The sequence below is a fragment of the Enhydra lutris genome, unplaced genomic scaffold, assembly GCF_002288905.1.
Source record: "Enhydra lutris kenyoni isolate GAN:26980312 unplaced genomic scaffold, ASM228890v2 scaffoldscaffold25, whole genome shotgun sequence".
Classification (NCBI taxonomy): Eukaryota; Metazoa; Chordata; class Mammalia; order Carnivora; family Mustelidae; genus Enhydra; species Enhydra lutris.
Genome location: NW_019154109.1, coordinates 801,858 through 873,946, shown reverse-complemented (window position 1 = coordinate 873,946; position 72,089 = coordinate 801,858). Strand labels below are relative to the sequence as shown.

The following is a 72,089-nucleotide window of genomic DNA, read 5'->3' as shown; positions in this document are numbered from 1 at the left end:
CTGCTTTTTGTTTCTTTGGTTTTTTTTAGACTCCGCATATAAGTGAAATCATAGGGCATTTGTCTTTTTCTAACTAGTTTCACTTAACACAATTCCCTCTAGGCCCCAGAAGTACACAAGAGAGATATATACACTGTATCTTCTTTAGCCCTTCATCTATCAATGGACATGCGGGTTGTTTCCATATGTTGGATACTGAAAATAATGCTGCAATAAAGATAAATGATGTATGTATCTTTCCAAATTAGTGTGTGTTTGTTTGTTTGGGCAAAAATCCACTATTGGAATTATTGGATAATATGGGATATTGGCCTGTAATTTTCTCCTTTTGTAGTGTCTTTGGTTTTGGTATCTGGGTGTTGATGGCCTCATAAAATGTGGTTGCAAGTTTTTCTTCCTCTTTCATTTTTTGGACTACTTTAAGGAAAACAGGTATTTTACCTATTAACTCTTCTTTTTCTTTGGTAGAATTCATCTATAAATCTATCTGGTCCTGTGCTTTTGTCTGTTGGGAGGTGTTGTTTTGTTTTTGTTTTTTTGATTACTTATTTTTGTTGTTGTTGTTACTAATAATCGGTCTGCTCAGATTCTTCATTTCTTCCTGATTCGCTTTTGGAAGATTGTATGTTTCTAAGAATTTATCTATTTCTTTATCCAATTTGCTGGCATATAATTCTACATAGTCATATCTTAAAATCATTTCTATTTCTTTTGTCTTTCTTTTCTTCTTTTGTTTCTGATTTTATTCACTTTTGTCCTTTCTTTTGTTCTTGCTATGTGTGGCTAAACATTGATTGATTTTGCTTATCTTTCCAAAGAACCAATACCCAGTTTCAATGATCTTTCCTATTATTTTTATTTTGTTTGTTTGATTTTAGTTTTTATTTCATTTGTTTCTACTTTGATCTTTATTATTTCCTTCCATCTGCTAAACTTGGGCTTTGTTCTTCTATTTCTAGTTCCTTTAGGTGTAAGTTTAGATGGTTTAGTAGATTTTTCTTGTTTCTTTTTTTTTTAACAATTATTTTTTTTAAGATCATATTTATTTATTTGACAGACAGAGATCACAAGTAGGCAAAGAGGCAGGCAGAGAGAGAGGAGGAAGCAGGCTCCCCGCTGAGCAGAGAGCCCAATGCGGTGCTCAATCCCAAGACCCTGAGATCATGACCTGAGCCGAAGGCAGAGGCTTTAACCCACTGAGCCACCCAGGTGCCCCAATTTTTCTTGTTTCTTTAGACAGGCCTGTAATGCTAAGGATTTCCCTTTTAGAACTGCTTCTGCTGCATCCTAAAGATTTTGGACTGTTGTGTTTTCATTTTCATTGGTCTCCATGTATTTTTTTCATTTCCTCTTTGATTTCCTCATAGATTTATTGGCTATTTAGTAGCATCTTGTTTAGACTCGACATGTTTGTGTTTTTTCCAAGTTCCTTTCTTGTGATTAGTTTCTAGTTTTATTGATATTGTAGATCACACTGATTTGCCAATATTTAACCTTAAATCCTTGCATCTCCAGAATAAATCTCACCTGATTGTGGTGAATGATCTTTTTAATGCATTGTCCAATGTGGCTTACTAATAATATTTTATTGAGTATGATACTGTTGTGGTCAGAAAAGTTGCCTGATATGATTTTCATCTTCTTAAATGTATTTCAAGTAAGAAGAACCAACAGTAAATAATAGGACCGACAGGTTTTGGGACACCCGAGAAGAGCTACTGGTTTGCAAGAGTGGCTTACATTTTCCTTCTCAAACTAGGTGACTGAAGGATAGTTACCAGGAAAAACCCTGAGAAGGAAGAGATTATAGCTAAAAATTCATGTTAGATTCATACATATTTCTTTTTTTAAAAATTTCTCTTTAAAATTAAGAATTTAGTTAACATTTAGTATATTATTAGTTTCAGAGGCAGAATTTACTGATTCATTAGTTGCATATGACACCCGGTGCTCAACACATCAATTCCCTCATCCGTGCCCATCACCAAACTACCCCATCTCACCTCCACCAGCACCCCTCAGTTTGTTTCCAAGAGTTTAGCATCCTTTATGGTTTGCCTCCCTCTTTATTTTTATCTTATTTTATTTTTCCTTCCCTTCCCCTGTGTTCATCTGTTTTGTTTCTTAAATTCCACATATGAGTGAAATCGTATGGTATTTTTGTCACAGATTTCACTTAGCATAATACCCTCTTACTCATCATTGTTGTAATTGGCAAGATTTCCTTCTTTTGATGGCTGATATCTATATCTATATCTATATCTATATCTACATCTGCATCTATATATATGTGTATATATAACAACTTCTTTATCCATTCATCTGTCGATGGACATCTGGGCTCTTTCCATATTTTGGCTATCGCAGATGTTGCTGTTGTAAACATTGGGGTGCATGTGCCCCTTTGATTCACTATGTTTGCATCCCTTGGATAAATACCTAGTAGTACAATTGCTGGGTCAGAGGGCCGTTCTATTCTTTAACTTTTTGAGGAACCTCCATATGTTTCCTAGAGTGGCTGGACCCGTTGTATTCCCACCAATAGCCTAAGAGTGTTTCCCTTTCTCCGCATCCTCACCAACATCCGTTGTTTTCCTGAGTTGTTAATTTTAGCTATTTTGACAGGTGTGCAATGGTATCTCATTTTGGCTTTGATTTGTATTTCCCTGATGCCAAGTGATGTTGAACATTTTTTCATGTGTTTGTTGACCATTTGTATGTCTTCTTTAGAGAGATATCTGTTCATGTCTTCTGCCCATTTCTTAACTGGACTTTTGTTTTTGGGGAATTGGATTTGATAAGTTCTTTAACATTTTAGATACTCACCCTTTATCTGATATGTTGTTTGTGAATATCTTCTCCTATTCTGTAGGTTGCCTTTTAGTTTTATTTCTTGTTAACTTTGTTGTGCAAAAGCTTTTTATCCCAATGAAGTCCCAATAGTGCATTTTTGCTTTTGTTTCCTTGACTCTGGAGATGATTCTAGCAAGAAGTTGCTGCAATCAGGGTCAAAGAAGTTGCTGCCTGTGTTCTCCTCTAGGATTTTGATGGATTCTTGTCTCATATTTAGGTCTTGCATCCATTTTGAGTCTCCTTTTGTGTGTGGTTTAAGGAAATGGTCCATTTCATTCTTTTGCATGTAGCTGTCCAATTTTCCCAACATCATTTGTTGAAGAGACTGTCTTTTTTCCATTGAACGTTCTTTCCTGCTTTGTCGGGGATTAGTTGACCATAGAGTTGAGAGTCCATTTCTGGGCTCTCTATTCTGTTCCATTGATCTAGGTGTCTGTTTTTGTACCAGTTCCATACTGTCTTGATGATTACAGCTTAGTAATAGAGCTTGAAATCTGGAATAGTGATACCTCGAGTTTGATTTTCTTTTTCAAAATTACTTTGGCTCTTTGGGGTCTTTTCTAGTTCCATAATATTTTAGAATGATATGTCCCAGCTCTGTGAATAATGCTGGTGGCATTTTGATAGAGATTGCATTGAATGTATAGATTGCTTTGGGTAGCATAGACATTTTAACAATATCTATTCTTCCTATCCATGAGCATGGAATGTTTTTCTATTTCTTTGTGTCTTCCATAATTTCTTTCATAACTGTTCTACAGTTCTTCGAGTACAGTTCTTTTACCCCTTTGATTAGATTTGTTCCTAGGTATCTTGTGATTTTGAAACAATTGTAAGTGAGATAGATTCTTTGATTTCTCGCTCTGCTGCTTCATTGTTAGTACATAGAAATGTGACAGACTTCTGTATGATGATTTTAATCCCATGACTTTGCTGAATTCCTATATGAGTTCTAGCAATTTTGGGGTGGAGTCCTTTGGATTTTCTACATAAAGTGTCATGTCATCTGTGAAGAGTGAAAGTTTTGACTTCTTTGCTGATTTGGATGCCTTTTATTTCTTTTTGTTGTCTGATTGCTAAAGCTAGGACTTCCAGTATTATGTTGAACAATAGCAGTGAGAATGGATATCCCAGTCATGTTTCTGACCTTAGGGGAAAAGCTCTCAGTTTATCCCCATTGAGAATGATATTTTCTGTAGGTCTTTTGTATATGGCCTTTATAATGTTGAGGTATGTTCCCTTTATCCCCACATTGTGGAAGGTTTTTATCAAGAAAGGATGCTGTATTTTTCAAATGCTATCTCTGCTTCTATTGAGAGGATCATATTGTTATTATTCTTTTATTAATGTGGTATGTTGTTGTTGATTGATTTGTAGATGTTGAGCTACCTCCACAGCCCAGAAATAAAACCCCTTGTTCATGATGAATAATTCTTTTAAGGTACTGTTAGATTCTATTAGCTAGTATCTTGGTGAGAATTTTTGCATCCATGTTCATCAGAGATATTGGTCTGTGGTTCTCCTTTTTTAGTAGGGTCTTTGTCTGGTTTGAAGATCAAGGTAATGCTAGTCTCATTGAATGAGTTTGGAAGTTTTCCTTCTATTCCTATTTTTTGGAAGCATTTCAGAAGAATAGGTATTAATTCTTTGAACATTTGGTAGAATTCACCTGGGAAGCCATCTGGCCCTGGACTCTTATTTGTTGGGAGATTTTTGATTAGTGATGTAATTTCTTTGCTGGTTATGGGTCTGATCAGATTTTCTATTTTTTTCTTACTTCAGTTTTGGTAGTTTATATGTCTTTAGGAATTTATCCTTTTCTTCCAGATTGCCTAATTTGTTGACATATAATTGCTCATAATATTCTCTTATAATTGTTTGTATTTCTTTGGTGTTGGTTGTGATTTTTCCTCTTTCATTCATGATTTTATTTATTTGGGTCTTTTTTCTTTTTGATAAGTCTGGGCAGGGGTTTGTCAATGTTGTTGATTGTTTTAAAGAACCAGCTCCTAGCTTTATTGATCTGTTCTACTTTTTAAAAAAATTTTCTATGTTATTGATTTCTGCTCTAATCTTTATTATTTATCTTCTCCTGCTGGATTTAGGCTTTATTTTCTGTTCTTTTTCCAACTCCTTGAGGTGTAAGTTTAGGTTGTATATTTGAGACTTTACTTGCTTCTTGAGGTATGCCTGTATTGCTATATACTTCCCTCCTAGGACTGCCTTTGCTACATTCCAACAGTTTTGAACTGTCATGTTTTCATTTTCATTTGCTTCCATGTATTTTTTAATTTCTTCTTTAATTTCCTGGTTGAGCCATTCATTCTTTGGTAAGATGTTCTTTAACCTCTATGTATTTGTTGTCCTCCCAAATTTTTTCTTGTGCTTGACTTCAAGTTTTATAGCATTGTGGTAAAAAAAATATGTATGGTATGATCTCAATCTTTTTGTACCAGTTGAGTCCTGATTGGTGACCCAGTATGTGATCTATCCTAGAGAAAGTCTTATGTGCACCTGAAAAGAATGTGTATTCTGCTGCCTTAGGATTAAATGTTCTGATTAAATGTTCCATTTGGTCCAGTGTGCCTTCTATCCTTGTTGATCTTCTGCTTGGATGATCTGTCCATTACTGTGAACGAGTGTTAAAGTCCCCTACTGTTATTGTATTATTATTGATGGATTTCTTTTAATTAGTTATTAATTGATTTATGTATTTGGCTGCTCCCAAGTTAGGAGTGTAAATATTTACAATTGTTAGATCTTCTTGTTGGATAGATCCCTTTTATTATGATATAGTGTCCTTTTTGTCTTTTATTACAGTCTTTGGTTTTAAATCTAGTTTGCCTGATATAAGGATGGCTACTCAGCTTTCTTTTGATGTCCATTAGCATGATACATGGTTTTCCACCCCCTTACTTTCAACATGGAGATGTCTTTGAGTCTAAAATATATCTCTTGTAAGCAGCATATAGATGGGTCTTTTTTTTTTAATCCATTCTGATACCATATGTATTTTGATTGGAGCATTTAGTCTTTTTATGTTTAGAGTAATTATTGAAAGATATAAATTCAGTGCCATTGTATTATCTGAAGAGTCACTGTTTCTATAGATTGTTTCTGTTCCTTTCTGGTCTTTGTTACTTTTGGTTTCTCTTTCCACTCAAAAGAAAAAAGAAAAAGAAAAAAACCAACAAAAACAATAACAACAATAAACTAGATCTGGGATATGTTTTGGTCTGCTTGTTAAAAAAGAGACTAGATCCCTAAAGAAAAAAAGATATATCTATTACATAAATATATAATATACATAATACTATATATTAATGTATGTATGTGATTATGTATGTATTATATATGCACTATGTACTATATATAATTATATATAATTATGTATAATTACCTATAATCATATATTTGCACATGTTACATATATTATATTTTATATATTATACATATTATATATAATATATTGTTATGTATTATGTATGTATATATTATGTATATTATCTATATAACATATGTAATACATTATATATTATAATTATATATAATTATATAAGTTACATATAAATAAAATACAATGAAAAGAAACAAAAATAAAAAATAAAAAATGCACAAAATATATGTAGAAATAAAATTTAGAAGGAATTAAAAAGAATTGAAAAAATAAGAAAATAACTGAAAAAATAATACTAAAAGACTAAAGAATAAAAATACAAAGAATGCTATATACTGTTTTCCCCAAGAGCTGGAGCCCTCCATGATCAGTAAACTTAGTGTGAAGGAGTTCTTTGATCTTGTCTTCTGAGGGAGGGGTCTGTTGGGGGGATTCTCACGTAGACTTGCCCTAGTGGACTTGAGCCTCCAGAGCGCAGGGAGGCAGGGCTCAGTGTAAGCGGCTCTGGACTCCACTAGGTGGTGCTGTTTTGCTCCCTAAAGGCTTTCAGCACTGATGGGTATGAATATGGCAGTGCCCCTAGTCCCGAAGCTGAAAATATGCACCCTCCACTCTTCACTGAGCTTTCACAGAAGAGCAATGAATCTCTCTGTCTCCCCAGTTTCCGTAAGAACTCTGTGTTCACCCAGAATTTGGCCGAATGTTTTTATCTCAGGCACGCAACTGAGTTTCAAAATTCCAAATTTTAAGGACTCCTGCTGTTCCTCCCAGGGAGGGTCTTGCCCCCCTTTCTGCCTTTTGCTGGGCCCCTTCCAGGAAAGCGGTCTCAGGAGCAGGCAATGGTTTGAAGTTTCATGGCAGCACAGAGCAGAAAGCCAGCGCCTACAGTTCACTGTTCTCAGCCAGTTTCCGGGATCTGATGCCTGGGAACTCCTTAGCACTCGGGCACCACCTGATCTTCCGGCGACCCCAGGGATCCTCAGACCACCCTGTCACACCTGGCATTCCACCCCGCTTCTGAGCACATTTAAGCCAGGCACGTCCCCCACTGTAGCAGACTTCTAAAAGTTCAGATTTTGCACTCTGCTGCTTATACTACCCCCCCTCCACCCAGCAGGCTCCCTCCCCTCGCCTACCCTGGGCTCTACCTAGCTTCGAGTCTCCGCACCTCCTATCTGCCAGACAGTGGTCATTTTCTACTTGTAGAATTGCAGTATTTGTTTTCTCAGATATTTGATTGCTTCCTCGGGGGTTCAGAATGATTTGGTAACTATCCAGTTGTATTCGAGGAGCAAGAAAAACTTAGGGTTCCCTAACTTCTTTCTCTGCCCTCCTAACTCCCCATGCGCATGTTTTTGTTTTTGTTTTTGTTTTCCTGATAGTGCAGGTCTCCTAGCAAGGACTTGCCCTAGTTAATTATTTTACTTTTCTTATTTCCGAAAATGTGCTTATTTTGTTTTGTTTTTTTTCTTGGATTTTATTTTCACTAGACATTATTTTGGGTTCAAAATGTTTTAGTTTCGTACTTAAAAACTGTTTTTCATTCTCTTCCAGCTTCCATATCTGCCAATAAGACAATACAATTCCATTGTATGAAATGCATCTTTTTTTATTTTATTTTATTTTTTTAAAAAGATTTTATTTATTTATTTGACAGACAGAGATCACAGGAAGGCAGAGAAGCAGAGAGAGAGAGAGGAGGAAGCAGGCTCCCTGCTGAGCAGAGAGCCCTATGCGGCTGATCCCAGGACCCTGGGATCATGACCTAGCCGAAGGCAGAGGCTTTAACCCACTGAGCCACCCAGGCGCCCCAATGCATCTTTTTATAAATGGCTGTTTTCAAAAGTCTCATTATCTTTCGCTATTGGTAATTTGTATATATTATATTTTCTTTGTATTTATCGGACATGGACTTTATTAATTTTCTACATCCTATATAGTTATCTCAGTCATCAAATTTGAGGAATTGATGGTCTTGTTTCTTCAAGTAATTTTTCTTCCATATTCTCTTTTTTCATTCTCAGACTCCATGTACACATTTCCTTTTTCTATTGTGCAGCCATTCCCACAAACTCATTTTAGAATTATTTTTCTTTTTTTTAACTTAAATTGGATTATTTCTATTGTTTATTTCCATTATTTCCATTTATTTTTAGGCTCATGGTCTTTTGTCAATTCCATCTGTCTTAAGTCTCCCCAGTGAAGTTTTTTTTTTTCAAATATTGAACTATAAGTTCTAGAATTTCTTTCTCTTTTATGGTTTCTCTTTTTCTCTTAATGTCATATTTTTATTCATTGAGAGCATTTTTTATAATGTTCTTTAGAATAGCTATAAATCTTGTATAAAATACTTGTCCATTCCAATATCTGGATCATCTTGCACTCAGTATGTTGATTGTCTTTCTCTCTCCTTTTTTTTTCAAGACTTTATTTGACAGAAAGAGAAACAGCTAGAGCGGAAACACAAGCAGGGGGAGTGGGAGAGGGAGAAGCAGGCTTCCTGCAAGCCCGGTGTGGGTCTCCATCCCAGGACTCTGGGATCATGACCTGAGCTGAAGGCAGACGCTTAACAACAGAGTCACCCAGGCACCCCTTGATTATCTTTCTCTTGAGAATGGGTCTGGATCATGTTCTTCTAGTTATTTGTATATCACGTCATTTGCTCACCTGACAACTACCTATAAGAAATGCTTTCTGGAATTTCCATTCCAATCCTACGCCTCCGTTTTTTGTTTTTTGTTTTTGTTTTTAATTTCTTTACATCTTGGAGGAGAATAGAAAGCTAAGGATAGCAAAGCTTCTCAAATACGACACTGCTGCTCAAGCAACTTGTTTAGAAATGTGTGCCACAAATAGTTTGAGAATGAAAGAAAACAGTTCCCTTTCAAGATTTCACCCTCAGAATCGAGGAGGAGAAATGAAACTTCTACCTGCCTTCCTCTTATTAGCTGCTTTAAGAGATAGCCAGTGTGAGTTGCAAGTTTTTACTTTTTTATTCAACCCCATCAATCTTTGAGTTGGTACAAATTCATTATAAATTCTGATATGTCTTAATTTTTCATTTTATTTTTTTAATTTCCAGTATTTGTCATGATTTTAAAAAGTTGGCCACTATTTTCTTGAATTACTTTATTGAGCTATAATTCACATATCCTACAATTCACTCATTTAAAATGGATTGTGCGTTCAATGTTTTTTGGTATAATCACAGGGTTGTATAATCACCACCACAATTAATTTTAGAACATTTACTGCTGTTAGCTATCAGCCCCTGCTTCCCTACTCCAGCACTAACCAACCACAGATTTACTTTCTGTCCCTCTATATTTGTCTATTCTGGACATATCCTATAAATGGAATCACATAATATATAGTCGTTTTTGACTGGCTTTTCTCACTAAACCTAAAGTTTCTGAGGTTCATCCCTGTTGTGGCATGAAATAGTATTTTATCCTTTTTTATAACTAAATAATATTACATAAATAATAACTAAACAATATTAATAATAACTAAATAATATATAAGATATGTTTGTAAATAACTAAATAAAATTAATAACTAAGCATAACTAATGTTAATAATAACTAAATAATATTACATAAGATATATGTGTATTTTGCTAAGTATCTGGGTTGTTTCTACTTTTTTTTTTTTTAAAGATTTTATTTATTTATTTGACAGAGATCACAAGCAGGCAGAGAGGCAGGCAGAGAGAGAGGAGGAAGCAGGCTCCCTGATGAGCAGAGAGCCTGATGCGGGGCTCAATCCCAGGACCCTGAGATCATGACCTGAGCCGAAGGCAGTGGCTTAACCCACTGAGCCACCCAGGCGCCCCTCTACTTTTGATTATTATGAATAATTCTGGTATGAACATTCATGTCCAATGCTTCTGTGAACATGTTTTTATTTCTTTTGGTATATATCTAGAAATAGATTACTGACTCTATGATAACTCTATGATTAGCCTTTCAAACAACTTCTAGATTGTTTTCCAAATTGAGTGTACCTCTTTACATTCTCATCAGCAGTTATATGGGTTCCAATTTGTCCATATTCTTAACAACACTTGTTACTATCTGACTGATTATAGCCATTCTAGTGGGTGGGAAGTAGTATCTCATGGAGATTTTTATTTGCATTTGCTTAATGATTCATAAAGTTAAGTATCTTTTCATGTGCTTACTGGCCATTCATATATATTTTTTGTAGACATGTCTATTTAGATCTTTTGCTCATTTTAAAATTGGGTTGTCATTCTATTTTGAGTGGTGAGTTCTTTAATTCTAGGTATGAGTCCCTTATCAGATATATAATTTGCAACTCTTTTCTTCTATTATATCTGTTGTGCTTTCATTTTCTTATCAGTATTGTTTAAAGCATAAAGGTTTGTAATCTTGATGAAGTTCAATTTGTCTATTTTTTCTTGCTTGCTTATGTTTTGATGTCATATTGAAGAATCTATTGCTATATCCATAGTCGTGAAGATTTTAAGCCTTAATTTTTACCTGTATTTATTGTCAGCATATTCATAGATACTTAAGAAAAAAAAGAAACCTGCTGACCAAAAAATATTTTAACTATGAAATGCTACCTAAAATACAGGAACATGCAAAGTATATTTTTAAAAGTTCCTGTTCAGTATTTTCCTGAACTATAGTACATCAAAAAATAATGGAGTTTTTTCCCTGAAATCAGCTTCATGACCTACAGGGTCTTTATACTCTCATCTTCTACTTTCTTGGTCTCTAATCACAGTTCTTGATGACTTTCATCTAACTGTAATAGTAATATAATTCAAAATGAAAAATTATAAAATATAGGAAATATAAAAATTTGCAAGTATTTAATTTCTTAACCTACTAACCTCAAACTACATTGAATTGTTACAGCCATACTTTGTATTTCTTCCCTATCATCTCTAAGTATTTACACATGTCTAGGTAATCTTATAAGTGCAGTATTGTAACATCATAATTTTCACTTATAACTATAGTTACCTTTGTATATGTTTTATCACCTCTTGACTATACTGGAAGTGCTGTACTAGGATTTGTAAATATTTCAGTCTTCTACTCATTTGTGGAAGATGATGTATTTGTGCCTTTAAGGATTATCTAGTATTTGATGAATAATTAGTCTCCCATTAGAGGACTTATTAATATTTACTATTGCTTGCTACAAGCATAAGAGGTGATAGTTTTTGTATTTTTATGATGTTAGGAAGATAGTACATTAACAACTTTGTTTCAGAAGAAGTAGGCTCAGAAAGCATTGAAGTTATCTTACAAATTTTAGACAGTTGGCAGAGGTTAGAGGGAATTAACTGAATTGAGGCCCATGCTCACTTTCTGTGGGTACTGCACATACAGGGGGCCCAGTGCTAAGATTTGCCCAGGTATAATGTAGTCCTCCTAATACCCGAAGCACTGCTCTCAGCTTCTAAACTTGTGAACCTCTGAAAATCCAAATTCAAAGTAAGACTGAGATAAACAACACTTGAAAGAACAAAGTATAGAAAAGAATGCATACTTATACATGTAGGATTACCTTTTTTTAAGATTTTATTTGTTTATTTGAGAGAGACAGAGAGAGAAGGAGCACAAGCAGGATGAAGGGCAGAGGAAGAAGCAGACTCCCCGCTGAGCAGAGAGCCCGATGTGGGACTCAATCCCAGGACCCTGAGATCATGACCTGAGCGGAAGGCAGACGTTTAACCCACTGAGCCACCCAGGCGCCCCATGTATGACTACTTTTTAAAATTATATTCAATGGAACTACACTGGTTTCATTCACACATGGGGTATTCAAATTTCCCTTCCTGACAGACTACCCGAAAAGATTCCTTTGATGTCTTCGCTTTATACGGCAATTTACAGTCAAATTCAACAAAATCCCCTGTTTTCACATAAAGTTTTTTGATGTCTTGCCATCTAAACTGTATATTATTTTTGTTCATGTTAACTTCAGAAATTATACAGGCATCTGAAAGAAGAAATAATAAAAATAAATTATTAATAATATAACTTTTCCTTCCCAAGAATTAAATAAAATTATGAATGAATATTAAAAGCTACTATTTATTGAGTTTGCCAGATACTGTTCTCAGTATTTTGTATGCATTTTCTCTAAATACCGCACATCATTTCCCTGGGCTACATAAGAGGAAAAGGGGGTTCAGAAAGGTTGAGTAATTTTTCCAAGGTCATATAATTGAGCAAGTTTTTTGAGCCAGAATATGGAAACTGGCAGTTTGACTTCAGACCTTATGCTCTTAATTCCTATGCATTATATACCTAAACCCCACATACCAAATAGGATTAAATTAAAATGTTCTATTAGGGTCAATGTTATTCATTCACCCTCCTTTCCCAACTCAGGATTCTCTTTTACATTGTTTCCAAAATGTGCACAGTGTGAGTACATGAATATATTAACATCTTACTAAATATTATAGTAAAAATAAGTTTATTTCCATCTACAGTACAGAAAGTTGGCTGAAGAAGACAACAATATATATAAAAACCAATCATCTCTTTAAGTATTCACTTAGCATATTCTTGAAGGTAACTATCAATGAGCTATTATATTACTTGTTTAGCACTCCTTCTCCACAAACTAATTATTGATGGTTCGTGACTTTTATGAAACCCTGATTTCTGTAGAAGAGAAGTGTTACTTTCCTCCATGATCAGAGTCCACTCCTCCTTTTTTAAATTCAGCATTCTTAGAGGTAGCATCCCCCTGAGTAAATAGTACACCCTGTCCCTACTAGCAGCATGTTCTCCATAGTCCATCATCTCTGATACGGGACTTGTTCAGAGTTGATGAAATAAGTCCAAGGTCAGATTGGAGAAGCCATCCGAGGCAGTGGCAACCATAAGGAACTTCCCTAGATTTGCCCAAGCCCAGGAGATTGTAAGATACATTACCAAGTATTTTGCTGGTGACATATGACATACCAGTCCTTGTACTGTTAAGGAGAGGCTGACTTTTTTTTCTCCCTTACTTTTCTGTAGACATGAGATGAGAAGCCACCAGAACATCAGGCTTAAATACATGAAATTTGGGACCAGATTGCTGTGTCTGAATCCTAACTCCTCCAAATACTTGCCAAATGGCTTGATCAATGTCAGGCAGGTTTTCAGCTCAATTCACTTGAAGTAGAAGTCATCCTATGAAATTAGTCCATGAAAAGTTTACTATGAATAACAAATATCAGATTCCAGGAGAACATGAAGAACTCACCTAGGCATTTTGGTGGTTCTGACCACTGTCCATTTCTGCATATTACATCTATGGAGCCCCGAAGCTCATAGAAAGACTGACAACGGTACTGGACTGTTGATCCTGGAGGATATACTGGTAATGGGAATGAGGTGATGTCTCCATTGCTAACAGGTGGAGGGGGACCACAATATAGTGTGGACTCTGGAAAGTAAATAACATTTATGTGTTGAGAGAAAACCAACATGTAGTTTAAAATAGTACAAATAAATCTCCTTATATCTTCAATGTCTTCTATGATGTCTGAGAGCTCAAGTATCTGATTATATAATTTTGATAATACAACCTGATAGCCAAAACTATTATAGTGGTTCTTTTTACCCTAAAGTAAAATACACTGAAGTATTAAGTATATATGTATTATAAGGACATGCAAATATAAGTATTAAAAATAGTTTTTATTTAAAGCAAAAGGAACAGATAAGTAAATCTTATCTGGTCTACTCTCCGCCATCTTCATAAAAAATTTTATTTAAACAGGAAAGGTAAAAATAAAAATCTCCCTTTCCACTTCTATTCTCTGGGACTACTGTTATTTTATGCAAATAGAATGTGCCTATCAGTACATGATCATAAACTCATAGTTCTACTGAAATGAATTATTGACATACTATTTTCCATTTGTTTTCTGATTCCAAATAATAACACAGCATCTTTCTCTGTCAATAAATGTTTGAACTTCATTTTAAGAGTAGCTGGGATAGGGCGCCTGGGTGGCTGAGTCAGTTAGGTTTCTGCCTTCAGCCCAGGTCACAATGCCAGAGTCCAGGGATCGAGTCCCACATCAGGCTCCCTGCTCAGTGGGGAGTCTGCTTCTCCTTCTGCCCCTCACCCCACTCTCGTGCTCTCTCTCATTCTCTCTCTCTTTCAAGTAAATAAATAAAATCTTTTTTAAAAAGAATGGCTGGGGAACAGGGGCAGTTGGGTGGTTCTGTTGGTTAAGCCCCTGACTCTTGATTTCTGCTCAGGTCATGATTTCAGGGTTGTGAGATTGAGCCCCACACTGGGCCCCACGCTCCATGAGGAGTCTGCTGGAGATTCTCTCTCCCTCTCTCTCTGCACCTTCCTCTGCTCTCTCTCTCTCTCTCTCTCTCTCTCAAATAAATACATAAATCTTAAAAAAAAGAAAAAAAGGAATGGCGGGAATACATTCCATTGTACTGATTTCTCTTCCCATACATCACCAAAGATACAGATAAGAAATGGCCAAATAAATACTCTTATCCCAAATTTCTTCTACCTCTTGTTTCACTGAGTTATTAGTTCTGCATTTTTCTCAGACTAACTCTTTCATGGGAGCATTAGATTCCTTCCCCTTTAAATTCAGCAAAGACCCTACTCCATGAATTGTCCCCTTTTGTCTGTATTATCAATTTCTCCTTACCTGCCAAATCATTCACCAATATACAAACAAGCTGAAAATGTCACAACTGAGTAAGGTAAAATTTCCTTTTATCCATACCTGCCCCCCCACCCCCCATCTAGTTACTGCCTCATTTCCCTATGCCCGTGAGAGCAAAACTACTTGTTTCCTAGCCTCCCTGATCTGACTTAATCACCTCACATCCTCTCCTGAACACACTGCAAATAAATATTCCCCCCTACTGAAATAACTAAGCAAAGTTACCAATTACTTTAGGTAGCTAAATTCTTTGTTCAACTATCAGTCAACTTGTCTCATTCTAGGTAGTCTCTGACATGTTTGCTGTCCTGTTGAATGATATTTTGCAATATGTCCTTGGCATTGCTTCTAGGACACCAGCTCTGGTAATGTGATTTATGATAAATATTTGGTTTTTCTCCCCATTGCTGGCACAGAGGTCCTAAAACTCTCGGGATTTCCCAAGTGATGAGAGCAGTACATGTGTCTTTTGTTATGTCAATGAGACGAATTTTGGAAAACTCAAAGGTAACCGGAGGATAGGGTGGTTGCGAGGAGAACTAACATGTGATTAGAAGGTGGAACTTTCTGGAGGGACTGGAGGTTTGAATCAATCACCAATGGCTAAAGTTTTAATCAATCTGCCTATGTAATGAAGCCTCCATAAAACTCCAAAAGGACATGGTTCTAAAGTTTCTGGGGTGGTGATCTTGTGGAGATGTGGGGAAAAAGTGTGGGCTAAAGAGAGCATGGAAGTTCTTGCTCTTTCCCCATACCCTGCCTTATACATCTCTTCCATCTGGCTGTTCCTGAGGCAAGTCTTTTTATAATAAACCCATAATCTAGTAAGTAAAACATTTCTCTGAGTTCTGTGAGTTGCTTTAGCAAATTAATCAAACTCAAGGAGAGGGCTTGTTGGAACCTCTGATGTATAGCCAGTCAGTTAAAGACACAGATGGCAACCTAGACATGGAGCTGGCCTCTGAAGTGGGGGTACAAGGAGTAGTCTTCTAAGAGGGCATTTTTGACCTGTCACATCTGAAGCTATCTCTGGGTGGATAAGACAGTGTCAGAACTTAGGTGAATTGTAGGACACCCAACAGGTGTCCAAGATTTGCTTGTTGGATGTGGGGGAATCCCCCTACACACACACACACACACACACACACACACACACACACACACACAATGTAATTGTGTCCTAGAATCATTTTATCAGCCTTCCCTAGTTTTTCTTCCACAACTCTATCTGGCTGCCTCTCATTTCCCAGATCTCTAATAATGGAGAGTCGCCAAGGCTGTCCCTTTGACCTTCTCTCTTTTTTTTTTTAATTTTTTATAAACATATATTTTTATCCCCAGGGGTACAGGTCTGTGAATCGCCAGGTTTACACACTTCACAGCACTCACCATAGCACATACCCTCCCCAATGTCCATAATCCCACCCCCCCTCCCAACTCCCCTCCCCCCATTAACCCTCAGTTTGTTTTGTGAGATTAAGATTGACCTTCTCTCTTATTTTGCCATTTGAATTCTCTGTGTGGTCCCATCCAGTCCTATAGCTTTAGATATTCTATATACTTACGGTTGCCAAATTTACATCTTAGCCCTGACCATTTCTGTATTGTCCATTATACACCTGTCAAGTAAATATACTTAATAGAAGTGGGTATCCAGTAGAGATCTCAAACTTGCTTCTTCTGTGGCCACTGTTGCAAGTACTTCATAGAGGAACAGTTTTTGAAAGTCACAGAACTGGATAACTAGATGACAATTCAATGCTTTAGAATAATAAGTGCAATAAATAAATCACAAGTTCTTTTTCCTGTTCTTTAGATAAAACAAAGGAGATTAGTAAACACATTTTAAGTAGCATTAGAAATAAACTACTAACCAATACACTGTGGTAAGGACTGCCATTGTCCATCTATACACACAATTTCTCTTGGTCCATGAAGTAGATAATTTTCTTTGCAGAGAATGGCTACTTTTGCTTTATTCTGATAATTCACTGTGGTTAGCATTTTCTGAGCATTAGGTATCTGAGGTGGAGGTGGGCAGAATTCTCTCCATTTTCCTAAAAAAGTTTGGAATTTAATTATTTCACTAATAAAAGCTAAGGAGGAAAAACATCTCAACAAGATAATATTTCAGTATAGTGGAACATCCAATAACTAGTAACTCCCTTGGTGTGTGTGTGTGTGTGTGTGTGTATACATATGATGCTATAGTAACAAATATACTTTATTGTTTTTAAAAGATTTATTTATTTATTTATTTGAAGACAGAGATCACAAGTAGGCAGAAAAGCAGAGAGAGGGGAACTGAGCAGAGAGCCTGATGTGGGGCTCAATCCCAGGACCCTGAGATCATGACCTAATCTGAAGGCAAAGGCTTAACCCACTGAGCCACCCAGGTGCCCCAAATATACTTTATCTTAACATAGTTTATGGTTTGTAAAGCACTTTTGTGCTATAACCACTGGATTAAAATTTCTCTGGTATTCCCTTCTATTTCCTATTCATTATTCCATCAGTACTCTTATATAATTTTCAAATTAACCCTTTTACATTTTTTCTAGCTAACTCATATGATTTAAAAGTTATGTACGTGTGATTCAAACAAGTTAAAACAAAAAAATTAAAATGGTAATAGTAATGATAAAACCAATGAAGACTTCCCCTAATAACCTAACCCTTGAACTCAATGAAAGATTTTCATGATTTGCCTTTTGTTCTAAACATGGCAATGACTGGCAATTGATGTAATTAGAACACCACTGTTTGAGTAGGAATGAACTTCATTTTGATGGCTTGGTTTATTCTAAAGGAAAAATTTTTAAATGGTCAATTTGGATGCTAAAATATTATCTGAGCCACATCCCACCTCCTGACCTGGGCTGATAAAGTGTTCTCCTTCAGCTCATTTTTTTTTTTCCAGGATAGGTGTTGCTGTCTAGTGGCAATTACCTTCAAAATAATTAAAAATAGGGGCGCCTGCGTGGCTCAGTGGGTTAAGCCGCTGCCTTCGGCTCGGGTCATGATCTCAGGTTCCTGGGATCGAGTCCCGCATCGGGCTCTCTGCTCAGCAGGGAGCCTGCTTCCCTCTCTCTCTCTCTGCCTGCCTCTCTGCCTACTTGTGAACTCTGTCTGTCAAATAAATAAATAAAATCTTTAAAAAGAAAAAAAAAAAAGAAAAAAAAAGAATTAAAAATAAGTTGTTAGTTTTTAATTCCCACTATACTGTTTTCTTTTAAAACCAAGATAGAAGAATGAGCTAGTATCTCTTGTTTAAGTACATTTAAAAATATGACAATAGAGTAAATATTTCAAAAATTATCTTAAAATAGAATATAAGATTAATATAAATTCAGCCAAAATACACACATAGTCTCTGAAACCTGAATTTTACATTAGGTTGTTGTTTATTTTTTCAAGGGAAGACAGACACACTAGAATTATATGCTGCAAATCCTCTAAGCAAAAATTATTTCTGTGAAAAACTAGAGGGGTGTCTGGGAGGTGGGACCACTCATGCCTATGTTCTATATGACTTGCCCTATTTATTTGTTGGTTTGAGAAATATGTGACATAAAAGAATTTAATTCCAGTGGCATCATTATTCCAGTCAACCTTTAATAAGGCTGGTCTTTCATGAACTGTTTTGGCTTAATAACTCACCTTTCAAAAGAAAATGAAGATTAGCCTGACATTTTAGCCTGATCTTGGGGTTGTTGGGCCCCCCAAAATTGGGTACCCCAATAACGGGTCCGTGATTAAAGGAGCAAGACTGCTACAAAGCGAAGGTCAAGCAAAGCTTTATTTCCCACCAAGCATCAGGAATCAGACCGACCATCAAAGAGACCGGTCGGGCCGCCCCTTATAGAGAGGACGAACCCTCCCTGCTTTCCAGACTAACTTTTTTTTTTTTTTTTAAACATATAATATCTTTTTATCCCCAGGGGTACAGGTCTGTGAATCGCCAGGTTTACACACTTCACAGCACTCACCATAGCACATACCCTCCCCAATGTCCATAATCCCACCCCCCCAACCCCCCTCCCCCCATTAACCCTCAGTTTGTTTTGTGAGATTAAGAGTCACTTATGGTTTGTCTCCCTCCCAATCCCATCTTGTTTCATTTACTCTTCTCCTACCCCCTTAACCCCCCCATGTTGCATCTCCTCTCCCTCATATCAGAGAGATCATATGATAGTTGTCTTTCTCCGATTGACTTATTTCGCTAAGCATGATACCCTCTAGTTCCATCCACGTCGTCGCAAATGGCAAGATTTCATTTCTTTTGATGGCTGCATAGTATTCCATTGTGTATATATACCACATCTTCTTTATCCATTCGTCTGTTGATGGACATCTAGGTTCTTTCCATAGTTTGGCTATTGTAGACATTGCTGCTATAAACATTCGGGTGCACATGCCCCTTCGGATCACTATGTTTGTATCTTTAGGGTAAATACCCAGCAGTGCAATTGCTGGGTCATAGGGTAGTTCTATTTTCAACATTTTGAGGAACCTCCATCATGCTGTTTTCCAGAGTGGTTGCACCAGCTTGCATTCCCACCAACAGTGTAGGAGGCTTCCCCTTTCTCCGCATCCTCGCCAGCATCTGTCATTTCCTGACTTGTTAATTTTAGCCATTCTGACTGGTGTGAGGTGGTATCTCATTGTGGTTTTGATTTGTATTTCCCTGATGCCGAGTGATGTGGAGCACTTTTTCATGTGTCTGTTCGCCTCCAGACTAACTTTTATAGAGCAAATGCCATGTGGTTGGGCCTGGCCACACACAGGTGGCCAATGAGATTGTAACACACACAGGTAACTCCACAGTGTTGCTAGGTGACCAATTGAATTACAATTTACCCTAGTAGACATTTGAATCAGCTTATCACCTAGTTCAGAATTGGTGCCAAAAGGTGCCCAAAGGGCGGGGCCCATACTCCTTGGTAGCTAGGAGACAGTATGCGCCCCACTGATTGAATACCTCCACCTGGCCTGACCCACCCTTGTATTTGGACTTTGTTACCTGGGACTGGTTTCCCAGACTTGCTTTTAAATAAGTTCCCGGGGGGTGCCAATTTAAGTTTTACAACAAAATGGCAGTTCAACCAGGGTGGGGCTGCTCTGGCTGAATAGGCCCTTACAGGGTGAGTGAAGGCACTTCGATTTTGATTTCGGTCATGATCTCAGGGTCCTGAGATCAAGCCCCACATCAGGCTCCAAACTCAGCACAGAGTTGGCTTGGGATCTTCTCTCCATTTCTCTCTGCCCCTCCCAGTTGTGCTCGCTCTCTAAAATAAATAAGTAAATCTTTTTTAAAAAAGATTAGCCTGGTATTACTGTTATTGTACATTTTCAGTTAGTAAAGTCTGATTCACAGGCTAGAGGACAAGCTATGGAAAGCACATGAAAAGAAGACCAGGCACATTCAGCAGATGGATGGGGCTTTACTATGTAGAAATTTTCCTACTTGTCTCATTTTCTCTTTGTTGAGGAATTTTGTGTGTCATTTATTAATTTTTGTTTAGGTACTCAAATATTTTTATATAAATACAAAATCACAAGGATGAATACTTGGTAGATTTCATTAAGACTCTTGGAAGGGCACCAAGGTCTGTGATACTAATCCTGGGAGTCAGCAACCACCTGCTGTCTACCTCCTAGAAGTCCCAATGCAGGGAAATAGGGAGGTTGACGTTGCCTGTAACCTCAAGCATATAAATAATTTAAAAAATTGTAAGCAAAGTCCCAACTAACCAAGTTAAATGTTCGAATATCATATAAATATCATTGCTGTTATATTGAGGTAAAAAATTATACATAATTATGTCAGTTGTCCAACTTACTTTCCTTATTGAAGTATGGACATGTCTTTACACTGTTGGTGGGAATGCAAGTTGGTGCAGCCACTTTGGAGAACAGTGTGGAGATTCCTCAAGAAATTAAAAATAGAGCTTCCCTATGATGCTGCAATTGCACTACTGGGTATTTACCCCAAAGATACAGATGTAGTGAAAAGAAGGGCCATCTGTACCCTAATGTTTATAGCAGCAATGGCCACGGTCGCCAAACTGTGGAAAGAACCAAGATGCCCTTCAACGGACAAATGGATAAGGAAGATGTGGTCCATATATACTATGGAGTGTTATGCCTCCATCAGAAAGGATGAATACCCAACTTTTGTAGCAACATGGATGGGACTAGAAGAGATTATGCTGAGTGAAATAAGCCAAGCAGAGAGAGTCAATTATCATATGGTTTCACTTATTTGTGGAGCATAACAAATAACATGGAGGACATAGGGAGATGGAGAGGAGATGGGAGTTGAGGGAAATTGGAAGGGGAGGTGAACCATGAGAGACTATGGACTCTGAAAAACAATCTCAGGGTTTTGAAGGGGCGGGGGTGGGAGGTTGGGGGAGCCAGGTGGTGGGTATTAAGGAGGGCACGTATTGCATGGAGCACTGGGTGTGGTGCAAAAACAAATTCTGTTATGCTGAAAAAAAAAATAAATCTTTAAGAAAAAAAAGAAAGAAATTTCAACCTAGGATAGATACAGTGTAGTTGAAACAGCACTGATAGAAGAAACTAGAAACAAATTCCAGTTTTGATTTTGACCAAGTGACTTCTTGGGGCCTTGTATTCCTGATTTGTAAAATGAAGGATTTTGTTGTCTTTCTTAAGAATAAGTCTGACATTTCCTGTGACAGATATTTGCCACTTGTTAATATCCTCACCTAATCTCTACCTGCCACCCACCATTACCTCCCAAAATTCTTATTAGACTCTTCTCTCAACTTTCAGGAAGGCCTCCTTCTAAGTTTTGTCCTCACTCTGGAAAGATAATTTCATTATCAATAAGTACAACCTTTAAGAAAATCAAGTTGATACAATAAATAAAATTTTTTATTATTTTTATCTAACTCATATTGGGTAATTGGGGGATTCTAAATACCACTGCTAATCTGTTCTATAAATTTTATATAGTGTTTTTAGTATTAAAAACTATCAGTAATCTGGCAACGGGCAATGGAACATTATGTACAGTACATAATGGAACATTATGTACTGCCTTATCTAATATAAAAACATATTTAGGTTCTAATGTTAAATCAACCATGCAGAATATTTATTAATGTAAAAGATATGATAATAAGGTTAATGAATGAAAGACCACTGAGGTATAATCTTAAAAGCTGCTGCTTCTCCACATAGGCAGGTATGTTTTTCCCAAAGTCACTTGAGTAGCTCTTTCAGACAAACATAAAGCATCATAGGGAATGAGAGTGGCAGGATATTTTTTTGTCATTTGGCAGAAAATACCTTTTCTCCCCAAATGGAGATAAAGGTATGAGTAGACTCGAAAGGAGAAAGGACCTGTCAGGAAGTGAAAAAAAAAATTGCACAAAAAAATTCTGGGATTTTTAAGTAGCAATAAAACAATAATCACATTCTCTTTTTCCCAAGATTTTTTTGTATAGATTTTGCCAAGATGAAGAAACTGACCAAGAAATATTGTTTGGAAAGGGAACTCGGGACTCCAAAGAGAACTCAAGGGGAAGACAGGTGAGCAATCTGAAGTCATCTTAGCATTAAGACTGGGGAGAGACAGACTTCCTGGATGCTTTATTTTGATTTTCTTGCCTTAACATCAGATGTTATCAGGATACTTGGAAAAGACTGACACATGTTTGTTTGTTTGTTTGTTTCTGATCTCTTAGAAATTTTAAGTCATGCTAGCCTTCATTCCACTTATAATATTCTTTAAAAACTCTACTATTTTATTTATGTTTATGTTTCTGGTAGGTTTCTCACCCTCTCACCATTCCAGGAAGGATGAAAGCAACAACGTGACTTTCTTTTTTCCTTGGAGAGAAATTACTGGAATTTCACTAATTAGCTTCTTAGCTCTCTGTTTAACTATAATTTTTGTTTAAACTATAATTTTATAGTTTATCTTGATTTTTTCTCATTTTCAGAGTATAAGTTTTGTTTAAACTATAATTTTATAGTTTATCTTGATTTTTTCTCATTTTCAGAGTATAAGTAACATTATCTTCTTCCTTTTCTTAATAAAAGAAACTAAATTCTACAGATGTAGTAAAGTTACTTTTGTAGTCATCTATAAGTCACTCCTTATTTCATCATTTTTCCTTCTACCCTACCAAATGTGTTTAATTTCCAGTTTTTATTTTCTACTCTAAACACATAATATGAATCCATATTTAATATATTATTAGTGTCTGTGAATTTATTTTTTTAGCATTTATAAGGGCTATGCTATAGCATATTGTAAGGCAACTTGCTTTTTTCATGGACTATGATGTTTTGAGACCCATATATGTTTGCATATACAACACAGAGCATTAAAAGAATACTCTTATTTCCTTTGCCTGGTCTTCCAAATTCAATTATACCAAGATGTAAAGTAAGATAATAGAGGCACCCAGGCGGCTCAGTCAGTTGGGTGGCTGACTCTTGATTCCAGCTCAGGTCGTGATCCTGATCAGCATTCTGAAATGGAGCCCCAGGTCAGGCTCCATGCTCAGCACGGAGTCTGCATGGGATTCTCTCTCTCCCTCTGCCCCTCCCCCTACTCTATGCCAGCTGTGCTCTCTCTCCCACCAAAAAATAAAACAAGATAAAATAAAATATAAAATAAAAAAGTGAGATGATAGAAACTTTTATAACACATGACAAGAGATTATAAAATATACTCTGTCACCTTTAAAATAGTATTACAGACATTCTTGAAAAGCAAAAGAAATGAGTTTTAAAGAGCCAGTAGTGAAGGTTTCTTTAAAAAGTGCTGTCTGAATGTTATATCACGGGAGAGAGAAGGGGGAACTCCCATTCAACTTAAGCCAAGTAAAAACAGGAAGTTTCTAAACATCTGCTTTTTCCATGGAATTAATGGTACAGGGAATAGTTTCTGACCCAGTTAAAATTTAAGATTAACTGAAGTGGTCTGTCTGATAAAACGTCTAAAAGACATAGCTGCACTGGTGATTCTCTCCATTTCCAAATCTTACTGGCTAGAATTGAACCCATGGGAAAAAGCTAGCTGTGGGTTGCCTTAAAAGGGCTCTCGCAGAAAGTCAACTGTGGGGAGTGAAATAACTCTAATGGAGAAATGGACTCAAAATTGAGGGCTGGTAGAGTTTTGTCAAGGCAACATCCTTGTCAAGGCAAATCCCTGGATAAGGGTAATCTCCAGAAACAGCATTCTCCCAAGATCTGTAAATGCCCTTTTCATTGTGTTTTCCTTTTCAATTATGTTTTTATTTTCAAAATTGTATTCTTATATTATTTTTCCTATATTTGTATTTTTGTCTGCTTTTTGGTTATAGAAATGTCTATTTGGACCTGCCCACTATTCTTCTTGACTAGAGTAGAATTGATTAGAAGGTCTGCTTATTAATCTTTTCCAAAATTAGTATTATTCCATGGATCAGCTGTAAGTAAAATATTCTATTTCATTCACACTGCTTTGACTTTTATTATTTACCTACTACTATCTGGAGTTTACTTTTCTTAGCTTTTGGGGAGATGGATAGATAGATAGATATCTCCAAGCTTATTTTTTTAAGACTATGAATGTCACTCCAAATTTTGGTTAGGTTGCATTTCATAGGTTTTACCACATGTTCTTACAATGATTATGTAGTTCTTACTATTTATCAAGTCATTTGGAAGTGAATTATTTCACAAAATGAAGGGTAGGGGAGTAGACAAATGTTATTATTTTAAATATTATTTCTCTGTGGTTATAGAAAGTGATCAATAGGTATTAGTATTTGAAATTTGTAAGAATTATTTAATGCGGGCGCCTGGGTGGCTCAGTGGGTTAAGCTGCTGCCTTCGGCTCAGGTCATGATCTCAGGGTCCTGGGATCGAGTCCCACATCGGGCTCTCTGCTCAGCAGGGAGCCTGCTTCCCTCTCTCTCTCTCTCTCTCTGCCTGCCTCTCCGTCTACTTGTGATCTCTCTTTCTGTCAAATAAATAAATCTTAAAAAAAAAAATTATTTAATGCACAGTAAGTGGTTAATTTAACTAAACATTCCATGGGCATGGAAAAGGCTTTATAATTCTTGAAACTCTCAGAACAATATTTCTTCCTTATATAAGAATAAAATTATATTGAATAAAGAAATTTAAAAAAATAAAAACATTTTACTTATTTTTTAAAAATTACCTACCTTACCTTCTTGAAATTATTGCTTACTTAAATTTAACATTTTCTACGTTTTACTCACAATTTCTAATGACATCACATACTTTTGTTAAGAATTAATACTTCATCTTGCTGATTGGTATATATTTTATATGACTTCTTTCAAAGGATGATTTTTTTTTAGGTTGCTTTTTTTTTTATTAACATATAATGTATTATCATATTAACATATAATGTATTGTACAGGGGTACAAGTCTGTGAATCTCCAGGTTTACACTTCACAGCACTCACCATAGCACATACCTTCCCCAATGTCCATAACGCTACCACCCTCTCCCTACCCCTTCCCCCCAGCAACCATCAGTTCATTTTGAGAGATTAAGAGTCTCTTATGGTTTGTCTCCCTGCCAATCTCATCTTGTTTCATTTTATTCCTTTCCTATCAAAGGATGATTTTGAGTGGTAAATTCTATTGGTCTTTTCTATGTTTAAAAATTTATTTTGTAATCATCATAATCATATGTAATAATAAGTAATTTTGGTATAGAGAACAATTGGTTGCCAATTATTTCCTTTAAGCACTTTGGAGATATTACTGTATTTATTCTTACTTCTTATATTGTTGGTGAGAAGTCTGAAGTCTACTCTATTTTCTCTATTTTATTGTGATTTCTCTGTAAGCACTATATCTTCTCTATATCTGGTTTATTTTAATTTAACATGGTGCCCATTTTATAACTATTTCTAATTTATAGTCCTGTTGCTCAAATAATTTGAAAATAAACCTTTGAGGAATGTGAGACTTAATCTTAGGAAAATAATTTCTTAATCAGATAATTTTCCTTCCCTACTTTCTACTTTTGGTCCAGAATTTATAGTATCTGTTAGTTATCCTTCACGATGTCATTTGGGTTTTAGTTTTTTCCTAATGTCATTGAAGACTGAGTTTTTGTTCTGTTTTTACAGTTCTCTTTTTTCTTTTATGATTTCTAGAAATTGTAATAGAGTAAAAATGAGCTTACTCCATCAGGGCAAGGGTTTTTAAATGATAATATTTGTCTGAAAATAGTGTTCTGAGTGTCAAACTTCACCATCAACTTAAAAATTACATATTGGGGGGGAGGAGTCAAGATGGCGGAGAAGTAGCAGGCTGAGACTACTTCAGGTAGCGGGAGATCAGCTAGATAGCTTATCTAAAGATTGCAAACACCTACAAATCCAACGGGAGATCGAAGAGAAGAAGAACAGCAACTCTAGAAACAGAAAATCAACCACTTTCTGAAAGGTAGGACTGGCGGAGAAGTGAATCCAAAGCGACGGGAAGATAGACCGCGGGGGGAGGGGCCGGCTCCCGGCAAGCAGCAGAGCAACGGAGCACAAAATCAGGACTTTTAAAAGTCTGTTCCACTGAGGGACATCGCTCCAGAGGCTTAACCGGGGTGAAGCCCACGCAGGGTCAGCGTGGCCTCAGGTTCCACAGGGTCACAGAAGGATCGGGGTGTCTGAGTGTCGCAGAGCTTACAGGTATTAGAACGGGGAAGCCGGCTACAGAGACAGAGCCGAGGAGTGAGCTCTAAGCTCGGGGTTACCTTGAACCGGTCGCAGGCTCGGTCAGCTCAGAGCGCGGCCGGAGGCCAGGGTGACGGGAGTAATTGGGCGCTGTTCTCTGAGGGCGCACTGAGGAGTGGGGCCCGGGCTCTCGGCTCCTCCGGGCCGGAGACCGGGAGGCCGCCATCTTCATTCCCGCCCTCCGGAACTCTACGGAAAGCGCTCAGGGAACAAAAGCTCCCGAAAGCGAACCCGAGCGGATTACTCAGCCCGGCCCCTGGTAAGGGCGGTGCAATTCCGCCCGGGGCAAAGACACTTGAGAATCACTACAACAGGCCCCTCCCCCAGAAGATCAACAAGAAACCCAGCCAGGACCAAGTTCACCTACCAAGGAGTGCAGTTTCAATACCAAGGAGAGCAGCGGAATTCCAAAGGAGGAGAAAGCAAAGCACGGAACTCATGGCTTTCTCCCCATGATTCTTTAGCCTTGCAGTTAATTTAATTTTTTTTTCTTTTTCAATTTTTTTTTCTCTTCTGCTAAATTTTTTTAACTTTTACCCTTTTCTTTTTTAACGTTTTTTACCTAGTTTATCTAATATATATATATATTTTCCTTTTTATATTTTTTCTTTATTCATTTTCTTTTCTTAATTGTTTCTTTTTTTTTTTTTCTTTCTGAACCTCTTTTTATCCCCTTTCTCCCCCCTCACAATTTGGGATCTCTTCTGATTTGGTTAAAGCATATTTTCCTGGGGTTGTTGCCACCCTTTTAGTATTTTACTTGCTCCTTCATATACTCTTATCTGGACAAAATGACAAGGTGGAAAAATTCACCACAAAAAAAAGAACAAGAGGCAGTACCAAAGGCTAGGGACCTAATCAATACAGACATTGGTAATATGTCAGATCGAGAGTTCAGAATGACGATTCTCAAGGTTCTAGCCAGGCTCGAAAAAGGCATGGAAGATATTAGAGAAACCCTCTCGGGAGATATAAAAGCCCTTTCTGGAGAAATAAAAGAACTAAAATCTAACCAACTTGAAATCAAAAAAGCTATTAATGAGGTGCAATCAAAATTGGAGGCTCTCACTGCTAGGATAAATGAGGCAGAAGAAAGAATTAGCGATATAGAAGACCAAATGACAGAGAATAAAGAAGCTGAGCAAAAGAGGGACAAACAGCTACTGGACCACGAGGGCAGAATTCGAGAGATAAGTGACACCATAAGATGAAACAACATTAGAATAATTGGGATTCCAGAAGAAGAAGAAAGAGAGAGGGGAGCAGAAGGTATATTGGAGAGAATTATTGGAGAGAATTTCCCCAATATGGCAAAGGGAACAACCATCAAAATCCAGGAGGTTCAGAGAACCCCCCTCAAGATCAATAAGAATAGGTCCACACCCCATCACCTAATAGTCAAATTTACAAGTCTTAGTGACAAAGAGAAGATCCTGAAAGCAGGCCGGGAAAAGAAGTCTGTAACATACAATGGTAAAAATATTAGATTGGCAGCAGACTTATCCACAGAGACCTGGCAGGCCAGAAAGAGCTGGCATGATATATTCAGAGTACTAAACGAGAAAAACATGCAGCCAAGAATACTATATCCAGCTAGGCTATCATTGAAAATAGAAGGAGAGATTAAAAGCTTCCAGGACAAACAAAAACTGAAAGAATTTGCAAACACCAAACCAGCTCTACAGGAAATATTGAAAGGGGTCCTCTAAGCAGAGAGACCCTAAAAGTAGTAGATCAGAAAGAAACAGAGACAATACACAATAACAGTCACCTTACAGGCAATACAATGGCACTAAATTCATATCTCTCAATAGTTACCCTGAATGTTAATGGGCTAAATGCCCCCAATCAAAAGACACAGGGTATCAGAATGGATAAAAAAACAAAACCCATCTATATGTTGCCTACAAGAAACTCATCTTAAACCCGAAGACACCTCCAGATTTAAAGTGAGGGGGTGGAAAAGAATTTACCATGCTAATGGACATCAGAAAAAAGCAGGAGTGGCAATCCTTATATCAGATCAATTAGATTTTAAGCCAAAGACTATAATAAGAGATGAGGAAGGACACTGTATCATACTCAAAGGAACTGTCCAACAAGAAGATCTAACAATTTTAAATATCTATGCTCCTGACGTGGGAGCAGCCAACTATATAAACCAATTAATAACAAAATCAAAGAAACACATCAACAATAATACAGTAATCGTAGGGGACTTTAACACTCCCCTCACTGAAATGGACAGACCATCCAAGCAAAAGATCAACAAGGAAATCAAGGCCTTAAATGACACACTGGACCAGATGGACATCACAGATATATTCAGAACATTTCATCCCAAAGCAAGAGAATACACATTCTTCTCTAGTGCACATGGAACATTTTCCAGAATAGATCACATTCTCGGTCCTAAATCAGGTCTCAACCGTTATCAAAAGATTGGAATCATTCCCTGCATATTTTCAGACCACAATGCTCTGAAGCTAGAACTCAATCACAAGAGGAAATTTGGAAAGAACCCAAATACATGGAAACTAAACAGCATCCTTCTAAAGAATGAATGGGTCAACCAGGAAATTAAAGAAGAATTGAAAAAATTCATGGAAACAAATGATAATGAAAACACAACGGTTCAGAATCTGTGGGACACAACAAAGGCAGTCCTGAGAGGAAAATATATAGCGGTACAAGCCTTTCTCAAGAAACAAGAAAAGTCTCAGGTACACAACCTAACCCTACACCTAAAGGAGCTGGAGAAAGAACAAGAAAGAAACCCTAGGGACGTCTGGGTGGCTCAGCTGGTTAAGCAGCAGCCTTCGGCTCAGGTCATGATCCCAGCATCCTGGGATTGAGTCCCACATCGGGCTCCTTGCTCATCAGGGAGCCTGCTTCTCCCTCTGCCTCTGCCTGCCTTTCTGTCTGCCTATGCTTGCTCTCTCTCCCTCTCTCTCTCTGACAAATAAATAAATAAAATCTTTAAGAAAAAAAAAAAAAAAAGAAAAAAGAAAGAAACCCTAAACCCAGCAGGAGAAGAGAAATCATAAAGATCAGAGCAGAAATCAATGAAATAGAAACCAAAAAAACAATAGAACAAATCAACGAAACTAGGAGCTGGTTCTTTGAAAGAATTAATAAGATTGATAAACCCCTGGCCAGACTTATCAAAAAGAAAAGAGAAAGGACCCAAATAAATAAAATCATGAATGAAAGAGGAGAGATCACAACTAACACCAAAGAAATACAGACAATTATAAGAACATACTATGAGCAACTCTACGCCAACAAATTTAACAATCTGGAAGAAATGGATGCATTCCTAGAGACATATAAACTACCACAACTGAACCAGGAGGAAATAGAAAGCCTGAACAGACCCATAACCAGTAAGGAGATTGAAACAGTCATCAAAAATCTCCAAACAAACAAAAGCCCAGGGCCAGATGGCTTCCCGGGGGAATTCTACCAAACATTTAAAGAAGAACTAATTCCTATTCTCCTGAAACTGTTCCAAAAAATAGAAATGGAAGGAAAACTTCCAACCTCATTTTATGAGGCCAGCATCACCTTGATCCCAAAACCAGACAAGGATCCTATCAAAAAAGAGAACTACAGACCAATATCCTTGATGAACACAGATGCAAAAATTCTCGCCAAAATACTAGCCAATAGGATTCAACAGTACATTAAAAGGATTATTCACCACGACCAAGTGGGATTTATCCCAGGGCTGCAAGGTTGGTTCAACATCCACAAATCAATCAATGTGATATAACACATTAATAAAAGAAAGAACGAGAATCATATGATACTCTCCATAGATGCTGAAAAAGCATTTGACAAAGTACAGCATCCCTTCCTGATCAAAACTCTTCAAAGTGTAGGGATAGAGGGCACATACCTCAATATTATCAAAGCCATCTATGAAAAACCCACCTCAAATAACATTCTCAATGGAGAAAAACTGAAAGCTTTTCCTCTAAGGTCAGGAACACAGCAGGGATGTCTGTTATCACCACGGCTATTCAACATAGTACTAGAAGTCCTAGCCTCAGCAATCAGACAACAAAAGGAAATTAACGGCATCCAAATCGGCAAAGAAGAAGTCAAACTATCACTCTTCACAGATGATATGATACTATATGTGGAAAACCCAAAAGACTCCACTCCAAAACTGCTAGAACTTGTACAGGAATTCAGTAAAGTGTCAGGATATAAAATCAATGCACAGAAATCAGTTGCATTTCTCTACACCAACAACAAGACAGAAGAAAGAGAAATTAAGGAGTCAATCCCATTTACAATTGCACCCAAAACTGTAAGATACCCAGGAATAAACCTAACCAAAGAGACTAAGAATCTATACACAGAAAACTATAAAGTACTCATGAAAGAAATTGAGGAAGACACAAAGAAATGGCAAAATGTTCCATGCTCCTGGATTGGAAGAATAAATATTGTGAAAATGTCTATGCTACCTAAAGCAATCTACACATTTAATGCAATTCTTATCAAAGTACCATCCATTTTTTTCAAAGAAATGGAACAAATAATCCTAAAATTTATATGGAACCAGAAAAGACCTCGAATAGCCAAAGGAATATTGAAAAAGAAAACCAAAGTTGGTGGCATCACAATCCCAGACTTCAAGCTCTATTACAAAGCTGTCATCATCAAGACAGCATGGTACTGGCACAAAAACAGACACATAGATCAATGGAACAGAATAGAGAGCCCAGAAATAGACCCTCAACTCTATGGTCAACTAATCTTCGACAAAGCAGGAAAGAATGTCCAATGGAAAAAAGACAGCCTCTTCAATAAATGGTGTTGGGAAAATTGGACAGCCACATGCAGAGAAATGCAATTGGATCATTTCCTTACACCACACACGAAAATAGACTCAAAATGGATGAAGGACCTCAATGTGAGAAAGGAATCCATCAAAATCCTTGAGGAGAACACAGGCAGCAACTTCTTCAACCTCAGCCGCAGCAACATCTCCCTAGGAACATTGCCAAAGGCAAGGGAAGCAAGGGCAAAAATGAACTATTGGGATTTTATCAAGATCAAAAGCTTTTGCACAGCAAAGGAAACAGTTAACAAAACCAAAAGACAACTGACAGAATGGGAGAAGATATTTGCAAATGACATATCAGAAAAAGGGCTAGTGTCCAAAATCTATAAAGAATTTAGCAAACTGAACACCCAAAGAACAAATAATCCAATCAAGAAGTGGGCAGAAGACATGAACAGACATTTCTGCAAAGAAGACATCCAGATGGCCAACAGACACATGAAAAAATGCTCCATATCACTCAGCATCAGGGAAATACAAATCAAAACCACAATGCGATATCACCTCACACCAGTCACAATGGCTAAAATTAACAAGTCAGGAAATGACAGATGCTGGCGAGTATGCGGAGAAAGGGGAACCCTCCTACACTGTTGGTGGGAATGCAAGCTGGTGCAACCACTCTGGAAAACAGCATGGAGGTTCCTCAAAATGTTGAAAATAGAACTACCCTATGACCCAGCAATTGCACTACTGGGTATCTACCCTAAAGATACAAACGTAGTAATCCGAAGAGGCATGTGCACCCAAATGTTTATAGCAGCAATGTCTACAATAGCCAAACTATGGAAAGAACCTAGATGTCCATCAACAGACGAATGGATAAAGAAGAAGTGGTATATATACACAATGGAATACTATGCAGCCATCAAAAGAAATGAAATCTTGCCATTTGTGACGACGTGGATGGAGCTAGAGGGTATCATGCTTAGCGAAATAAGTCAATCGGAGAAAGACAACAACTATCCTATGATCTCTCTGATATGAGGGAGAGGAGATGCAACATGGGGGGTTAAGGGGGTAGGAGAAGAGTAAATGAAACAAGATGGGATTGGGAGGGAGACAAACCATAAGTAACTCTTAATCTGACAAAACAAACTGAGGGTTGATGGGGGGAGGGGGGTTGGGAGGGGGGGGGGGGTTATGGACATTGGGGAGGGTATGTGCTATGGTGAGTGCTGTGAAATGTGTAAACCTGGCGATTCACAGACCTGTACCCCTGGGGATAAAAATATATTATATGTTTATAAAAAATAAAATTTAAAAAAAAATTACATATTGAGACATATGGGTAGCTCAGTAGTTTGAGTGTCTGCCTTCAGCTCAGGTCATGATCTCAGGGTCCTGGGATAGAGCCCCGCATAATCTCCCTGCTTGGCAGGGAGTCTGCTTCTCCTTCTCCCTCTGCCTCTCCCTCCTACTTGTGCTCTCTCTCTCTCTCTCTCTCTCAAATAAATAAAATCTTTTTTAAAAGTTACACATCACAATAAATAATTTAAAAACATACTAATTGGGGCACCTGGGTGATACAGGGGGTTAAGCCTCTGCCTTCTGCTCAGGTCATGATCTCAGGGTCCTGAGATCAAGCCCCACATCAGGCTCCCTGCTCAGTGGGAAGTCTGCTTCTTCCTCTCCCTCTCCTGCTCCCCCTGCTTGTGCTCTCTTGTTCACACACACTCTCTCTCTCTCTCTCTCTAATAAATAAATAAAATTTAAAAAAATAAAAAATAAAAACATATTAATCACAAGAGAAATTTTCTGATAAAGATGTAACGGGGTCTACAAAATTTTTTAAGAATTTATTTATTTATTTGACACAGAGAGAGAGCACAAGCAGGCAGAGAGTCAGGCAGAGAAAGAGGGGGAAGCAGGCTCCCCACCGAGCAGAGAGCCCGAAGCGGGGCTCAATCTGATGACCCTGAGACCATGACCTGAGCCAAAGGCAGAGGCCCAACCCACGGAGCCACCCAGGTGCCCCATCTACAGAGTTTTTAAAACAAACCTTACCTATGCAGTTTGGTTCGGGATACCATTTCCCATTGATGCAGGTTGATTGTATGCGTTTGAACTTCGGAAGACAATTGTAATATATTCTGGTACTATGATCATATCCACTCAGATTTGGTCTCATCAGTATTCGTGGATGAAGTGTTGGTTTTCTGCACCCTTTAAGTTGGTTTGTTTCTACAAAAAAGAAAAATATACATGATAAGAATATTGAGCAGAAACTAGCAATTATTTCAATAAAACTTCTGACATATTAACGGCATAATTAAATTATGTTGGATGCCTTCAAGCAATATCACACAAAGCTATTCTTAATTTCATTGCACAGACTATGCTGTTGAAAAAGGGAAAAGGAAACAAAAATCTGTATTCCATTTTTGAATGACAGAAAAACATGATGAAGTCTTTTGGGAAATGGAAGAGCAAGATGGGTTAATCTGGTCCAGGGTCTTGACTCGAGGACAGTCCTTATGAAACGTCATTCAGCCTAATTTTGAAAGGCACAAAAAGGCATACATATGTGATTGTTTTCCACTAAATTATGTTAAATAAATGTTGTCAAAGCATTTCAATAATAAAAAGAGGTGATGCATGAGTAAGTCTGTGGGAAGTACAGTCTTAAGAGAGAAAAATCTGGACGTCTCTTGAGATTCAATTACTCCCAAATTTCAGAAGCTTAGTTAAGACCCTGACTCAATAAGTCAGAGTAAGCTCAAAGGAAGAACACCCTGATACAACAGTCAGACAATAATTTGCAATGGGCCATTTGCTAGTCTAAGTAGATTTTATTGTTACAATTCTTCCCTATTGTCCATACATATATAGATCATTGTGGAACCTTTCCTGAGGGTGTCAAAGGATGGGATAACGAGACATAGACTGCTCTGCTACCTCTCTCCCTTTATGTGTTTTTCTCCAATAATCCCTATTTATAAATTTACGCTATGTGATGCTAGTGATTGGATGTCTGTGTTTTCCTTATATAAAAGCTGTTGGCCACGAACGTATATAATTTACACCTTTTTATAACGGAGTCCAGGCTCTTGGGGATGCAACGTATTCCTTCCCTGCAGGTCATCATGAGTGGGCAGTGACTGGGTATCTGCCACAGCTACAGTTGTCATCCCTAGGAGTGCGGAAACCAGCTGATAATCCAAAAATCTAAGAGATGAGGGAAGAGAGTGGTTTTGGATTTTCTACTTTAGAATCTTGAAGAATAGCAGCAAAGAATCTGCTAGTCTTTAAAGCTTAAAATTAAAGGCTTGACTATATTGGGATTGCTGGACATAGGACAAAGGAGAACAGTATCCACTATTACCCTGAAGTAGAAGTCCCAGACTCTCTTGGTTCACAGAGCCCTTAGCATCTCCGTAGTCTTGCACAGTAACAGAGATCAAAGGAAACCTTCAACAATTCAGTTTCTTAAGTAATTAGGGGCGAAGAATTTAGGGTCTTATATCCTAATTATTTAATAGATGATGGGATTGGCATGTGCTGTTCTAAACATATCTATTGATTTAAAAAATTGTAAACAATCAAATACACAAGTAGGAAATGTATTCTCACCAACACACATAGGAAGTTCAGTCCACATTCCATCAATACAGGTAATTACATTATTTCCAATCATTGTATATGTATCTCTGCATTTCAGCTCCACAGAAACACCATGTTGGAAGGGAAGAATAGAGAACTGGGCATAGCCATTCTCGAGGTGAGGTACAGGGCCACATGCTTTAACTTGTCCTAAGAGAATGTAATAAAAGATATGCTTACTTTTAAAAATATTTAAATCCATGTTATGCTGAGTGAAACAAGTCAATCAGAGAGAGTCAGTTATCATATGGTTTCACTTACTTGTGGAGCATAAGGAATAACATGGAGGACATCAGGAGAAGGAAAGGAGAATTGGGGGAAATCGGATGGGGAGACAAACCATGAGAGAATGTGGACTCTGAGAAACAAACTGATGGTTTTGGAAGGGAGGAGGGTGGCAGGATGGGTGAGCTTGGTGGTGGGTATTAAGGAGGGCACGTATTACATGGAGCACTGGGTGTGGTACATAAATAATGAATCTTGGAAAACTGAAAAAATAAAATTAAAGAAATAAATAAAATATTTTAAATCTTTTTATGTATGTATTTACATATAAGTGAGAAGTTTAAACCATTCTGCTTAAACATTAGCATCTATTTACCAACGCAAGTGGGCGAATTTGTCCATTCTCCATCGATGCACTGTATTTTCGCAGGCCCAGTCAGTAGAAAGTAGGGAGGGCATTCATATTCCACCGTCTCGCCGTGTCCATATACTTCTTTCCTTATCCCCTTTATTTTACCATTGAGGACCTGAGGAGGTTGACCACATGACTGTACTTGCCCTATCATAAAGAAACTATTTAAGTAATGCTTAAAGAATCTTAGGACTCTGACAAAACGTAAAATTACTGTTCTGGTTGACCTAGAACTAAATTATATTTATGCTACATTCCTATTTTTTTTTCAGGTTTTCTTTTTACAGTCTACATAGTGTCCTGAGTATTCTTTTTTCTCAAATGTTGGCTTTTTACTATAAACAATTCTGAACAAATTAAAGAAAAATGGATACATATATTGATCACCTAGATATATATGAATGTTACATTTTGCCCAAATTACTTAATTTTTTGCAAAGTTATTTATTTATTTATTTAAGATTTTACTTATTTATTTGAGAGAGAGAGAGCGTGCCCAAAATGGTGGGGGGGCACAAGTAGGAAGAGGGGCAGAGGGAGAAACAGACTCACCATTGAATGAGGAGCCTGACACTATGCTTGATCCCACTGGGATCATGACCTGAATGGAAGACAGACACTTACCCAAACTGAGCCACCCAGGTGCCCCCAAAATAATTTAAAGTAAATGATAAACATAATAAGATTTTACTTCTAAATTTTTCAGAATGCTTATCTAAGAAATAGGATGTTGACCTGCATATACGAAACACCTTATTGTATTTCTTTAAATTAACAATAATTTTCAATGCCATCTTATATTTTTTCTATATGTAAATATACTGATTGCCCCAACCCCCAATATTTTACAGGTTATTATAACCAGGATATTAATTGTGCCGTAAGGATTTTAAAGTAGTTCAATAATCTGGATATCATATAGAAGTAAATACTTATCATATATATGGTATAATATAAATATAGATAAATAAATATAAAGTATATTATTGCATATGTTTTTATTAATATCTATAAATATATATAAAACAATTTTATCAAATATTTTTTAAAAGTAAGGTCATCTGAAGCAAGTAACAAATCATTGGTTTACTGAATCATTCATATTTTTATTTGATTACTTCTTGATTACTTAATAAAATATAGGAAGGCCCATGCAATATTTTTTAAAGCATAATTTTTTTATTGAGTTTGGGGAAAAATTCCTAACACTTCCCCATTCTGGCACTGATATTTTGATCTGTAAAACTCCATTACATATTTCATAACAGAGGTAGAATGACTCCCTTGTTAAAGGAAACATAACTAATTGATGGCCCAGCACCTCTTCTCCTTCTCAGTTAAAATATCATTACCATGTTTTTACAGTTTGTCAGATTATATATATAAGACCAATAAAATACATAGACATTAATATAAATTGATATAAGTTGTTTCATCAGTTCTAAAATAAATGTTGACCTTTGCATGTTGGAAAATTAGGTGACCATCCAAAGTGATAGCATTGAATTGAATCTGGTCCAACTCTTCTAAGTCCTTCTTCACAGGAAAATTCCAAGACATCTCCAGCTTTGTATATTGCTTTTTTTGGGTAAACATCTATATTTGGTTTTAAAATTGGAAGAAGACATTCTATATCTAAAATTAAATAAAAATAAGTAAGTATGTGTGAAATAATCATTGTAATATTAAATTTAATATATGCTATTAAGTAGCAGGAGGCTTCATACACAGGAGCACTTATAGTCTCACCTTAAAAAAAAAAACCTCTAATTACTTACACCCAACAAATATGTGTAAGCCCCTTTAGAGAAATTAGGGTTGAACAGAAAGGTAAAATTTTGTATGACAATCTCCTCGGTATTGTAATAAATAAGTCCCAAGCAAACACTTAAAAAGTAAATTATTTTATTTATTTATTTAACCATAGAAGTTTAATAACTTTTATTTGTCTATAAAACAGCATATGAACAGTTTTCACAGATCATGTGAAAATCAGTTTTTCCAGTAATAACAATTAAAATGCAACATATTTAATTAAATGACAGGTATGTTTTAAAAAGTTAGTAACTGGAATGGCCCAAACAAGAATTATGTCTAGTACATTTTAAGTAGGAGGGAACATTAAAAAGCAAATAATTCCTAACTTTCCAAGGGGAACTGTATTTAGTATGTGGACTTTTTCAGAAACACATGGCCAAGCTGCCTTCTGGGTGTTCGGAATCTTTCCATTATACCCAACCTCATCTCTAATATTTTTCTAAAAACCAACACAGTATGAATACTTTCCGATTTAAGTAAAAATGGATACCTATATGAATATATAGGTGTATTTTTCTCATTTAATCTGTTATTTGTGGTTCATTTATAAAATTCAATATTGAAATTCACATGTGAAAATATAAATGACAGGGGCATCTGGTGGCTCAATCAATAAAGCATCTGCCTTCGGTTCAGGTCATGATCTCAGGTCCTGGGATGGAGCCCCACATCGGGCTCCCCCCCACCCAGTGAGGAGTCTGCTTCTTCCTCTCTCTCTGCCCCTCCCCCTGCTCATTCTCTCCCTCTCAAATAAATAAAATCTATTTAAAAAAAAAGAAAATATAAATGACATGCAAGACAAATACTCTGAATAAATCAAGCATATATCACAAAAATATGATGAAATATTTCTAACTAAATCTCAGAAATATTATTTAAACTAGCCAGTTTTATGCATTGTTACTGGCAATTTAATAGTTTAATAACAGTTTTTACATATCCCCTTAGAATGTGACTCACTCAGCTTTAGGAAGAGCTGCACACCTGTATCTCTGTATTTCTTTCCAGTAATTTTGCATGACAATTCTTTATTTGTTGTTTATATTCCCTTCCTAATCCAACTGCAAATAAACAAAAGCACTATTGAAAATAATTGATCTTGAAAAAAAAAAAGAAAGAAAAGGATCAATCTTGGCTGATGTAGGATTTTCCAACTGATTTATTCAAGTATGGTTATTACATGGTATTAGAGATAGAACAATGGCCTCCCCAAAATATCCACATCCTAATCCATGAAACATGCAAATATGTTACCTTCCTTGGAAAAACAGACTTTGTAGATACAATTAAGTTAAAGACCTTGAGATGGAGAGATTATTTTAAATTATTTGTATGGGAGTGGACCCAGTATAATCACAAAGGTTCTTACAAAAGGGAGCAGAGGTATCAGAATCAAAGTAGGACATGTGACAACAGAAGCAGAGGTTGAAGCGGTATAAGGAAGAGTGGTGAGTCAAGAAACGCAAAGGGCTTTGAGAAGCTATAAAAGGCAGAGACAGTTTCTTTCCTAGGACCTCCAGAAGGAACTGTAATTCAACATCTTGATTTTAGGACTTTTGACCTCCAGAACTGTAAGATAATAAGTTTGCACTGTTTTAAGCAATTAGGTTTGTGGTAATTTGTTACAGTAGCGGGAGAAAACTAATATATATGGGGGAAAACGTACAGTCATATTTAAGGAAGGGTATGATTTGGCATAACTTGAAGGCATTCTGTGCAGCATTTATGTCAAAGACTGTGCAACACCAAGAATGGGCTGTAATATAAACTATAGACTTTGGGTGATTACGATGTGTCAAACTGTTCATCAATTGTACAAATATGGCTGGTCAGTCAAGTTGATATTGGGACAGACTGTATTGCATGTAGGGGCCAAGGGATACATCTCTGTCCCTCCCCCTCAGTTGTGCCATGAAATCCCAAACTGCTCTAAAACAAACAAACAAACAAACAAACAAGATACAAGTTTCTAACTATAAATTTCTTTCTAAGTTTTATTTATTTGAGAAAGAGAGAGAGCACACACACAGAGGGAAAAGGAGAAGCAGACACCCTGCTGAACAGGGAACCCGACATGGGACTTGATCCCAGGATCCTGAGATCAAGACCTGAGCTGAAGGCAGACGCTTTATTGACTGAGCCATCCAGGTGCCCCAAGTCTCTGACCATAAATTGTGAATTTATAATCAAATGACAAGGAAAGGGATGAAAATCCAGGAGCATAATATCTAAAGTCGCTGTAGCAGGCATAGCAAACTATAACTTTGGTGAGTTTGCTTAGTTTTGAATTATTTGGCAGCATGAATCCAAGGTACCTTTAAAACAGCGTTCACCTTGTTTGTAAATAATAGAATGCATGTGGCATGTAAACAAGATTATTTTGGATGAGCTAAGTTGCTTTTCAAAGATCTGTTATTAAATCATTATTTAACATTGGTCTCTTTTTTTTTTTTTTTAAGATTTTTTATTTATTTGACAGACAGAGATCACAAGTAGGCAGAGAGGCAGGCAGAGAGAGAGAGAGGAGGAAGCAGGCTCCCTGCCGAACAGAGAGCCCGATGTGGGGCTCGATCCCAGGACTCTGGGATCATGACCTGAGCCGAAGGCAGAGGCTTTAACCCACTGAGCCACCCAGGTGCCCCTAACATTGGTCTCTTAAAGCTATTTGGGGACACCTTAAATTTTGATGATTGTTCATTAGGAAACATTTTTCAATAGAGTCTACTAAAAAGAAATACATTCAGAATTGCTGTCATTTCCTAGAAGAAACAGTACTTACCATTGCCTGTGGGCAACATGGGACCAGCCATCGTCACCCCATCCTATGGACCCTGGGGGGCTCCCATCTCTGTTTTATATCCATCATGGCATTCATAGACCCACTCGTCACTGAGGTTAAACCACATGCTCTTACCTTTATTTCTGGCATGTGCTAATACTGACACGTCTTAAGACTTGGAGGCATATTTAAAATCAGGGTCTTATTCCTAATGTTATCCCAAGCACACAACAAGTGGACAAAAACCTTTAATCATTATGTACCAATGCACAAATTATCTTTTAGGAAATATTATTATGAATAATTTACTAAAAATTGATTTTATGTACATTAGAAAATATTATTATTAATCATTTAGTAAAAATTGATTTTATGCACATTTTCCTTATATATAAATGATACTCTTAAATAAATGATACTATTTTTAGATATACTTAAGTATTCTACATAAATATATGTCTATGTATACCTGTAAATATATACATATACATAAATATATATACATATATACATAAATATATACGTCTATGTATATACCTACCATCTATAGTATCCTATATGTTCTCGTAGTGTACAGTAAGTACCTGGTGTATGTGTGTGTGTGTGTGTCCACGCATATGGAAATGTATCCTCCTTACAGGAAACATTAGTTCTCTAGATCAGAGACGAAATAAGTGATGACTCGCAAAGAGCCATTTTGCCAGCTCTCTGAGCTCTAGTCTCTAATCTGTCAGCATCCATGTAATCAGAGGCCGTGGCAGCCTGAGGTGCTCGTGCTCGGGCAGTAGCTTTGCACCATGGGAAAGGAACCTCTGAAGTAAGAGACTTGGAGGTTTCCAGGGCAGCTGGTCCCTTGGTCCGTTCTCCCTGCAAGAGAGAAAGGGAAGGAAAGCTTTGCTCTGGAGCAGAGACATGTTTGTGGGGAGAGAGAGAGGAAGGTTTTTAATTCTCTGAAATGTAAGCAAAGGCTCCAGAAAGATGGCTCTAAGTCTCACTGGAGGCATACATTAGCTCTGACATCCAAGATGTGTTTTCTATTTCATCATTTTCTAGCCAAGTTTGCTAACACTCTTTGTTCAGAAAGCCTGGACCATGCAGAAATGTGAAGACATCCTAGGAACTGTCTCCTAATAATGTGTGGTAATGAACTTGCTGAAGCAGAACATGCATGTAGATGAGTGTAAAAATCAGAAGTTCAGTAAGTTTTTACAAAATAAACACACCTCTATAACTGTCATTCAGTTAAAACAACAGAATGATCTCTCACATGTTCAAAGTTCCTCATGATGTCTCTAGCCACTAACCCTCTCTTTTCCGCAAATACCACAGAATAATTTTGCCTATTGTAAAATTTATGGAATCTTTAAACCTCATTTTCATATTGGTGAATGTCAGCATTGTTTTTGTGGTTAGCTGTAGTTTATCACATTATTTCGTTACTTAAATAGATCAGATTTTAAAGGTTAAGTACACATTTTAAAATCTCATAAAAGGACCAGTCAGTGGTAACATTTTTCTGATAAAATTACTAAAATTGAAAATTTAATTTACTTGCATATTACTTTCCTAAAGACTTGAAGCTGCTTAAATATGAACAGTATGGATGGTTTTCTTTTTAAGACCATAGCATTAAGAATAAAGCCAATACATTTTTTAAGACACGTGATTTACAATGTCGTTAACATTGCCACAAAATCCAAATGTATGTATGTATCATGATTGATTTAATGAAGTGATTAATGATTTTATCAATATTCCCGCAGCTTATCTTGGGGAACAAAAGGTGTGCAAGCTTCAGAAAAAATTTAGAACTCTTGTTCTAGATATTTATTTTTCTCTATTCTTTTCCTGTGTTCCTCCTGTTTTTTCATTTTTTGGAATCTCTGCCATTTTGTTATCCAGTCTTTATCTCTTCCCTTGACACTCTAATTCTTGTTAAAAGCCATTTCTCACTAAATATTTGTCCATAAATCTAACACAGTTGGCAGAAAATAAGAGCTTCCACCACAGGTGGAAACAATTTAGGGATTTAAAGAAAAATGGTTGGGTTTTAATCATCGTTACCTAGAAAGTTTAACATACTCATGTTGTGGATCAGTAACCTTAGCTCAAATGGGTGATCATTTACTCATGGTCACAGAGGTGACTTTCTTCAGAACCTGTGCTAGAATCCAGTTGCCCTGAAATGTCATTGACTTTCTGTGGTGTTCTTCATCCAACACCCAACCTTGGATACACAGAATTTTTCAAGGGCTAATAGAGTCTCACAAAATACACACAGGAGCCAGCTTGTGTGGGTTACCACTGGTCAAACTGAGTTGTCAGGCCGCTACAATACAACTAGCGGTCTGACAACTGCCATTATCCCACAAAATGAAGAGAGATGGTTCTCGAGATGAAGATGACAATGAAATATTTATAGCATAACTAAAGCCTTATAAATTATGAGACCTGTTCAACCACGGGACATTTCAGGTAGGAAGCCGCTAAATGTCTTCTTTTATTATTCTTCTGCAAGTATTGGTCATGTGTAAGCCCCTTGTAATTGAAAGAGATTGTGGTCCAACTGGGAACTGAGTATTTTAATTCAAGTTGCTTTAAAAGGACTCTATTTTCTAGAAGTTTAAATTTAAATAATGAGTTCTGGAATAAATTTTTTTAAAAAGCATATCAGAAGCGGGGAGCCTGGGTGGCTCAGTGGGTTAAAGCCTCTGACTTTGGCTCATGTCATGATCCCAGGGTCCTGGGATTGAGCCCTGCATTGGGCTCCCTGCTCAGCAGGGAGCCTGCTTCTCCCCCCTTCTCTGCCTGCCTCTCTGCCTACTTACAATCTCTGTCTGTCAAATAAATAAATAAATAAAATCTTAAAAAAAAAAGCATATCAGAAGACTTCATTTCCTGATAAGATAGATTAGCTGGTATCAGCATACATTTCTATCAGAAAAAAATGTTAGAAGACTGTACAAAACATCTCTAAAAAACTGGAAATTGCCCAGTGCAAGTCTGTGATAATAAAAAAAGGGGGGGGACACCCAAACCCCAAATAACAGTCTATGACTGTTTTAGCTTTCTACTAGGAGAGTAATTTCCAGACTGTATTTGGGGGGTAGAGGGGGGCAGGGAGAAGCCACAGAGGGTCCAGGGTTCTTCCTGAATTGAGAAGAGCAAGGAAGATCACAGTATGGGAGACCATGGTAGTTAGAATGGCTAGAATTTACAGGGCAGAGTAATAGAGAGGGTATTAGGAGGAGGTAGAGCTAGAGAAGTTTTCTTAAGAGTGTTCTCGTGTCTTTGGTTGAGAACTAAACTCTGCAAGCCTAGTCTGGAACTCCACGAACTGCCTTAAGAATAATGGCCAGCGAGTTGCAAAGATGAAGAATCCCAAGTGTTCACACAGGTCTAGGAGAGGCCATCGTCTTGTACAGTTTCTTAAGGAGTAGTTTTCCAAATTCTAAGCAACAGACAAATAAACATAACGCTCACAGGTACAAAATATTTTAAACAAAGAAACTGAGTGCTTACTGAATTAAGCCTGTAAATTTAATATGCACCCATAAAATAACTGTTTAAAACTGTCTTGGTCATAAGACATTTTAACTAGGATTGGACTTATGGTCACTTAAAAAGTCTCTTTTCAGTTTGACACTCCAGTTTTAAATAAAGTTTATTTCCAACTAATGTGATAATTTTCCTGTAAGCAATAAATGGGTGTTCCTTTAACATAAAGGGACTGCCTTCAAAGCCTTTGTATTATCTAATATTTCTATGTATTGCATGCACTGGATTTGTGTAGACAGGCAAAGTATGATTTTTGTATATCTATCAGACTCAACTGGAACTGAAAAACAAATGCATAAGCATAAAAGCCAGCTATGAAACCTACACATAGCGCCTGACAACAGATATATTTTTTAAAAAAATCACATCACGTGTCAGGATGTGACAGGACAGCATTTTACTTACTGGTGGCACTGCATTTGGGAGGAAAAGACCAGCCGTCTTCCAAACATGAAATGGTGTCACTATTATGAGGAAGGCTGTAGCCAACATCACAGACGATTTGTACACTGTCACCTTCCAGGTGTGTTTTTCCTGAAGATGTAGAATGACCATGTTCCACAGAAGGAAAGAAACACTGCCCTAAGGACCAAAGATTGTTGAATGTACAAGATGGAACTGATTTAAAAACAACAACAACAACAACAACTAAATTTCCTTTTTACAATATTTTAAGAAGAATGGCAAACTTTCAAAACTGAAATCAGGTATGAAAAAATTTCTAAAGAATTCTGATCATGCTACTATAGATATATTACTTCCATGTATGAAATGTAAATTAACATTTCATTCCGTTTAATGGTTTTTACAAAAAAATATTTTGTTTCTATAAACTTCTCGAGGTACAAAATTAGATTTTAATATATCCATTTCTCTCTTACTTCTCATAAATGTTGCTTACAGAACAAGAAAGACCATTACTGTCTCCTTTGTTGGCACGTATTTTCTGCCTCCCATTGTTTTTCTTCTTTTTTCTTTTTTTTTTTTTTTAGATTTTACTTATCTATTTGAGAGAGACAGACCGGGGTGGGGGCGGGGGCAGAGGTGGGAGGAGAGGGCTGAGGGAGAGGGACCAGCGGACTCCTCCATGAGCACAGAGCCCAACACAGGGCTCCATCTCATGACCCTGAGATCATGACCTGAGCCAAAATCAAGCATCAGGTGCTTAACAGACTGAGCATCCCAGGCGCCCTCCCCCCACTGCTTTTTGCTTAATATACCTATTCCCTCCTGAGTCTGCTCTTCACATTCACTGAAGGATTAATAGAGATATCACTATAAGAACAAAAGATGTGGTTTATGGAAAATATGAAAGTGAAAGTATTTACACTCACACGATCTTTGCAATATTCAAAAGAATGGTGAGTTTCAAAATAGAATGTGTATGTAAAAAGATTTGTTTTAAAGGAAAAATATGCCCAGGCTGATACCAAACAAATATTAGGAAATACATATTAATGTCAAATATATAATTCTTCAGTTTTTAAAATTAAAATATGTAAAGCACTTCTAGGTAACACCAGAAATTTCACATATTTATTCTTCATTTGGTTTTCAGAAAAGGCCTCTCAAGAAAGGACTACGTTTCTCATCTTCGCTGGCTAGTCCTGATCCCTGGGACTCCGCTGAGACATCTGGGCCACGTCTAACCACCGAATGGTTCAGCCACATCTGCTGAGCAAGATATTTACTCACCGAGACACCTGGGTATTGGTGACCATCCTTCCTCCGTGCAGATGATGCGAGTCCAAAAGGATCGTGAAGGAGATGCAAAATTATATTCACAAGAATAATAATAAATTTCCCCAACAGTAGCCAGGGAACGTTCCTCCGAGCGCTCTCTACCATATATAATTCCGTGGTCTATTTTGGGGTAATTACAGTAGGAAGATGCTGGGAAAAATGAAACAAAACTGAAGAATTAACCCACATCAGTGAATCATTAAGTCATATTTTAATCACCTCTTTGATTTTTTTTTCTTTCATGCAGCTCAGTTTCCTCTACTCTACATGCCTTCCAGTGTACTCATCATCAAGTACAAAAAAATGATCTCGAATTAAGAGTACAAGAGTATTTGAAAAGCCCATTGTCAATGAACATGAAATTTATGCTTGGAGTCACGTGGAATAAAAATCTTTTCCGCAGTAACTTTGAGAAGAAAATCCCGCACAACGATCTATGAGTGGCAGCAGAGGGGAGCAGGCAGCGGCGGGCTTGGGTCCACACTATGTGCTTCCAGGTAGGGACAGCATCGTGTGGGCTCCCTGGGGCCTTTCCTTTCTCTGTTCTGATTCAGTCTCTGTGCTGTCTGGTTTTTCCTGGTGCCGTGAGGATGAAGAAGTTTTGTTTTCTCCTTATGTGAATAAAGAAAACAACTTCCAAAAATTCAGCTCACCAATTACCTCGGGAAATTCTCTCTTGCTTTTGTCTAGAGGTGACTTTCCATGTGGCAAAAAAGTGATTCCCATGACATTTAACCTGCAAAACCTGAGCTAACTTATCTGTTTACAATTTGACCCATGGTAGTTTTGGAGAACGTGCAGGAAAAAAAGACCCTTATAACACTGAGAGTCGCACCTCCCATAATTCTTTTTTCCAGATATGCCTTGCCCTCCCCTCAAATTACAGCGTTTGATTTCCATCCATTTCTACCTCACTTTGTTATCCAGAATAATATCCCTTCCATTCTCCGATCGTCCCTCTTCTACCTATCCTTCAATGCTCGTTCTGCCACATTTAGCAAAAATATTCATTGTGTGCACAGTGATGGGCTAGCTTTCAACCTTAACCTCTTTTGGCAGACCTCCTTTAGCCAGTCACCCCCTCCAAAAGGAAGAGATGATGACTCCCATCTCTACATTCTGATAAAAGCTCATGACTACATTTCCTATGAAATAGAGCCATACCCTTCTACACACACACACACACACACACACACACACACACACACACACACATCACTCATACATACATGGACACATAGTCTTGCAATCTGTTTACTTATTAACACATTTTGCTTTCCTCCAAGAACACTCGAAGCTATGGTGGGGCACAGAGTTTTCTTTTTTTCTTTCTTTCTTTCTTTTTTTTTTTTTTTTGAGCTTCCTTGCTGCAGGATACAGCCTAATCCAGTGCTCAATCAATATTTCACCATGGCAAGCACACAGGGTTTTTATATAACATGCTGCTTTTGCTCTGGGGCCAGTTTCTCACAGGCCTCTAAGCCTTAGTGCAACACAGACTTGGAGGTCATTTAACATCTACACAACTTCTGGATGGATCTTCACTTGACAGTTCTCCGGGAGATGAGTGTGAAGTTTGAGTATCTTTTTCTGGGTCATGGGTTGGAAAAAGTCTACCTATTATTCTCATCTTTTACACTTATTTTCCTCTGCTTTTTGCCCATTTCGAAATCCTCTCTTAATGTCATTGCTAACAGATGTTTAAAACAATCTATACCAGATACACGGATTAAAAAAAAAAAAAATCAGATACACCTACCCACCCATCCAGACAGTTCTTCAGTGAGATGGTCGTCCAGCCTAACCAGAGAATTTGGTATTTCTGATTGAGATGAAGCAATGCCTATTGTTGTACTTTTATCCCCATCTGCTAATTGCTCTCCTGTGAGTCTATCTCAATGCTAAAAGTAGTATCAAACAAAATGAGTTTCAAGTCCATAGAAAGGAGGTTTTATAACTTTTATGAGGGTGGCTCTTAAAAGTAAAGCATTTGTATTGTTCCTATTTTTCTCTTATGTTAGGATTAAAGAGAAACTTCCCCCAAAGAATGCCCATTAGATGTAAAAATTAGCAAGCAACAAAATAGCAAAATACACCCCTTCTGGAAATCAAATAATAAAAGGCAGGACTGAAACTTCACTTCCACCGTGGTCTAATCAGTCATCCTGGATCTTGTTAGAGGTTTTGTTTGCCATTATTTGGATATGATGATTTTTATCTCAACATGAAATAAGATGAGACAGTTTTTAAAATATTGTAAGACGTGGTTTCTAGTTTTAATAAACAAAGGATGGACAATTTCTTTTCACTTTTGACCTTTACTGAAGAGCTCAGAAAAAGCAAATAACAAACAACAAAAAAAACCTTATTGACATCTCACTGGTTTATTATTCACAAAAATTAGAATATACTGTACTGTTTTACTAAAAGAGATTTCCCTTTGTTAAATGAGAGTTAGATTGAAAAAGGATGTTCCTAGTTTAATAATACTTAAATTAGCAAATCTATGAAAATGCAAATATTTCCAGATTTTCTTGGGATCCTTTTCCTGGCCAGTGGCATTGCAGAGTTTATGGAGAAATGCACTGGTACTGGACCCTTTGGACATCATTATATGTAGCTTTTTCATCCTGTAATTCCTCTCCAAATGTTGTATTTGGTGGCTTTCACACTTGGGAACTTAGAGGACAGAGAAAATAATATCATTCTATTTTCTCTTAATTTCATATTAGAAAACATTTTGATAAGATAAATCATAAGACTTTATTCAAAATGTTCTTACCTCTTTATCCATTTTATATTTTTTAAGATTTTATTCATTTATTTGACAGACAGAGATCACAAGCAAGCAGAGAGGCAGGCAGAGAAAGAGGAGGAAGCAGGCTCCCTGCTGAGCAGAGAGCCTGATGCAGGGGTTCGATCCCAGGACCCTGGGATCATGACCTGAGCTGAAGGCAGAGGCTTTAACCCACTGAGCCACCCAGGCGCCCCTATTTATTCACTTTAAAACATATTTACACACACACACACACACACACACACACACACCCAACATCCACATATATGAGAGAGGAACTAAATATTCAGATCGGCTCTCGTGTTTTCAACTTACCTTGCACCCCAGTAGTAGAAATCCAGAAGATTAGAATGGCATTAATTAAAAGCAGCATGGTAGATTATCCCAAGCACACGTGTTTAGAAATGGCCCAACAGCGGTGGTGTTGCTCCAAGTCCTGCTTTCATTTGGGATGACATGCATGACTTTTGAATTTCAGGGCACTGCCAGGAAGCTGTTGTAATGAAATAGCTTTGGCAAATACCAAAGTTCACAGAGGGTCGTGTGAAAGAAACTAAATAGTGTCTTATTCGTGTTTTCACATCAAGACTCTAAATTCCCCTCTTGATATTTATTTGAGCAGGATAATAGGTTTGCAACTTCCTTGCTGCAGTCACAAAGTTTCTGAATTTGAAGCATTCAGAAATGGACCCCTGAGGAGGAGAAATGAAGCTCTTGGCTCTCTCCTCGATAGCCAGGAGGTCACCTGTTTCAGAAGTCAACCAAGTGTAGCTTGTCGGTCCTCATTCTAAAGCCATGTCCACCTTTAGTTATTATAAATTCCTCTTCAAACTGGCACTAAGAATTAGGTTCCCTCTTAATAGTTATTATAGGTTTGTAGATATTTTTTAAGTGTAGTCAAGAATAATTACGTCAAATAATGCTTCCTGAAATTTTGAACAAAGTATATTTCAAACTCTTCTACGTGGCACTGGCAAGAATGGCTAGGACAGGGTTGTGGTAGATTCCCTCTCCAAAAGACAGAAATAATGCTGGACAAAATTATTTTGAAAAACCAAAACTATTTATAGTTTCTGTAATTTGGCCAAAGAACATACTGTCAAGAAATGCTTATTAAAGGAAATCTCCGTAAGTCTCACGAAAAAAGAGGGGCTGCTCCCTTCCTTCTCTGACCTCTGCCCCACTCTGTGGCTCACGTGGGTAGGCAGGCATTATGACCGGCAGCCCTGCTGTCCTGCTCGAGTAGAATGACATTATAGCAGATCTTGGAAAACATCCACAGCCAATGACTCTGGTGAACACAATAGAGATTACAGTGGGAAACAATGAAGGAAGGCTAAGTCTCTACACGATACTATTGGGGCAAGAAACAAAATGGCAGCCTGGCCGGAAATTTAACAGGGAAATTTGGAGGAAAAAGACCAAAAGGACCCCACTAAGATAATACTTCCTGCTGGTGGTCCAGAAGTCCCTTGACATACAAGAGTTGTGCCCAACCAGAGAAACCAGAGAGGGTCCTGGAAGCTGCTTGTCCCTGGTTGAACATGGAGCAGACTTGCACACTCCCTGAATGTTGAAAGCACTTCCTAAACCACACAGAATTTCAGAAACAAAACATAGGATGTTTAGCGGGTCGATGTGTTTAAGCATGACCTCTGACCCATTATGGGTTGACATAATTAAGTTATGCTGACTCAGGAATGACTCCTAGGAAGTCAGACTAAAAAATAAAAAGAAATAAAACCTGAGCAATGACATCCAATTCCAAGGCCTGATCGACACAAATGTGCACTTTAGGGGCAGAGCTGGGGGAATCTGCACTGCATTGGCAGAGTGGGGCCGGGAGTGCTGACCAGGGCAGTCTTGAATAAGAGATACCTGGGGGCCCCCGGTTGTTGATAAAGATCAAGACCCCATCAGACAGTCAGTCCACATGAGGACCCTGTTGCCAGGTTAAAGCTATGGCCTCAGAAAGACTTCCCAGGGGTGGACTCCTTCTATTCGGAGGACATTGAGGTCATTGGGGTGCCCCTGCCACCCAAGGCTGGGTGGCAGGGTACAGAGTCTGCATGAGCAGGTCTGGCAGTTGAGGCCAAAAGGAGACTTGCAACAGCGCCACCGCAGGCGAGGAGCATCACAGAGAAGAGTTAGTGGGGGTACGGGGTATAGGCCTAATGGACAAGGCCTACCTACATTATGGAATATGCCCCCAGAAGCAGAGCTGGAGGTTTTTCAACTGCCTTACTAGGAAGTGGCCTGCAGTATGGAGACCCAGGGGAGTTCTGATTCCCCCAGAAGGCCTGGAGCCCACAGGCAGCAAGTCTGCATGATGACCGCCTGTCGCCCTTTCACACCTATGGGCTCAGAGCGATTTTCAAAAGGTGGGCTTGCTCCCCACCAGGGGCGATGCCAGCAGTGGAGGCCTAAATTTCACAAGCTCGGAGGGCAAGGTCTGTCCAAAGCCGGCTTTTGGGGTACATACGGTCCATGTGCACGCCTCCGAGGTAAGGGTAGCCAGAGACCTGGAAAAGAGGGCAAACGTCCAGAGATACCCGGTCCCAGGAGCATGCTCTTGGGGTACAAAAAATCTAATTCTAAGCCCCAACCTATGCAAATGTAAATATTCCCTCTGAAGGCCTAGCTAAAGTTGTTCTGATTGCCTTGCCCTGCGTGGGTCGTACAGAGGCAGTGCTTCCTCCAGTAAGAGACGCCCCCTAGTTGCTGGAGAAGCCAAACACCCATCAGGCAGCTGGTCCAAATGGGCCTTGGTGCCTCTAGTTGAAGCTGGAGCCCCAGCATGATTTTAGTAGGGGGTGGGCTCTGTCCTTTTAAAGCTGCCATGTCAGAAAGATTCTCAGGGAAGGGATCCCTCTACCGAGGAGGCTAGGTAGGTGATTGGGGACCGTCCTGAGCTGGAGGGCCCATGGCCACATGATGTGGTGTATATAGCATGTGTGTTGGCTGTGAAGGTCAGGGTAGACAGAAACCTAGAATGGTGACCTTTGGTGGGTCAAAGACATCTCCCTAATTCTAAGCCCTAACCTTCATAAATGCACAAATTCCTTCCAAACGTAAGACTGGAGGAAACTGGATATCTTGCCGGGGTGAGGCTGGGCAGTCTGACTGGAGTATCTTTTAATAAGAGAGACCTGGGAATCTTGATTGCTAGAGAAGTCCAGAACCCCATCAGGCAGGCAGGCAGTCAAACGGGCACTGTTTCGAGTTTGAAGGTGATACCGCAGCAGATTTCGGGGGTGAGATCCCTTCATCCTGCCAGTAATTGTGGACCACCCCAACTCCACATGCCTCAAGGTCCCTGGCTGCCAAGTTCAGCTACTGGGGTACATAGCGCACATATGTTTGCCATGCAGATTTGGAAAGCCAGAGACCTAGAACCTGCAATTTATGGAGAATCCAGATCTCAAGAGCAGTCTCTTGGGGTTCCATGGCATCCTCTTTATTCCGAGCCCTAACCAACCCAAATGCACATGTGAGGACCAAGACAGACCACCCAAAATGTGCCACTTTGCCATATTAATAATTTTGAATTAAAGTTATGTAAGAAATAGTGAAAGAAAGACACCTAGACTGCCTCCCTTTGTCTCCAGAAAGCAGGAAATAAGTCCACCATGTAGGGGCGCCTGGGTGGCTCAGTGGGTTAAAGCCTCTGCCTTCGGCTCAGTTCATAATCCCAGAGTCCTGGGATCAAGCCCCGCGTTGGGCTCTCTGCTCAGCGGGGAGCCTGCTTCCCCCTCTCTCTCTCTGCCTGCTTCTCTGCCTACTTGTGATCTCTGTCTGTCAAATAAATAAATAAAATCTTAAAAAAAAAATCTTCCATGTAAAGAGGAGGCATCTTGCAGCAGGAGGTAAAGAGATATCCCATCACCAGAGATAGGGAACTCAGAGCCAAGGTGGCTATATAAATGAACATTTTATTTTTGCCAATTTACCACCCCTGTCCAAATTCTGTTTTAAATCCCTTATTAAACACGTCTTCTTTGTCCTGTCAACTTGCCACAGATTTATTGCTTCTTTGTCTAAAAGAAAATATAACAGCAGCCTGCATTAGTCATTTGAGTCTCAATTTTAATATCTGGCCTCTGTACACACAAAATTTTGCTTCTTTCTCCTGTTAATCTATCTTACGGCAATTTAATTCTTAGGCCGGCTAGAAGAATGTTGAAGAGTACAGAAATATTTTGCCTCTGCAAAACTTGGTATGATGGGCAGGGTGAACTTCCCTGGCTGAACAGAACTGCAGCTGAGAGGGGATGGGGGGTGGGGGGTATCTAATGTACCTGTAAGTGGTGAGAGTCCTTTTTCTCTAAATTTAGATCAGCTGGAGAAAATATTTGTGGAATCGGTTGCTTGGACTTGGAAAATCTAGTAAATTTGGTAGAATAGTCTTGGTTTGACTAATCATGTCCTTCCTGAGGTGGTCAATTCTTTCCCTTATCTCGTGTCATCTGTCATAAATAGGAATCACTAAGGGGAAAGAATGTCACCCTGGGCCTTACCAGCCTGCTGTTCAAGTCGGGCTCACAGACTGGTGTGTTCACGATTCTTCTCCAACTGGGGTCTGTTTGGACAAACTTTGATGTGGGCTCCCCTTGTAAAAAAACAAAAAAAAACAAAAAAAAAAAACCAGATGAAGTTTTTCCTTTCATCTTGTTCTATGTCCTGAGAGCTTGATCCTGTGACCAGTGAGAACATTCTGTTTGTCTCCACCATTCAGAGAGTACACTTACTTAGATATACCTTGCTGGTCAATTGAATAGACCGGGGTTCTGAAGCAAGAGGTTGTAAGCAGCACTCTGTCCACCAATGCCAAGGGAGTTGTCACAAGAGGTTGCTGCCCAAAGGGGACCTTTGTCATCTTAAACTTTGTTGCTTCTTAGCCCTAGAAAAGTCCCATTCTAGTAGTGCCTGCCTGGTGAAATATCTTAGGGGGTCTGAGACTGGAGACCTCTTATATTTTCATGGGAGACCACAGACACTGTCTTCACTACACCATCCTTTTTGTTACTGGACAAGGGCCCATTGCTCAATGTACATGAAGTCAAACACTGATGCTGGTTTTGTGGTAGAGAAGAAGGGTTTAATTGCAGGGTGCCAAGCAAGAAGATGGGAGAAAATTTCTCAAATCTGCCTCCCCGAAGGGTGGAAATTGGGTGTATTTAAGTATAAGGGATGAGGATGTGAAAGGGTGTGTAGGTTGATTGGAATATGCTGATTGGTTATATGGGAAAAGGGAGGCCTCCTCCTTTCTGGGTATGGGAATGCAGGAATCCTGTCTTTTCATGGGACACATGTTCATTAAAGGTCAGAGTAAGCATGATAATGGGGGAGATCTCAGAGTGTGTCATCACAAAAGTTAATTTCATTCACTCTTGAACCCGTCTGTACAACTGCAAGAATTCTTCCCAGTTTGCGCTAGCCTTAGCTAGTCTTACTGGTGGTCAGTCAACTTCTGCAAAAAAAGCTCATAAATCAATCAGGTTAACTAGAGTTTCCTTAGGGTGGAACAGCCAAGCGTTCTTTAACTCAGCATATTGGTTTGAGTCCCTTCTATCATTTGATCATTTTCCAGTCTTGAGGGATTGGGAAGGTGACCACTCTGGCTACTTCCTGCTGATTTTAGGAGCACAGTTTGGGGCTTGAGGAATGAAATTATTTTGTACTTACTTGGAAGTATATTCTTGTTCCTGGTTCTGCATGCTCATTTTGCATAACTAGGATATTAGTTCTTTGTTTGACCACCTTGAAACAACACCATGCACGCATTTTGTCATTCCAGATCTAATAACTGGTATGATGCATATGGATAAATCCACTTTAATTAGTCCCTGTAACATCAATGCCTGAGAGAATCTGTGAAAATAAACCTGAAAACCAGTCTGAGCCCAGAATTCCCCTGTCACCATATCCAATTTTTTTAAATACGCAACTGGTTCTCATGTAAAGTTACCAAGTCTTTCATGAATGGGCAAGTCAAAGAGCTTTCTTAAGTCTGGAAGTCCCAATGCTGGTGCCTTTAACAAAAATTTTTAATGATGTGGAATGCCTGGTGACATTATCCTGTCCAATTACAGAGTTCATTGTTTCCTCAGTTGATGGCTTCATAGAAGGGCTTCACTGTGAAGCCAAAGTAGGGAATCTAGATATGGAAGAATTCTGCCATATATAAAAATCTCCACAGTTGTCTCTGGATAGTGGGTAACACAATCCTGGCTAATAACTCTTCCCTATCAGGAAGGAAACTTCTTTGCCCCTGAGAAGACCATTCAAACAGCAAATATTTCACAGAGGGTTGAGAAATTTGCCCCTCTTTTTTGGATACTTCATCCCCAATCAGCTAGAAAGTTCTGAGTCAAATAGTCTTTAGTCTCTGGTCCTACTGGCTATCAAAATGTCAACCACATATTGAAGCAAGGCACCCTCTCTGAGGTGAAGTTCTCGAAGATCTTTAACCAGAACCTCACCAAAAATAGGACATTCTTAAATCCTTGGGGGAGTACAGTCCAGCATTACTGCTGCTTAACCTTCATGTTCAAGTCTTCCCATTCAAAGGCCAATAGTTCTTGAGATTCTGGACTTAGAGGTACACAGAGAAACACCTCCTTTAAGAATCCAGTGAACCAGTGAAAAACTCCAGAGAAGGTGATGAGCAAGGTGTAAGGGTTAGGTACCACCAAGTGACCATTTTCCATTATTTGTCTAATTGCTCTGAGGTCTTGGGCAAAGTGATATTCTTTTGTGCAGTCTTCTGAACCAGCAAGATTGCAGTGTTGGAGGTGAGGGACAGGACTGAATTAGTCCTGTTCCAAAAAGGCAATCGCCAGAGTCTGCATATCTCATGTAAGATGTTCTCTTAGGGAACAGTGTTTTAGGTTTGGAATCTTTGCCTTAGGCAAAACCTCACCTGAAAGCGTGCTATGGTTTTTGCCCCTCCAGTCATCCCATCTGCCCACGTTGGGGGCTTACCTTTTGTAGAATCTCTTCTGACACGTCCATTGGCTGTTCCTGTCCTTACTGTAATATTGCTTGGAACACTCACGTTGCTCTGGTAGTACTTTGATATCTCTTCATGCAGACAAAAAAATGACGTGAGTATTGAGCTCATTCAGCAGGTCCCTTCTGAATAGTGGAGTGGGACACTCAGGCTTCTACAAAAAACTATGCTGCAGGTAAGTTTTTCCAACTTGACAACCTAGGGGTTGGAAGAACCATCTTTGCAAAGGTTCTCCTGATACTCCTGTTAATTTCATGGAGGATAATTTTATTAATCAAGTATTTAATACAGAACAGGTGGTGCCTGTGTCGATCAAAAACTTTGTCATCCACCTTCCCACTTTCAGTTGTGCCAGGGCTCCTTGTGAGAAAGGTTAATGGAGCCTGTGGGTTGTAATAGAGTGAAGGCTTCATCACTTTTGATCAGTCTCAGTAAGCTGGGACATTTCAAGAGTAATGTGATCTTGCTCCCCTTTTTCTCCAGGAGCTTTATTTAATCTAGGAGCAATTCTTTCTTCCCAATGGCTTTCTTGTTTACAATAGGCACATTGCCAAGGCCCCATTGTAGTGTGCCCTTTCTGATTCTGCTTGCCAGGAGTTCTTACCTTGGGTTTGTCACCTCTTTGTCCTTCCCGTGTAAGGGCAGTAGCAAGCAAGGTCACTTGTTTCATCTTGCATTGCTTCTTTTTCTCCCATTTGTGATCTCTACCGTTAAAGACCTCAAAGGCAATTTCTCCCAGTTGTGACATAGACCTTTTTCTATGGCCCTTCCAACCTCTGTCATTTCTTTTGAATATCTAGGACCCTAGCATAAGTTCCCGTAGCATTTGCATCTCAGTTGGGGTCAGCCACCAGCACCACCATGGCAGCTGCAGCCCTTACCAGATTGGCTAGAGCCTCAGCCAGGAGCTTATCAGCTTCTTCTAATATCATTCTCCACTCTTCTGACATACAGAGAGTGATTACTAAACTCTGTACATTTGCCCAGATGAGGTTATGGGTGGCAAGATTGGGGAGAACAAGTTTTCTATTCCTTTTGGAGCCATGTCTATATGTTGGCTTATTATTTTTCCAGTTAAACAAGTTGGAAGTAGAGAAAAAGCAAAGGTACACAAACCATTGCAACGGATTAGTCACCATTGTTTCCTCAATGGTCACTTGCCTTAAAGGGAGTTGCCCTGCCTCAATTTGAGTGGCTCCCTGGCCAAATTTTGCTCCCTGCCCTGTTGGGTATGAGGAGAGACTATTCCTTTTTGTTCTGACTCCTCACGAGCCTGGGACCCTAGAGCCCAGAGCTTGGAGGTTTGCGTAGCTGGAGCCTCTGCTGCACTACCCTATGGAGGTCGACCTGGACCTTTGGTAAATTCAGCCGCACTAGTTAAGGGGTCATCCTGTCGCTTATTAGATTCTGGTAAAACACTGCCCTTTGGGGGTTTATCCCCCCCATTGGACCATAGTCTTACATTTCTTCTGTACCAGCTTGTTTTGCTACAACAATACGAAAGATTGTACAGACAGAATATCCTCATCTCATTTCTCCTCTCTTTTACAGAACAATTCTAACTGGAGAATAGCATTATAATCCAAAGGCCCATTTTCAAGTTACATTTCTCAGGAGTCCAGGGAGCACTGTGGCCCAGCAATATTAAGGAAAAATATCGTCTTGTTTTTCATGGGATCATAACTACAAGCTGCTGAGATTTTAAGTATGCATACCAAAGGGCTGCATGAAGAGATCAAATTACTATTACCCATGCTTTGGCTTTAACTTACTTCCTTTATCCTAACCAAGATATTGCCCAATATAATGCTAGCAAAACTAGATGCACATTATCAAAAAATTCAAGAAGTAAGAAAACCAGAGGACTTCTATGGGTAGGGTCCCTAACTCTTCCTTGAAGTCAGGGTTTCCCCCAGCTAAGGCTTCCTTTCAGAAGTCAAAGCTTCCTTGAGGAACTCTATCAAGTTGACCCCCCAGAAGAGGATCAAAGAGAAAAACTTGTCCCATGCTGTCGCACATGAAGTATTCAAGAACAGACTTTTTCCAAATCAAGTCCTGTTCTTCTACCACACAAAAAAAAAAAAAACTAAAATGTGAAGGTTGGCATCATCCCACCATGCGGGGACCCCTACATCTTCCTGGATCACTGGTCCTGGAAGCTGCTGGACCATTCACAGAATCCTGGGCAAGCAAGGGGCAGTGTACCATAGACAAGTGTCCAGAGAGGACTTAGGGTCCCTTCTTGGTCACCAATTTTGTTACTGAACACAGATGGGTCCATTTCCCAGTGCTCAGCAAGTCCAATGCTGATGCTGGTTTTGTGGTAGAGGAAAAGGGTTTTATTGCAGGGCACCAAACAAGGAAATGGGAGAAAATTTCTCAAATCTGCCTCCACAAGGGGTTGCAGTTAAGTGTATTTAAGAACAAGGGGGCAGGATGTCATAGGTATGTAGGTTGAATGGACTATGTTGATTGGATATAGGGGGAAAGAGAAGTGTTCTCCTTTCTGGATATGGGAATTCAGGAACCCTATCTTTTCATGGGACACATGTCCATTAAATGTCAGGGTAGCATGATGATGGGGGAGAGCTCAGAATGTGTCATCACAGAGGTTACTTTCATTTACTCCTGGTCCTGTCTGTGCAACTGCAAGAATTCTTCTTGGTTTGTTCCAGGCTCAGCTAGTCTTGCTGGTGGAAAGTCAACTTCTGCAAACAAGCTCATAAATCAATCAGGTTAACCAGAGTTTCCTTAGGGTAGAACAGTCAAGCATTTAATTCAATGTTTTGGTTTCACTACCTGTGGAATGAAGACCTTAGCTTTCTTGGGCTATTTTGGGGAGTAAAGTTTTGGATCACGGGGGCTGTGTTATCTAGGCTCTCTCTGAGGACACTTGTGTCCATGATCTAAACCTGGGGAGTGGTCCCCAGTATTTTTTAATTAATTAAAATTTTAATTACAAAATGGTGATTCAGAAGTTCCACATATTACTCAGTGCCCTTCAAGGTCAGTGTACTTTAAATCCCCTTCACCAGTTTCACCCATCCCCCCAGCCCACCTCCCCTTTGGTAACTATCTGTTCTCTATGGTTAAGAGTCTAGGTTTTGGCTTTTTTTTTTCTTTGTTCATTTGTTTTGTTTCTTAAATTCCATATAGGAGTGAAATCATATGGTATTGGTCTTTCTCTGACTTAGCTCATTAGCATAACACTCTCTAGATCTTTCCATGTTGTTGCAAATAGCAAGATTTCATCCTTTCATGGATGGATAATTTCAATGGATAATAATCCATTGTGTGTGTGTATGTCTACAGCTTCTTTATCTATACATCTATCGATGGACACTTGGGCTGCCTCCATATCTTGGCTACGTAAATAATGCTGCAATAAAATAGGGGTGCATAGGCCCCTTCGAATTAATGTTTTCATATTCTTTGTGTAAGTACCCTGTCGTGTGATTACTGGATCATAGGGTAGTTTTATTTTTAACTTTTTGAGGAACCTCCATACTGTTTTCCACAGTAGCTGCACCAGTTTGCTTTCCCACCAACAGTGCAAGAGGGTTCTTTCACCAATGTCCTATAGTTCAGAGTTTTACCCCTTTGGTTAGGTTTATTCCTAGGTATCTTATTATTTTTGGTGAATTGTAAATGGGATTTTTTTTCCTTAATTTCTCTTTCTGCTGCTTCATTTTTAGTGTATAGAAACACAAAAGATCCTGTGACTTCACAGAATTCATTTATTAGTTCCAGCAGATTTTGATGGAGTCTTCTAGGTTTTCTCTATATAGTATCATGTCATCTGTAAATCAAAGTTCTACTTCTCTTTACCAATTTATACATATCTTATTTCTTACTTGATTGGTATAACTAGGACTTCTGGTACTATGTTGAATAAAAGTGGTTAGATCATCCTTGTCTTGTTCCTGACCTTAGGGGGAAGCTCTCAATTTTTCCCCATTGAGTATGATGTTCATTGTAGGTTTTTCATAGATGACCTTTCTTATGTTGGGGGTGTGTTCCCTCTAAACCCACTTTGTCAGGAACTTTTATCATGAATGGATATTGTATTTTATCAAATGCTTCTTCTGCATCTATTGAAATGATCATAGTGGTTTTTATCCTTTCTCTTATTGATGTGATGTATCACATTGATTGATTTGCAAATATTGAACCACCCTTACATTCCAGGAATAAATACCATTTTATCGTGGTGACTGATTTTTTTTTTAATGTATTGTTTGATTCTATTTGCTAGTATTTTGTTGGGGATTTTTGCCTCTATGTTCGTCAGAGATATTGGCCTATAGTTCTTTTTTGTGGGGTCTTTAATGGGTTTTGGTATCAGGTAACACTGACCTCAGAATGAATTTTGAAGTTTCCTTCTATTTTGGGGAATAGTTTGAGTACAATAGGTATTAAGTCTTCTTTATATGTTTGGTAGAATTTGCCATAGAACTGTTTGGTCCTGGACTTTTGCTTATTGCGAGTTTTTTTTTATTACAATTCAATCTCCTTGCTGGTAATTAGTCTGTTCAAATTTTTTATTTCTTCTTGCTGCAGTTTTGGTTATTTATGTGTTTCTAGAAACTCATCCATTTCTTCTGGGTTGTCTAGTTTTTTGACATATAGTTTTTTATAATATTTTATGACAATTTTTTGTTCCTGTGATGTTGGTATTTCTCCTTTTTCATTGGTGATTTTGTTTATTCAAGACCTGTTTTTTAGGAGTCTGGCTAGAGGTTTATCCATTTTGTTGATCCTTTCAACCAACTCCTGGTTTCATTAATCTATTTTACTGTTTTTTTAATTTCTATTTTGTTTACTTCTGCTCTGATCTCTATTTTTTCCTTATTTCTGCTGGTTTTAGGTTGTTTGTTCTCTTTCTAGCTCCTTCAGGTGTAAGGTTATGTTGTTTGAGATTTTTCTTGCTTCATGAGGTACGTCTGTATTGCTATAAATTTCCCTCTTCAAATAGCTTTTGCTGCATCCCAAAGATTTTGGATGACTATGCTTTCATTTGTCTCCATTTATTTCCACTTTGATTTCTTGGTTGACCCATTCACTGTTATTTAATTTTTTATTAAATATTAAATAAAATATTATTTTTATTTGATCATGTTATTTAATCTACTATAATTGCATTCTTTCCAGATTTTTTTCTTGTGATTGAGTTCTAATTTCATAGTATTGTGGTCAGGAAAGATACATGGTAGGAATTTGGTATTTTTGAATTTGTCTTTTTTTTTTGTCAAGACTTATTTTGTGGACTGATATGTGATCTATTCTGGAGAATGTTCGATGTGCACTTGAAAAGAATGGGTATGCTTCTCTTCTAGTGTGGAATGTTCTGAATATATCTTTTAGATGGAGCTGATCCAATATGTCACGCAAAGTCACTGTTTCCTTGTTGACTTTTAGTCTGGGTGATCTATCCATTGAGGTCAGTGGGATGTTAAAGCCCCCTACTATTACTGTATTACTATCAATTGCTTCCATATTTGTTAGTAGCTGCTTTATGTATTGGGGTACTCCCATGTTGGGTACATATTTACATGTGTTATATTTCTTGTTGGATTGTTCCTTTTATGATTATATGGTGTCATTCTTTGTCTCTTGTGATAGTCTTTGTTTTAAAGTCTTTTTTGTCCAGTTTAGTCTTAATAGTGTTGTCAGTGCATTCATCCAACTCCAGGGATTGAGAATGGTGTTCAAAATGAAAGTGTAAAATCAGCCAAACAGCACAGATGTGTCATAGCACCTGACCAGTACAATGGGTCTCTTAATCACTATGAAGTTTGAGAGAGGTATTCCGAGTAAGGATAATCTTTTCTAACATAATTTTAGCCACAGAAGAGGCATTGGAAAGCTTCAGTCCAGTGAGAAAACATACAAACCATTACTAAAACACTTTATTCTCGAGATGGAGGGAGCTGTATGAAATCCATTTGCCAACCCTCAAATTGTTCATTTGGCAATTTAACATGCCCAGGGCCAGTAGGGATAGGTTTCCCAGTATTGTAATTTGGACAAAAGGAACAACCAAGGTAGGCAGTTTTGTGGGATGGTTAACATTTCCCCACCAATATTGGTTCATGAACACTACCATTTTATCAGTAGAACAGTAGTTTAATGCATATTCAGTTGTAAGTAGTGGGAATTTTAGAATTCCTGCTAGGGCTGGATAGTTATTTGGTCCAAACTAGAGTTCTTTTTATCAAACCAACAATGATTACATTTCTAATATTGTTTCTTCTTTCCTGGAGCCAATTTTTGGACATCTCTCATCAGTTTTTCTCAATCGTTATTTGAGAGACCATCCCTTTGAAACATAACCGTGGTTTAACTATTGGTCTCCGTGAGAGCTGCATATGTGGAAATATCAGCAAGGTAGTTTCCTTTAACATGCTGGGAGTCAGGTCTGGAATGTCTGAGAAGGTTAATAATAGCTATAACCCCTGGCAAAAGTATGGTTTCTAATACATTTTGGACATAGGAACCATTTTTAAATGTATTTCCATTGGAGGTAAGGAGACCTTATTGTTACCGTAACATTCCAAAATTATGAGCAACCCCAAAGGCATCAGTATAAATGTTTAGTTTTACCCTTGGCCAAAGTACACACTCAGGTAAGGGCATATAACTCAGCCTGTTGGGCTGCAGTAGCCAAAGATAAAGGTGCTGTCTCAGTGACTTCAAAAGGAGTTGCAATAGCAATGCTTGGCATAATATTTACCATTTTTATCCTTTAATTTGTAACCATCAGTAAACTATGAATACGCATTGGTAGTAGGATTGGTTAGAGGGGTTTCCTATAAATTGTCACAGGGAGTCAAAAGGTGCAAATTTCCATCCTCAGCCATTGGGTTTTCCATAGGTAAAAAAGGAGTATTACAGGGACTAGTGTAGCAGAGAATGAGAACCTGAGCCTTGTAATCTCCTGTAACAGGCTTGATACACAGAAGGGGTTCTCCATTTATAGGGAATTAATACCAGGGAGAAGTTTTGCATGGTCCATTTGAATCCTGATGGGAGGTACACTGTGGACTCTGTGGATATCACTGAAGATTTTACCCATAAAGAGGACGGCGGTTGATCTAATGGGAACAAATGATCAATGTCCTTGGACTCCGCTCTAGCACTATTAGAGACCAAGTATAGAAAAGATGCCAAAGCATCATTTATTTTCCTTGCTTGACTATTTTAGTTATTACTGTCAAATTCTAGAATTATTTCCCCCTTTTGGGAGAAAGAAATGCCTGCATGGTATTTTTCTAAGAAATCTTGAAATAAATACAGGTGGAGGAACTAAAGAGAAAGGATTGTGTATCTCTCAAAGAGCCTAGACAAAAGGGAATAGATTCAGAGACAGGAACTTGTTGGGGTTTATTAGAGCCCACTACTGTTGGAACTGGTTTAGTACTCCAAGGCAGGTACTGCTTTATAGCAATGGGGTTGATCTCCAAGAATGAAGCTCTGGTGTTAGTAGGAGAAGGGAGAGATTTCATTCCCATTCTGAAGAATGGTTCCTCTGATGTGATTGAGAGAGAAGATTGGGAAGAGCCCCTTAGCTCCTTGGAGCCCCATCAGTGGTAATTAGGAGAACATTAAAAAGGTTGGCCAGAGGGTTGAAGACATCTGGAGCACTTAAATTTGTAACAGTCTTCTTTCCAATGCCCTTGTTCTTTGCAATAAGAGCAGAAACTAAGTTTCCAGTTTTGTTTAAAGGTCTTAATTCCCTGGAGTTGAAAACTGAAAATTTTTGTACTCTTTCCTTTAAATAATTCATCTAGGGTGCAAGTGAGCTGGTTTGCCAAATTAACTAAATCTGGAGTGGATATGATTTCCCATTACATCATGGTCTTTTTAACTAAAAGGGAAAGATCTCAGATCTGCCCATTAATAAAGTGTTAAATGCTACCCAAGGGGATTCAACATCTAAGATAAGACCAGCATTTTTTTTAAAGATAGTTTAGAATCAAGTGTAATGATCATGAACAGATTCATCAGGCTTTTGTGTTCAAGCCTGCATTTTCTTCCAGTCAACAGGCTTTCTAAAAAAGCTACTATAGGGGTGTCTGGGTGGCTCAGTCAGTTAAGCATCTGCATTCAGGGCATGATCCTGAGGTCCAGGGATGGAGCCCAGCATCTGGGCTCCCTGCTCGGTGGGGAGTCTGCTTTCCCTACTCCCACTGCCTTTAGCTCCCCTGCTTGTGATCTCTCTCTCTCAAATAACTAAAATCTTTTTTTTTTTAAAGCTACTATAATTCTTCAGTGGAGATCTCCAGCAAGTGTTCTAGCATCTTGCAAAAAGTTAGGGCTCTGTTTCTCTAAATCCTGTTCAAAATGTTCCCATCGGGCTAGTTTCATCTAACATTTGGACTGATTCTCATCAACAAGCATGTGGACTAATTAATATAAATCTGAGAAATCAGGTTGGCAAGTTTGAAAACCTATGTTAAATTCTTCAGCAAACTTATGAGGGTCCTCAGTCACTAAAGGAATCTCTTTATGGCTCACAATTCAGCCTTAGTCCAGGAACAAGAGAAACTTGGGATTTATTTAGATCCTCAGAAGACTTAACTTTAAAGGGGCAGGTTTTAATAGGTTTGGGAGAGGAAGCGGTGGAGGAAGTTTCAGAGGAAAACAGAAATTTAGCAAAAAGATTAGAATGAGGGATCAGAGGGAACAGAAGAGATGGGAAAGGTGCAGAGAGAATAGAGGAAGGTGATGCTAGAGATGGGGCCTGAGCATAAGACAGCTGTTATGTCAAGAAGATGAAGGAGGGGGAAAGAAGAAGCCTCAGAAGCCTTTCTGCCTTTTCTCTCTCTCTCTCTCTCTCTCTCTCTCTCTCTCTCTTTTTTTAAATTTTCACCTTCAGGGGTGCCTGGGTGGCTCAGTGGGTTAAGCCTCTGCCTTCAGCTCAGGTCATGATCTCAGGGTCCTGGGATCGAGCCCCACATCAGGCTCTCTGCTCGGCAGGGGGCCTGCTTCTCCCTTCTCTCTGCCTGCCTGTCTACTTGTGATCTCTCTGTCAAATAAATAAAAATCTTTTAAAAAATTTTAAAAATAAATTTTTGCCTTCATTAATAGATTGTATTTTGCAGAAGTGATTTTGGATTCCTTGTCCGATTTGAATTCCAAATGATGAGGTTTGGAAGTTTCAAAATACCAATTAAGATGGGAAACTCATTCAGTTTTGTCAATTTTAGGTCATGGCTGCCCAACTCAGTTTGGGGACAATTAAGTTTGGGGAGACTGGAAGTTCCGCATAATGCCTACTGAAGTTCTAGATTACTTTTGGTTCAGTCAGTCCACTTAGATACAAATGTCCATGCAGAGGGATGATAGTTTTTAAACACAAAACTGACCAAAGTCCCACAAGTTGGGGTGGGCACCTTCAAAGCATTTTGAGGACTAGGATCCCATTTCTTAGAGGTTTTGTTTTGTTTTTCTCTAGAGCAAAAAAGAAAATTTCTAAAGAGCACTGTTTTGACAGGAATAGCCTGGTTTCAGAAAGAATTGGAACAAAGGCCAGCACAGTTCCAGTAAGAACAGCTTGGTTGCAAACAGAATTCAGACCAAAGGTCAGTGCATTTCCATTAGTAACAGTCCAGTTCCAAAAAAGAGCTGGACCAAAGGCCAAAAGACTGCTCTCAGAGATGTTTTTAAAAGGGGGGAGGCAGGGCTTAAAACTTACCCCAAATAAAGCCTGGAGAGACTGAACACAAATTGGAGAGCTCAAAACCTCGGAGAAAACTTACCCTCAAACTCTAAGGTCAGGGAGAAAGTGGTGAGCCCAGTCAGCTGTGTGTGTACCAGCACCTGTTTGCTCACTAGCCTTGGAGTTCTTGGAGGGGGGGTCTTCTCTAGATCCCACTTCTGATCACCAAGTAATGTTAAAATTAAGCTGCTAGTCATTTTGCCAGCCAAATATATGTTAATTAGGAAGAGCAGAGGGCACCTGGGTGGCTCAGTTGTTAAGTACCTGCCATCAGCTCAAGTCATGACGGGATCAAGCCCCACATAGGGCTCCCTGCTCATCAGGAAGTCTGCTTCACCCTTTCCCACTCCAACTGCTTGTGTTCCCTCTTTCACTGTGTCTGTCCCTGTCAAATAAATAATTAAAAATCTTTAAAAGGGGGGGTGGCGGATAGCAAAGAATCGCAATCCAGGACAAGCAAGCTCAGGCAAAACCATAGGCAGGTCTGGAGAACAAAGGTGGGGTATGCTCTTTTATAGAGGAGAGGGGAAGTGGGGAAGGCCATTTTAAACAAAAAGTCTATTGGAGGGGCACCTGGGTAGCTCAGTGGGTTAAAGCCTCTGCCTTCGGCTCAGGTCATGATCTCAGGGTCCTGGGATCGAGCCCCACATCAGGCTCTCTCTGCTCAGCAGGGAGCCTGCTTCCTCCTCTCTCTCTGCCCGCCTCTCTACTTGTGATCTCTCTCTGTCAAATAAATAAATAAAATCTTTTAAAAACAAAAAAGACACACAAAACAAAAACAAGTCTACTGGAGTAAACTGGGAGTTTGAAGGATAGTGGCTTCTCATTTGCTACGTTGTGACTGTATCTCATTGGCTGGACTGTGGGGCAGGGGAAGAGGAAAGCCTTTCTTCCTCCTGCTGGAGTAGTTACGTGGTATCCATGTGCAAGGTCCCTCTCTTCCTGTTGGATTTGCAATTTATAAGAAGTGGTAGGTCATGAGAGCATCTCCTGCTGAACCTACCCATTCCATTTTAGTGAGGTTTCCCTTTATTAATTTTCACAGTATTAGAGCTAATTTAAGGTGATTGGTTTAATTAAAATAGACATGACTTTAGAGTTAACGACATTCAATATAATACATTTATCTTACGTAAGTTCACTAATCAAATAACTTCATATTATCTCTGTTACAAAATTAGTCAACAAAAATAACTTAGAATGATAACTGAGTTATATATCATGAATTATTCCTTGGTGATTTAAACATAATTGTTGGGAGCAAATGATTTACATATATGTAAGAGGAATAAGAATTTGTACATAAACTTTTTAGCAACAGTTATGTTTTATAGCATGCATATTTAAAAACAACTCCCAAAATGTTTTTGGTAACCTGAAACCTTTAAATCATTTCCAAATAGGACAAAATAATGAAATATTCATTGCTGAACATAGGTTTATTTACTTTTGACTTCCCTATTTCAAACAAACTAAAGATAAAGTTTAGTTAGTAAACGTGTTTGTTTACTAACTGCTGTTTAGTAAACATGTTTCATGCTTTGTTGAAACATCCTGCTATGAGGAAGTGTGTTTCTAGAAATTATAAAATGTGTTACAAATCTAAACAAAAATGCTGGTGTAACAATAGTTCACAATTGTGTACTAATATTTCACTAGAAATTAGGTTTCTATGGGTTGAGAAAGCTAACTCATATATGTGGTTAAAGTGACTACAAATAAAAACATTTTCATATGCAAGCAAAGTAGATTATATGCCTTCAGTAAAAGAAGGTATGAGAAACAGAAATGCATTTTTTTTTTAAGGAAAAGAAAGTAATTTTGTCCTAAAGAGAGGCTGGAAAGGAGGGAAAATATAGGACAAAATCTGAATGTAAAGGGGAAAAAAAAGTGTAAAGGTTTATGGAAAAGGAATCTTTGAGAAGGAATTGTATGTGAAGTCAGGACTGCCTAAGATTCAAATAAAGTAAGTAAATCACATAAATGAACTTTCATCAAAAGTACACTGGTAGAAAATTAAAATTAGGTTTTCACTTTGGCAAACTTGAACTGTTGTTCTTGGTAAGAGATTATAAAAGGCCTCAGCTTTTCTGCTTAGAAAAGAGGGTTTTATGTTTTATCAAAATCTGTGTTTTATGATATCTTTATCATCAGATTTTTGATTACTTAATGAAACAATCTTCTTAATATTAAGAGTTTTGCTCACAACTATGTCACCTTCTGCATTTGCCTTTGAAATCTTTCATTGTCACTTTGTTTAAACAGAATTGTTGTTTCATAATGATTTGTGATCTTATTTAATCAAATGTTCAAACCTTTTTACATTCTTTGACAAATGTCCCAATATCAAACTCTAAAATGAAGTCTTTTGACCACAAACTGTCTAGAGGATCCCTGGAACATTTGGAAGGATTTGTTCTTCTAACATAATAGAGACATTAAACTAATTAGGTGTATTAGGTGTGCTAAACACCATGAGAATCATTGTCAAATAAGTGATACCCTCTTTGATTATACTTGTGTAGATATGTTGTTAAAATAAGTGTTTTAAAAATTATATGAAATTCCTAAAAATCTGATATGCAACTGTAACCAGTTATAGTTGTATTTATTATCTTAAAATGTGTGTGTGTCACAGTTATAACCAAATTTCTTTCTTAATTGTGTTGTAATCAACTCTAATCAGATCCTTACCCATTGCCATTTTTAAGTCTTTTATCATTTACAGATAATTATACTTTCTCTCAGATGTTTTTATAAGTGCTTCTGAAAAAACTCTTCCTCAAGAACATTCATGAAAATGACTCTAGAACACAAGTTTCTTGTAACTTTAAGATCAAAAACTGAACTGGGTAAGCAATTTCCAAGACCAATGGAAAAACCAGATTTAAGCAAACCAAGAATTAATTACAAGGGACTGAATATTGAGGAAGATGATTATTATATTATGACTGTTTTTTAGGAATATTGCTGATTTTTTAATGTTTTGTTCCATATTTAAGGAAACCTTTTCTCTTAAGCTAACTGATTTGTGGCAATTGTTGAATTACACCTTTTTAAGCAGAACTGAAATATTTATCTTTTTCTCCCTACCTGATCCCTCCAGAATTCAGAAACTCAGTAAGCATTCTTTTATCTTCTTGGCAATAGATTTATTTGCATAAGTTCAACAAGAATGTTCTCCTTGTAACAGAACACAATTGGAAATATAGGCAATATTACCAAGGCTTTGACTATAATGTCATATTTGAGAGAAAAATGCACAGACTTAGATATAACCAAACATCTTTAAGGAACTAAGATTGACTTTATAGAGCCAATAAAGACTCCTGGAAACTCAGCCTCATACTCTGCTTACAGGGTTCCCAAAGCCTTACCAGTTACGTTAAAAAAAAAAAAAAAAAAGTCACTTCCTGGAAGGTGCCAGAACCTCAGGCTATTTTGAGGACTTTGAGAAGAGAAGTAACCCAAACCTAAAGGTATTGCAGGCAGAGTCTGAGGGTGAGAATTTGGGTTGGCTTCTTAGCCTTGAGAGGCTGTTAAAAATTCAAATCTAAGAATTCCTTTTTTTTTTTTTAAGATTTTATTTATTTATTTGACAGAGATCACAAGTAAACAGAGAGGTAGGCAGAGAGAGAGAGGCAGAAGCAGGCTCCCTGCTGAGCAGAGAGCCTGATGCGGGGCTCGATCCCAGGACCCTGAGAGCATGACCTGAGCCAAAGGCAGAGCCTTTAACCCACTGAGCCACCCAGGTGCCCCTCAAATCTAAGAATTCTTTATAAAAAGTTCCAGCAAAGCTGATTTAAAAGAATTTATATGATTAATCACTATTCTCACTATACTTATATCAATAATCAGGCCAAGTTTATACAAGCTAAACTTATTTTTAAACAATCTGGTCCCAACTTGGCTAACTTTGAAAATGAGAGTAACTTAAGAGAAAAAAAAAAAAAAAGGTTGTTTCAGTAACACACCTCTGTTCATTGTTTTTGAGGTTTTGTTTCCTACCTATAAACTAGACTAAATCCTGAATCCTTCTACTTCCTTCCAAAGTCTGGCTACAACTCTCCATAATAATGTTTCTAATTTTCTCCCACCTATTTGACTTAGAATCACTAAGAAGTAAAACATCCTTTTTCTTGAAGCCCTACAAACTGAACAGGAATGACATTATGTAAACTTCAGGGAAATAACCCTAATAGCTCATATATAGACAGTCTTCATACCTGTCTCTATGGGCCACTCAAAAATATAACTAGAGACCCTCGAACTACAAATCAGGAAAATCGGTCTGATTGCCACTGCCTGCCTTCCCTCTTTGAAGATGCTCTTCGAGCCTGATAGCTGTGCAGGTGGTTGTGGACAGGCTTGAATTCCACAGGCTTGGAAGACCCCAGCTCCCCAAGGCCAGCAAATGGGGTATACACTGCACATTTATGCGCCACATAGGCCAGGTTAGGCAGAGACCTGGCACAAGGCAAACGTCAAGGCCAGATCATGGGAACAGGGTCTTGAGGGTCCATGGCATCTACTTAATTCCAAGTGCTAACCTACACAAATGTGCACATTTCCCAGAGAAATTTATCCATGTGCAACAGGTGGTATTCACTATTGTGCAAATGCCTTTTTGTTCAGTGAGTAGATAAACAAGAACTCTGTAATTATCCGATGAATTACGTGATCACTGTATGAGTTGTGGAGTCGGCCAGTTCTCCTAATATTAGAGATTTTTCATCACAAGTTTATTGGCATGTACTTCAATCCATGGGAGAAGTCTCTCCCTATGGAGGCAAACCCAGAATCATGTGGGCCTCCTGGATGTTCCCATTTAAGGCAGCCATAGAGGCTTAATGGGATGGACCAGTGGGAGGCTTATGACTTGTTACAGATTTTTTAAGAGGCTCTACACCCCATGTGGAGCCCAATGCTGGGCTTGAACACCTGACCCTGAGATCAAGACCTGAGCTGAAATCAAGAGTTGGATGCTTAACTGCCTGAGCCACCCAGGTCCCCTTGATTTGTTATGGATTTTAACAGAAATAGTTAAATGTCCCAATAAGCATTGGCTTCTGATCCATCTACCATCTAAACATTCATTTGTCCATGGGAAATGTGTCCATTTCAAAGAAAAATGACTAGGTAGAGTGTAGAGGACTCCAGCTAAGGTCTAATTATTGACAGATTTGGTAGCTGGTATTTTGATTGACCCATTCAATCCACGAATCAAGGAGTTGGAATGACATTACATGAAAGGCTATCTCTTCTTTAAGGAGTCTTGTCTAAAATCCTTACAAAGAGGTATAAATCTATTTGGTGCAAAGAAACAGGTGGTAAGGAAAAAAATGTGCAGGAGCAAAGGTTGTGCATTGACAAAGGTGGAGATGTTTAGTTGAGCCAGTAGGTGATGACCGGGGAAAGGCTGAAGCAAGGTACAGTAACACTGGTCGTAACAGCTGAAAAGGTAGTGTCCATGGACTGGCAGGTATAAGTGACAGCAGCACTTGGGACTAAAGAGAAGTTAGGTCCAGGTAAGACCAAAAGTCTCCAATATTGTGAACAGATTAGAGTTTCTGGTGTCAGATCCAGCAGAGAGGTTTCCCCCTTTTGCCATAGACAGAGGAATGCAGCAGATAAGAGTGTGGTTTCTCTAAGTGAAAGAGGAAAAAACAGCAAGGTAAGAAGCAACAGGGACAAAAGCATATAAAGGCCTAGTCCAGTCCTCTTGGGAAAGCTCCAAGTCCTGGAAATCTTTATGTCAAGTTGGGGTGCAGGTCCAGTCAGGGTTTGGTCGTTTCTTTAGTTATAACATGTGAATCTAAGAACCTATTCCTTGGAGTCTGACAGCACAAGGATTGGTTAACACTATTTGATTTGCGTTTTTCTCATGGGTTGAAGAGAGTCTTTCTGGAGATGCCTTTTTCAATAGATGAATCCCCCATGTCATAAGGTATGATGTTCAAGGTCTTCATCCCTTGGGAGTACACTGTGAAAAGACTGCTATACAAAGTGTGGTTATTTTTAAGAAAGGCCATTAGTTCTTTACAATATTGAAGTATAGCTCCTTTTATAAACTGAGTCAAAGAAGTAGGGGTCAGGGATACTGAGTGTCCTGTTACAAAGAGAACAGATTCTTACTGAATTTGTGTAAATACATTGTAATGAAAACTAAGAATATTTAATAAGAGTTTCAGAATTCTGGAGGGATCGGATAGAAAAGGATAAATGCTTTAACCTTTGTTGTAAAGATTATACTTGACCAAATTGCTGTTAAGCGATAGATTGTTTAAAGAGAAAAAAGAGTCCATTAAATCTGGAAAAACATATTAAAGCAATCGGTTTTCCATTTGAGTTTTAGAAATTCTACCAAATTCAGTGTTATGATCTTAAATTTATCAAAACCTGTGATCTACAGTACTTGTCAAGTTTTTGTCATGAATCTCTTTGAAGATGAAGTACTTAAACAATAACTTCCCATAAATGACAAAGACATAAAAATAAGAATGACTAGAGATCTGAGGAGAGTTCATTATGATGTAATTGACAAGGAAATTGGGTTATTTAATAGTAGATAACACTTCAAGATCATAATATACCAGGACATATCAGATTTCTAGGAGTTTCATACCATTTCTAGAACACCTATTTTAACAGTATCCATATAAATATCTATACAAATCAAAGAAATTTTAGCATCAATTATTTGACAATGCTTCCTATATACCAAATAAGCTTAATTTAGCATAACGGCTCCCTTTTTAAAAGAAGAGGGAACAAACATGAGATTTTCCAGAGGGTCTCTGGAAATTCTGTTACTTTTAGGTCAAAAAAACTTGACTTATAATTTGGTTTGAAAAAGTTTGTCAAAAATGTCAAATTTTTTTTTGTG

The 72,089-nt window shown here is 38.1% G+C and overlaps 1 protein-coding gene across 2 annotated transcripts; it reads right to left on the bottom strand.

Moving 5' to 3' along the window:
• Positions 1 to 11,960: 11,960 nt before the first annotated feature.
• On the bottom strand, positions 11,961 to 48,946 carry LOC111151085 (complement factor H related 5). 2 transcript variants are annotated; one of them, XM_022508842.1, is made up of 10 exons: positions 48,786 to 48,946; positions 45,626 to 45,823; positions 44,336 to 44,512; positions 37,234 to 37,410; positions 35,740 to 35,922; positions 35,109 to 35,288; positions 33,543 to 33,719; positions 16,811 to 16,993; positions 13,496 to 13,678; positions 11,961 to 12,232 (listed from the first exon to the last, which is right to left on the bottom strand). In XM_022508842.1, exons 1-10 carry the CDS (start codon positions 48,841 to 48,843, stop codon positions 12,036 to 12,038), a joined length of 1,713 nt encoding a protein of 570 aa, XP_022364550.1. In that variant the 5' UTR covers positions 48,844 to 48,946; the 3' UTR covers positions 11,961 to 12,035. The 2 variants fall into 2 exon arrangements, with proteins under 2 accessions (XP_022364550.1, XP_022364552.1); XM_022508844.1 differs by lacking the exon at positions 35,109 to 35,288 and having other exon boundaries at positions 12,013 to 12,232.
• Positions 48,947 to 72,089: the final 23,143 nt, after the last annotated feature.

Bases quoted from the DNA above. Each gene is read 5' to 3' on its own strand.
- LOC111151085 (XM_022508842.1), bottom strand. From the start codon at position 48,843: ATGCTGCTTTTAATTAATGCCATTCTAATCTTCTGGATTTCTACTACT. The intron at 16,994-33,542 runs GTAAGGTTTGTT...AAACTTTTTTAG, and splicing joins TCCCGAACCAAACTGCATAG to GAAAATGGAGAGAATTCTGC. The intron at 13,679-16,810 runs GTTAGTAGTTTA...TTTACTTTCCAG, and splicing joins GTCCTTACCACAGTGTATTG to AGTCCACACTATATTGTGGT.